This window comes from Archocentrus centrarchus, chromosome 16 (assembly GCF_007364275.1).
Source record: "Archocentrus centrarchus isolate MPI-CPG fArcCen1 chromosome 16, fArcCen1, whole genome shotgun sequence".
In the NCBI taxonomy this organism is placed as follows: Eukaryota; Metazoa; Chordata; class Actinopteri; order Cichliformes; family Cichlidae; genus Archocentrus; species Archocentrus centrarchus.
Genome location: NC_044361.1, coordinates 1,991,795 through 2,050,638, shown reverse-complemented (window position 1 = coordinate 2,050,638; position 58,844 = coordinate 1,991,795). Strand labels below are relative to the sequence as shown.

The 58,844-nt window shown below is 41.8% G+C and overlaps 4 protein-coding genes across 12 annotated transcripts; 2 read left to right on the top strand and 2 right to left on the bottom strand.

The window, feature by feature from the left end:
* Positions 1-12,194: 12,194 nt before the first annotated feature.
* Positions 12,195-25,442, bottom strand: brd2b (bromodomain containing 2b). Of its 4 annotated transcripts, none has more exons than XM_030749688.1 (12): positions 25,293-25,442; positions 21,614-21,902; positions 21,190-21,339; positions 19,477-19,621; positions 19,060-19,223; positions 18,324-18,824; positions 18,064-18,192; positions 17,694-17,939; positions 17,336-17,586; positions 16,874-17,190; positions 14,742-14,870; positions 12,195-13,782 (listed from the first exon to the last, which is right to left on the bottom strand). In XM_030749688.1, the coding sequence occupies exons 1-12, from the start codon at positions 25,322-25,324 to the stop codon at positions 13,652-13,654; spliced, it is 2,484 nt and encodes an 827-aa protein (XP_030605548.1). In that variant the 5' UTR covers positions 25,325-25,442; the 3' UTR covers positions 12,195-13,651. The 4 variants fall into 4 exon arrangements, with proteins under 4 accessions (XP_030605548.1, XP_030605550.1, XP_030605549.1 ...); XM_030749690.1 differs by having other exon boundaries at positions 17,706-17,939; XM_030749689.1 differs by having other exon boundaries at positions 21,202-21,339.
* A 3,957-nt stretch (positions 25,443-29,399) lies between these two features.
* Positions 29,400-38,019, bottom strand: tap1 (transporter 1, ATP-binding cassette, sub-family B (MDR/TAP)). 6 transcript variants are annotated; one of them, XM_030750857.1, is made up of 13 exons: positions 38,014-38,019; positions 36,219-36,551; positions 35,349-35,577; positions 34,803-34,917; positions 34,303-34,433; positions 33,919-34,124; positions 33,603-33,800; positions 32,653-32,781; positions 32,382-32,576; positions 32,119-32,292; positions 31,347-31,506; positions 31,091-31,227; positions 29,400-31,008 (listed from the first exon to the last, which is right to left on the bottom strand). In XM_030750857.1, exons 2-13 carry the CDS (start codon positions 36,537-36,539, stop codon positions 30,778-30,780), a joined length of 2,226 nt encoding a protein of 741 aa, XP_030606717.1. In that variant the 5' UTR covers positions 36,540-36,551; positions 38,014-38,019; the 3' UTR covers positions 29,400-30,777. The 6 variants fall into 6 exon arrangements, with proteins under 6 accessions (XP_030606717.1, XP_030606711.1, XP_030606713.1 ...); XM_030750851.1 differs by lacking the exon at positions 38,014-38,019 and adding an exon at positions 37,488-37,602; XM_030750853.1 differs by lacking the exon at positions 38,014-38,019 and adding an exon at positions 37,488-37,598 and having other exon boundaries at positions 36,219-36,564.
* A 4,297-nt stretch (positions 38,020-42,316) lies between these two features.
* LOC115793891 (uncharacterized) lies at positions 42,317-43,548 on the top strand. The gene is made up of 2 exons (XM_030749055.1): positions 42,317-42,494; positions 42,629-43,548. Exons 1-2 carry the CDS (start codon positions 42,317-42,319, stop codon positions 43,546-43,548), a joined length of 1,098 nt encoding a protein of 365 aa, XP_030604915.1.
* Positions 43,549-44,181: 633 nt separating this feature from the next.
* On the top strand, positions 44,182-55,081 carry notchl (notch receptor, like). The gene is made up of 11 exons (XM_030748969.1): positions 44,182-44,510; positions 45,588-45,732; positions 46,445-46,777; positions 47,878-48,089; positions 48,342-48,666; positions 49,311-49,486; positions 50,609-50,670; positions 50,859-50,982; positions 52,636-52,733; positions 52,937-53,268; positions 54,105-55,081. Exons 1-11 carry the CDS (start codon positions 44,459-44,461, stop codon positions 54,613-54,615), a joined length of 2,370 nt encoding a protein of 789 aa, XP_030604829.1. The 5' UTR covers positions 44,182-44,458; the 3' UTR covers positions 54,616-55,081.
* Positions 55,082-58,844: the final 3,763 nt, after the last annotated feature.

The following is a 58,844-nucleotide window of genomic DNA, read 5'->3' as shown; positions in this document are numbered from 1 at the left end:
GTACTGTGTGAATCTATGTGGAAGTCTTTTTATGATAGGCTAATATTTGGGTCTTTTGCCTTCAATGAAACTGGGCAGAGGGCAGACTGTAGAGAATAATCGCATGTCTCATCCTTAAATCTACGGCACATAGGTATGGATATGGATATCATTTTGGAGTGTGATGAAATGTCCTAGTTGAAGCCAACTGAAATTTTGTGGTCAGTCCCCCCCTCAGCAGATGACCCCCCCTCCCTGAGCCTGGTTCTGCTGGAGGTTTCTTCCTGTTAAAGGGAGTTTTTCCTTCCCACTGTCACCAAGTGCTGCTCATAGGGGGTTGTTCTGACTGTTGGGTTTTCTCTGTATTATTGTAGGGTCTTTACCCACAATACAAAGCGCCTTGAGGTGACTATTTGTTGTGATTTGGCGCTATATAAATAAAAGTGAATTGAAATTGAACTGAATTGAATTTGAAAAAGGTAATACATGCAAAACCTTAAAATTTCTTGCAGCTAAAATAATTTTGCATGTGTGAGTGTTCAGTGCAAACCAGTGTCACTGACTGGGGGCTGTTATGCAAAACACCTAGAAGAAGGTGGGCAATACAAGGTTTTGTTGCCAAGGGTGTAAAAGAATACTATATTTATTGATGTTTTTTATAGAATTAATTATGGAAAAATTGATTTACCTTGGGATTCTGTATCCCACCTTTGGTACTGCTTAAAAAAAATCAACTGTTTGCTCAACTACATATGTCAAAAAAAATCCAATAATCCAGCAATTTCACCCGACTGTACGAGACCAGGAGGAGTATTCGGTTTGTTTGTCTCGTGTGGATGTGCTCAGACATCCAACCTTATCACTGTTTTCAGATAAAACCCAACAAACCCATTTTCCTTGAATTAAGGGGAACAGCTTTATCTTGAGGAAAAAGCTGCCAGTGATAACGTTTTAATGCATTCGCACATTCATCCTCACACACTGACACTCATATTTTTACCCAAAATATCTTACAGTCTCTTCATGCTGATGGGACACGATAAGAAAAAGACTTTCCAGACGAGATGGATTCTAATTTAAATTTTAGCATCTTTTAGTAGAGTCTACACTTACCTGTGTGTATTTATTCACAGCAGAGGTGTTCTCACACACAGAGCTGTGCTCACCTCAGTTTGGTGTCAGCTAGTTGGAAGTACTGAGGAAAAATGCATGCATGCATACATTGTTTGGTTGTGAAAGCTGAATATTATTTAATGCTATTAATAATAACATTAAAGAATATTATGTTAATATATTATAATATAATTTCACTCTGTAGCCTTTGAATTAGCTAAAGCTACTTCATTTTGGAGGCCTAATTATAACCAGCCGTCATAGAGCAACATTAACATTCAGCTTTTCTGGTCGCTAACGTTGTCTGTGTGAAATCTGCTGCTGTGCAGTTTGTGTATTTTAGCTTTCCCATGAAAACAGATTCCATATAGGACACCGCATGAACTGTGTGAATGGACCTGTCCTGGTTTGCGCTGAGTTTTGGTTGTAGTCATATTTGTTGGTTTTGTTGCGTTTCTAGTTTTATGATTGCTGTTGATCTTCAGCTCTCAGTTTTGTTGGGTTTCCTCTCTGCTCTCCTTCTGCTTGTTTTGGTCTCACTTCCTGCTCTCGGTTCTTTTCCCTCCTTCGTTAATGACATTAACTTTATTTAACTCGTGCTCTGCATCTTCCATACACCGGTGAGAAGATAGAAATCTTGTGCCAAGGTGAGAACTATTGAGACAGGTCTGACACCTTATTCTTATAAAATGATCAGAACACAAAGACAAAACTGAAACAAGTTCTTTCTTTTTTTGTGGGAAGGATAATATGTCAGTTGAGTCCTTGGTTGGCAAAAATGATAAAAGAGGAGTTCTGCCCTGTCAGGAGGTGAATTACACAGACACAGAAACAGCATGTCACCTTCCCACGGTGCCGTTTATCTGCACTGTGGTTCAGGCCGCTCTGGCTGCATGAAAGGAGAGTTTTAACGAAGGCTTCTCAGACGGATCAAAGACTGGCTTTATGTTTTCATTAATTTCAGCAGACTTTTTTCTGCCAAAGAACTTCAGACTATATGACTCAGAGTGATGGCACAGAGAGGCTTGTCCTTGTGCCTAAATATTTGAGGTCAAACCTGAAACCTGTAAAGAAAATGTTCTAAACAACAACTGCACAATGAAACGGTTTTTCTTTAATCAAAGTAAATTTCTGATGAGTTCCCAGGGTGTGAAATGTGCATTGGCACAAATCTCAGAAATATAATATGAATTCTGGCAGGTTTGCACCGTGTCATGTGCCTAAAGCTGAGGTCCCTGACCCCTCGATGCTGCTGGAAATTCCTGAAAAACTTTAGTGAATCTGCCCCGATACCTGAAACACAAAGTTACCAGTTACACAACTGGTTACAAGGAGGGGTCAGGAGTCTGGGAGTTCATATAGTTCATGTATTTGGACATATTTTCACATTTCATGTTTGTGTCCACGTGATTTTGGTTAAATTTAGGAAAAATAGGTTTTCATTAAAAAAATAAATAAATAAGAGCTTTCCGGCCATAACCAAGTGTTTGGGTGCAGCAGGAAGGTGTCCTGAAGTGTCCATATGTGACAAGTTGCATGATGCAGCACCAGAAACAAAAGGCAACTTTACTGTAACTCTCAGATCAGCATCAAAGGTCAGCCAGGTCCACCGGTCAGTGTAAAGAACTGTAACCTCAATCGATACGATCGAGATTTTTTAAAACCATTTTTAATCACGCAATCATAAAAGCTTCTTGAATAGTCGGCAATGCCGTCACTCCACCAGTCGACTCTGCACAGAGAGCCGATCACAGATGCCGTCCAACCTCCTCTAATTATGGTCCTGGGCTTTCATTGCCTAAACTCAACTCATTTTGTGAATAATGTTACTGATTTTCAATTAATCTGTCATCACTGAGTTTTCAATTAAAGCGTAAAGACATTTTAGGCCGCTTATATTTAGGCATTAAATCTCTCCAGAATAAATTCGTACCTTTGCTGTTGTTTCAATGTATTATTGTAGGGTCTTTACCCACAATACAAAGCGCCTTGAGGCGACAGTTTGTTGTGATTTGGCGCTATATAAATAAAATTGAATTGAATTGAATGCAGAGCAGGGTTATAATAGTTTTGGATTTTACATTATAGTTTAGTTTTAGTTAGTTTTTACTTTTTTTCTCTAATTCAGTTAGTTTTAATTAGTTTTCAGAGCGGTTTTGCTCGTTTTTATTAGTTTTTATTTTTGGTTTTATGCTTAGTTTTAGTTAGTTTCAGTATTAGTTTCAGTATTTTCATACTTAATCAGGTACGCTTTAAAGATACCCTTTAAAGAAATAAATTCAGCAACCAACTGTTCACAGACAGCAGGACTGCATGCTAAATGTGTGTAATATTAAGGACACACATGAACATCAACAGGGAGAAACTGCTAACAATATGAACTCCAAAACTCGATAAATTCTACAATAAACTCCCAATAAAGTTCAGCCTCAGTGCAGCAGATTAATAACAGCTACATGTGGTGTTTGACAAAAACAAACTCCTTGAAGGAGTCAAAGCTCAAATCCAGCTGCATCCTGATGTTCTCTCCACCTGATGCTGCTTCTGTTTTGGAGCTAGCTTGGTTAGATGCTCGCTGATTAGACTTGCAGGGACTTTGCGGCCTATGTAGCCTACGGAAGTGTCCGACCTCATGTCCGCATTTATGCATGTATAGCTGGATTGCGTGTGTTAATTACCTTGTGGTTGTGTGCTGGGGGTTTTTTGGTCCTCGCTCTTTGTGCTCAGTTTTTAGGGTGCAAACATATTTGTCCCTGTTTTTTCACTTTCTTCATTTCTTCACGTCCATTCCCATAGTTTCAGCAGCTCCCTCCAGGAATTTGCTGACATTTGTGAGTCCTTATATTGATGCTTTATTAGTCCTGATTGTTATTATCTGACTGATAAAGTAGCCGGAAACGCACAAGGACTAAACACAACGTTGTGGGCTGCGTTGACCCGACGAGTAGTCACGTTTCTCTGGAGGTGCAGGCCGGGTTGCCTTGTAGGATGAGAGCGGTTTCCGTAGCTGCCTTGTGTGCGCTTCTCAGGTCTACTTTGATGTTGGTGTTTTTTTTCCTGACTAAGAAGTGTTCCGTACATCATCCACAACATCATCCACAACAAGACACTCGCTGCTATCTGTGCTATCATAGTAAAAAAAACAAAAAAAAAAACACATGGGACTCTCTGAGGAGCAGCGCGGTGTGCGCACGCACGCACATGCGCACCCATTTGCCCGACGGCGTTCCGAGCTTAAACTCGGAGAGAGGAAAAAAATGATTTCATATCAATCCACAAGACTTTTGAAAAAATAACAATATCTATCATTTCAGTTAGTTTTAGTTAGTTTTGTAAACTCACAATTCAGTTTTAGTTAGTTGTCGTTTCTTCCTTTTAATTTTAGTTTTTATTTATTTCAGTTAACGACAATGTTTTTTCAATTTTAGTTTTCGTTATTTCGTTCGTTTTCGTTAACTATAATAACCCTGATGCAGAGTGAGGAAAGAGCTGTGGGTTAAACAATTTTCTTTGAGCCGAACATGAAGTCGATGAAGAGGCACTGTCAGAGCCCCCTGTTCTGTGTCCACGACGTATTTGTTAAAAATATATATTTGGTGCTTTTTTTTTTTCTCAGTGGTTGCCAAGTATGATCATTCACTGAAGAGGCCACCTACAAGAACTACGCCTAAGACGGATGTCGTGGTTTATTTCTGTTTGTTAGAGTTGAAGCTGAGAATCGTTGAACAGGTTCAGCCATAAAACGATGAGTCAGCATCACCGCTGCGTCCTGTGTCTCTAAATTCTCTCATGTTCTTCTCATCTGTCGTTCATTTAGGCTTTCATTCCTGTTCTGCACCTGTTACAGGTAGACATTTCTTAATGTATTAAGAGAAGCGTCTCCACTGCTCTCCGGACCTGGTTCTGCAGCCTGAGTGTCATATATGTGGTTTTTTTGCACAAAGAACACAACATCTGTGATGCTGTCACCTCGCTCACAGTCATACATCACCTGCTACACACAGCCACCTGTAACAGTGAGAAAATGGCTGAGCACAGACGACTGAGACACTGTGATCCATCAGGTTTTATTGCACAGCTGCTGAACAAATGCAGACCCTCGTTCTGCTGCCAAGAGGAAGCGTTTGGCAAAACAAATACAACATTCTTCTCTCTTTTTTTTTTTCATTGTCGTGTTGGTGAATGTTAAACTGATTTCACGTGTCAGTACGTGTCACAGGAAGTGAACCAAACAAAAGGGACACCTGCCAGTAAAATAAGAGGAACGGTGGTGTGTTAGGGGTTAAAATGAGGACACTCATTACCTTGCAGGTGTTGGACCCTGGCTCAGATCAGTCATATTTAGGGGTACTATTAGTATGTATGTAGTAGTAAACCAGAATCAATTTTAATGCTTTCTGCTGTTCTGTTATCCTGGTGGGTGTTTGTGTTAACATGACCAGAGTTTCAAATCAGGTCAGTTTGTGTACAAGCAGTGCTCGAAATACTTAGTTTCAGACTGTTTAGTCTACTCTTGGAGCTGTATGGTGTAAATGACAGCCATGGTATCATCTCAGAAGCCCCAGCCACCTCCTGTTCAAACCTTCTGTGTGTGAGTGACAGCCAATCAGAAAAAAGCTGGCTTAAATGGAATTAAACGAGCTTTTTTTCCACAGACAGGATGAACCGAGGAGCTGCACGAGGCCCAAAATACGACACCACTCTGGAAATGAAGTGAAACTAAAATGAAAAAAAAAATGCTGCTAAATTGTGTGATGTTGAAGTGGATCTCTAAACCTGATGATGAGCATGTGTCAGAGAAGAAAAATGCATTATTAAATCAGTCAAAGCTCATTCATAAAAATGTTATCGCTGCTTGTGATTTTTTCATTTCCAGGATTACTTTGTGATTTCTCGTCTCTTGTTCTCAGTTTCTGTTTGGCTGTCCTGACATCGTCAGTGTCACCTGTGTGCTGAACCTTTCTCACCTGTTAACCAATCAGTCACCTCAGCCTGCACACGCCTCCTGTCTTTCATTTGCCTGATTGTCTTTCTAAGACTTCCAGTGTTCCTTCTGTTTGTGATTGATTTGCTTGTGTGCGTCTTTTTTTTATCCACCTCCTACTTCACTTACTGTGTGTGATCTCTGCCTGCATAAAGAATATAGATTTAACTCTCTCTGCCTGTTGCGTGTCCTCCACTTGAGTCCTCTTTCCTGTGGTTTGTCACCATTGTGAGAAAATCAGTTTTACAGTACAATGTTTGTATTGCATGGTACAATGTGGCTGTTATATTAGCCTAACACTAAGTAGTGTGTTGTACACTGAAACAGTCTACAACAGCAACACCTCATCATCACTCCTGCAGAAGCCCACAGATGCAAACGCTTTCCTAAAACCTTTTTCACTCTATAACTAAACTGCATCCTGTTTTCTCATGAAATAAATAAAGCAGTGGATGTGAAAGGGCCACGCAGCAGTGAACAGGCGCTTTGGCTTTGCACAGCTGTGTTTTTGTTGTCATGCCTAAAAATACTTAATAGCAGCAGTTCCATGTAAATGAGCAAACAGGAAAGTCATCATTCGACTTTGATTCTTTCCCGTGTAACGTAATTGCCGTGATCGTGGTTCTCGGCTTCTAGAAACCAATCTGCTGTTCAGCATTTGTTCCATCTGCTTCATCAGTGGAGCCCAACTGAAATATTGATCTTTCTTACAAAACCCAAGGTATGAAAGACTTCAGTCCTCTGAAAATATATATATATATATATATATATTATATAAAATATACTGTTAATGCAAAATCAAAGCTGCAGAATTTATGTATTTTTAGTGTTTGAGCACTAAAATGTATTCCTCAGAAGCTGCAAACACTCCCATATTAAAATGTGGCAGCTATCTCATACATCACTGTGAAAATAATTAGATTCAGGCCTGAGCCAAATAAATCCAACAGAGGCGGTTTGGAGCATTGCCATTCTGCTCCAGTATTAAAACACCAGCAAGCAGACACGACAAGCATTATTTACTGATCATTTGTGTCAGGCAGCGACTGCAGGAGCAGAGATCTGCCCAAAAGCTTGTGATAATTGATGGTGACACTGTGAACGTGCCAGTGATCACACAGACTGCTGTGATCAAGGGTTAATAAACACACGAGACACTGTAACACAATCGTCCTCTTTCATTTGGATGTGTTTTGTTTGCAGTACAGCATAAAGGAGCAGACACTTTCCTTCGTGTGTGCTCGCTGTGTTCACGACAAACACAATAACCTTTAAATGCATCACTGTGCAGCAATATGGCAAAACATGCATTTGCTTATATTTTATTAGAAAAATAAACACATTCTACTGTAAAGTGGAAGAACATGGGTTAAACTATCTACTGGCAATTTCAGTCAGAACTACTAATTCAAGTATTGATAAACTTAAAATTTAAGCTTGATATTGCCATCATATCTCTATGTTAAATACAGCAGATGCACGAAGTCTTTGGAAACTGCAGGCTTGACTTCTGTTGGAAAAATTCATCTCTAAAACTAATAACCCAGATTTTGTATAATCAAATGACAATTTGATGTTTAATGCTTCAAAACTACACTGCTTAAAAAATAAATGATAAAGGGACACTTTTAATCAGAGTTCAATTAAACCTCTGTGATACTGATGTGGTCAGGTAAGTATCAAAGGGGGGTGTTAATCAGTTTCAGCTGCCACCCCCAAACAGGAATGGTTTTTCAGGTGGAGGACACTCACATTATCACCTCCAGGATGGCACATCAATACATGCCATTGCCAGAAGGTGTGCTGTGTCTCCCAGCACAGTCTCAGAGCATGGGGGAGACTCCAGGAGACAGTTACTCTAGGAGGGCTGGACAGGGCCGGAGAAGGTCCTTAACCCATCATCAGTTCAGAGATCTGCTCCTTTGTGCAGGAGGAACAGGATGAGCACTGCAGAGCTACAAAATGACCTCCAGCAGCCGCTGGTGTGAATGTCTCTGACCAAACAATCAGAAACACACTTCATGATGATGGCCTGAGGGCCCGACATCCTCTAGTGGGCCCTATGTGCACTGCCTGGCACCGTGGAGCCTGATTGACATTTGCTGTAGAATACCAGTATTGGCAGGTCCACCACTGGAGCCCTGTGCTTTTCACAGGTGAGAGCAGGTTCACCCTGAGCACATGTGACAGATGTGAAAGAGTCTGGAGAAGCCGTGGAGAATGTTATGCTGCCTGTAGCATCGTTCAGCCTGACCGGTTTGGTGGGTCAGACGGTCTGAGGAGGCATATCCATGGAGGGACACACAGACCTCTACAGGCTAGGCAACAGCACCCTGACTGCCATCAGGTATCAGGACGAAATCCTTGGACCTGTCAGACCCCACGCTGGTGCAGTGGGTCCTGGGTTCCTCTGGGACATTATGTTTTGGTCCATCTGACACCACCAGGTTGCACCTCAGACTGTCCAGGAGCTCAGTGATGCCCTGGTCCAGATCTGGGAGGAGATCCTCCAGGACACCATCCATCATCTCATTAGGAGCCCTGACATTGTCAAGCATGCACACAAGCACGTGGGGGCCACATAAACTACTGAGCACCAGTTTGAGCTGCTGCAATGAAATTTTGGCAAAATGTTCGAGCCTGCAGCATCATTATTTTCACTTTGATTTTCAGGTGTCTTAGAATTCCTAACACATTACTCAGTCCATATCAGTATGGAGATCCAGCACGACTTTCCCCCTAATGAAGGTCAGGTGTAAGTTCAGTGAAGATCTGTTTTCACTCCTCTGTCTGCTTTCCTGGCTGCTACTTTATTCTTCACATCACTTCTGCTTTTCCACGCTGTCAGACTCAAAGCTGACATCATTGCTCTAGTCCAGGTGTGGGCAACTCCAGGCCTCGAGGGCCGGTGTCCTGCAGGTTTTAGATGTGTTCCTGATCCAACACACCTGAATCACATATAGAAGTCATTAGCAGGACTCTGGAGAACTTGACTGCATACTGAGGAGGTCATTCAGCCATTTGACTCAGGTGTGTTGGATCAGGGACACATCTAAAACCTGCAGGACACCGGACCTCGAGGCCTGGAGTTGCCCACCCCTGCTCAAGTCCAATCATCTTTCTGCTCGCATACTTCAAGCCAATCATTCTCTACTTTGCATACTTTAAATCTCATCGCTTACCTGTCATTCTTCCTTGCAGGCTCATTCGTGCAACCCACCTCCTCCCCATGCAAATCACTCAGTGCGCCATCCAAACCTCCATCTTTATCTTCACCACCACCAGCATCTAGACTCTGGAGCACAATATTGCATTGGTGGGAGGGTCATACACTGAGACATACACTCCATGGCTGAACCTCCTTTTGCCCTCTGAGCTGCCTCCATCCTTCTTTGCACGGATTCAACAAAGTACTGAAAACATTTATCAGCGTTTTGGTCTCTCAGAGATTTTGGAGCTGTATGATCTTCTACAGTGGTGCAATGTATTATGAACTTTATTTATTTAAATGTATTCTTTATTTTTAATTGGCATTAATAGAGAGTAATGTAATATTTACCACATATAATATCATTAAAAATTAGCGATCCACATTGTGAGATTCTAGTTGACAGTTTGTTTTTTCAGTTTTGCCATTTTTGCCAAGGAAAAACTAAAATCTTCATTTAAAAAAACAAATTATTTGTTCTAAAATCTTTCTGCTTTTTATTTTTTAACATTTAATAAATATCAGCTCCTGACATTGATAAATGCCATCCTATTTGCGAGCATCAATCAACAGAGGTAATATTCAATATATTTAATGCCACGTTCCTTAAAAAACAATAAATAATCAAACCATTCCAACTGGAGTCTCCTCCCTTCCCTTCTCCCAGTGGTATGCAGGGACACACATGTCTTTGGCCAATCTGGAGTCGGACGTCCAATTTCCTGCAAAGTTTCAGCACCTAGAACTGCCCGACAGGTGACGAGGTCAACACAAAACTGCTGATCCCCATCAAATTCACTCTCAGACTGCTTATCCCCTTCCTCATACCTTCGACAGAAGGTCAGAAAGCAAAGGAAGCCTTTACCTGCAATAAAGATCCATCTATCCAATTCAGGGCAAGAGGCAAGGCACACCCTGGACAGGTCACCAGTCTGTGGCAGGGTTAACACATAGAGATAGGTAACCACTCACACCTTAGAGTCACCAATTAACCCAACCCCATGCATGTCTTTCGACTGTGGGGGGAAGCTGGAGCACCCAGAGAGAACCCATGCAGACACAGGGAGAACATGCACACAGAACCAGCCCAGGACCTCCTCGCTATGAGGAAACAGTGCTAACAACCAGACCGCTGTGCTGCCTCCAATAAAGAGATGTTAGATTATATATTGTTGTGTGCAGTCATGCTGTATATAGCAGCTTTTGTGAGTAATACAGTGTGTGTGCTTGAGCTAAATATGGCCCGAGAATTCAAATAATGTGGAGCATTACTTATTAACACCATCCAAGCTGCTCCAAATTTTTTGCTGCCATGTTTTTGGCTCCATTAGACACTGGCAGGTAACCAACCTCGATGATTTCTGCTGTTCAAATGTGGCCTGGCAGGAAAAAAATTCAGCTGGATAAAAATAACATTTTAGGACAAAGAGGCAGTCAAAAAGTCTTCTGAACACTCGTTATAGCACAGAGCTGATGCAAATGTCTCTGGTGGTAAATTTTAATCGACCACAGTATGTATTCACTTTTCTGAGAGCGTACTCCATCTTCAGCAAAACTATGACTTTGCTGTTTTTGCTTTTTTTTTTTTCCTCTTAAGGTTCCTGATACAAAAAAGTTGCTTGAGCAGCATTTTGGGAGGCGGTTAAACAGCAGCACTGGCAACACAATCAGTGCCTTGATGCATTTCAGGTGTTCAAAATATCCAACAGAGCAGGTTTCACTGCTTCAAGGTCGTCGCTCCCTAACTGGGCACCATGAAGCAGCCATGGATTTAAACAGATTTTAAAATGAATAACTGCTGCCATCTACTGGGAGAAACTGGTAATTTCAACATTTAAAACTTACATAAAACTGGGACTGGGGGGGTGGTCTAATTAAAATATCACATTCATTGATTTCAATTCCTTGAAGTGCCTTATAATATATTTTTAAGACTAGGAGTAATCTGTCCTTTTTTTAATTAATGTGTAGCTTAGAGATGTCAGAAAATATTAGGGAAAGGGATTTGTCTACATCTGCCAACAAAGAAGCAAACAGCTACCTACTCCCACAGCTCACAGCCTCCTGAGTGCCATTAATCTGTCCTCCTGTTAGACAAGTGTGAACTTACTGCAGGTAAATGCACCTTCCTGCTGAATGATGTAACTGGTGACTGTATATATGACTACTCATCCATCTCTCTCTCTCTCTCTCACGATATATATATATATATATATATATATATATATATATATATATATATATGTAAACCTTCCCTTTCACTCTTGCTGCCAGTCTTCTGTCACCTCTGACACTCATCTCCACCCTGCATGCTCCATTCGTTGCTTTGTGTGGTTGGCCTCAGGTATTTAAACTCATCCAGCTTCACTACGTCTACGCCTCAGTTTCAGTTACACCTGCCTCTCATTCATGTGCTCTTGTCTTGCTTCTACTTTTATTCCTCTTTTCTCAGACCACCCCTCCACCCTCTCTTCTACCAACTCCCTACAGATCATTGTAGTCCACAGAGACCACTGCAAACAAGGGGCTTAGAGCTGACCCCTGAACCCATCCCACCAACCCTCTCAAAGTGAACATTGTAGCTGTAGCGCTCTTTCCTGGCATGAAGCCATCTGATCGTTCACTGATCACCCCCCCCCCCCCCCCCCCCCCCCCCCCCCCCCAGCAACTTTCCCATATCTTCATTGTATGGCTGTTCAACTTTAATCCCTCTACTTACTACAGCTCTGCACCCATGTTCTTAAAAACCTGATACCAGCACACTTCTCCAGTCCACTGCCCTCTCAGATATCTCCACACCTGCCATTGCTTTTAGTAGATGCTGGGAACATCAGGCAATCATGCAAAAGAAAAATTAAACTTGAAAACAAAACTCGCAATGATCCCAAAGAGCCACACGACTCACATTTGTTCTACAGAAGTTACCTTTAATAAACAGCTGTCAAATGAAAGGTTTGCTACTGAGAGGCAGCATGTGAACCCTCTTCAGGAAACAACCAAGACAATTAACTGGAATGAGATAGCATGTTAAAAAAAAAAAGAAAAGAAAAAGCAAAGAGGGTAACTGGGAAAAAAAAGGAAACCAAACAGCAGAAATACATTAGTTTGTGCAACAGCAAATACAGCTGAATTATATACAAGCATATCTTTACTGAACATTCATCAACAGCTTCAACTATGCATGTACAATGAGGGTTCTCCTATCGGTTTACGGGAAACGTGTAGTGTTTTCAGGCGTCACCATTTGTTCCAGTCAGTGCCGAGCAGCCAGTGTTCAAGTGCTACAGATGTCTTCAAGAAATGGTAATGCAAATCTTCCGATGTTCAGGAAATTAATATGGAAATTAGAAACTGTAACATGATAACATTCAGCCGCCCGCTCTCAGCCCAGAAATAGACGGACACTTAAGTTACTGTTTGATGTAATGAAGGATGAAGACGTCAAAGCAGCTGTAAGAAATGATTTCAGCCAGTCGCGTTTATAAGACTCAGTCTTAAAATAGCTGCTGGATTTTTTTTTTTTTTTTTTTTTTTGGAGAACGGTGCAGCCACAGAAATCAGTACAAACTCAATGAATATGCATCTTAGCTGCGAGACTTTGTATTTACAGTACATTAAACTCTCACTCTACACTGTACTAAAACTGACTGCAGCATAAATGTTATTGTTAAACTGAGAGGTTGTGTAAACATAACAGAAATCTAAACCTCAAACTTTAAATTCTGACCTGAATATGGAAGATACCATAAGCATGCTTTTAAACACAGCTCAGAGGCTCTCAGATCCGGCGACACAATATCGGATTCCTCCAAATATTCTAACCATTATGAACAATCATTAAGGCTGAGACTAGGGGTTCATCTAAAATTATGTTAGAAAAGCAAGGCTTGAGACCAAAAGGTTGCTGGTTTCAATTCCAGTAACATCTGAGGAAATACGGGTGGGGGGTGGGGATAAAACAAATGACACTCTTCCATTCTTTCACCAAAAAGGAGACAGTGTGAGACAAGCCAAACTGGTTTTGAGAAAGGCCCGTCTTTCCACATCTTTTTTTTTTTAATTATTACTCCGCCTCCCTCTTTGGGGATCCCCATAAAAATCTTCTTTATAAAAGAAACATAAATCTGTACAAGTATTTACAAAGGGAGGGAGGGGGAGAACAAGGCATTTAGTGTTAGGGTTCTACAACAATCCACACAGACATGGTTCCACATCCCTCAGTCCAACATTCAAAACACAGGATCACAGGAGTCCACTCGGAGTGTTCAATATCTCAGCCAACTACTGCTTCAGGGCGTTATGTGTCCTGGGCCAGCCCAGGTCCCTGAGTTATTAGCATTTTCCTTCTTAGCTTTTTGCTAACAATCTCAACTGGAGTCTGAATCGCTGCTGTCTGAGGAAGAGGAGGAGGAGGAGGAAGAGGATGAGTCTGAGCTGGAGCTGCTGCCACTGAGGCGTGATGGCTGGGCGTGAGTCTCCGCTGCACTGGGCTTTTCCACTGAGGAGAGAGCAGCAAAGAGAAAAGTGTTTAATGGCCACACCTACGCTGAGGCAAAAAGGAAGCGCTTCGGTTTTCCCGCAGCTCCTTTGGTACAACTATCCACGTGTGCAAAACCTTGTTTTTACACACAGTTCTGCTTCGACGAGCAGTCGAGTGATCAAAGTGTGCACCTCTGAGCCCGAAGCTTCATAAAACATAAAAGTTAATTTATAGCCAGACATGATCAAGGCCAGGGTACGGAGGTCTGAACAGGCAGGCTAAAGCTGTAACCCAAATCTGATGCAGATGCATAAGACTGCAGATTCACAGCTGAATCAAGTTCTTTCCATCAAATTTCAAAATGTCTGCAGTTAAGCTAAACAAAGACCTGATCATCACTTAAAGAAACAGTCACTGCTTTTCTCTGCACAACTGACACATTCATTCATACACATGCCGCTTATGCAAATCCACAATAAGCCTAACGATATGAAATTACTCAGCTATAATTTGTCAACACATTTATGTCATAGGATTTTTCTGTAGTTAGTTACAAAGTGTGTGACTATATGAGTGAAGTGGCATTGATGCAGTGCTTTTCTAGTCCTACTGATCAAAGTGCTTTAGACTACAAGTCACATCTAAACATGCATCCATGTGGTGCTCCAATCTCATTGGACATTCTGTATAATGACAATAAAGGTATTCAATTTATTCTATAGACTTTAAGCACTTTGGCCATGAATGAGAGGATGGATAATTTAGAATCACCATTAAACCTGAAACCCACACAGGCAAAGGGAGAGCATGCAAACTCCACATTCCAGCTCGGTGCCACCCAAATATGTGAAGCCTGACTTCTGATGAATTATTGTGCTGCTCAGTACGTTTAACTGAGAAAGAAAAAACAGCCATGCAATAATTTTTGCATCCTAACAGAAACACAGCTTACTGAGGAAGATGGTGTGTGGGCTCACCTTTAGGTTTCGTGGGTTTCTTGACTGAATTGAGCTGTCCGCTGACATCTTGCAGCCTCCTCTCCAGTTCCCTCCTCTTCTCCAGGGTCAGCTCCTCTTTAGACTTGCCAATGCTGCCTTTCTTTGCTGCTGCAATTGGAGATGACAGAAAGGCTGTTAAAGCAATGCACTGATAAGTATATTGTGTCAGTGTTAATGAGTATTTTTGGGAAGGTAGTGGAACATCAGGTTTATTCTCCATGGTCTTTTTTTCCTCTTTGTTGCACGTTTAATAAGAAACATGCCTGAATGGTATTACTACATGACAATTAATATAAATATTTCATTGTACATCCTGTATAATGACAATAAAGGCATTCTGTTCTATTTTATTCATTATGCACCAAGCAACAACAATGCTTAATGCATAAAAGTATTTAACACATACACTATACTGCCAAAAGTACTCAATTTGCTCTTCTGGGAAGGCTTTCCACTGGTTTAGGAGTGTTTATGGGAATTTCTGACCATTCTTCCAGAAGCACATCTGTGAGGTCAGACACTGATGTTGGAGAGAAGGCCTGGCTCACAGGTGTTGGTCACAGGTGCCCAAAGGTGTTCTATCAGGCTGAGGTCAGGACTCTGTGCAGGCCAGTCAAGTTCTTCCACACCAAACTGGCTCATCCATGTCTTTATGGAGCTGCTTTGTGCACTGGTGTGCAGTCATGTTGGAACAGGAAGGGGCCATCCCCAAACTGTTCCCACAGAGTTGGGAGCATCAAGGTGTCCCAAATGTCTTGGTATGCTGAAGCATTAAGAGTTCCTTTGACTGGAACTAAGGGGCTAAGCCCAAAAAAACACCCCCACACCATAACCCCCTCCACCAAACTTTGGAAACCCATTCATGAAGCTCTCTAACACTGTTCTTGAGCTGATCTGAAGGCCACATGAAGGTTGGAGGTCTGTAGTGTTGGCTCTGCAGAAAGTTGGTGACCTCTGTGCACTATGACCTCCAGCATCCTCTGACCCCACTCTCTGATTTTACATGGCTGAGCTGCTGTCATTCCCAATCACTTCCATGTTGGTACAATCCCACTAACAGCTGACTGCGTGCACGTCTGTCTCAGACTCTGCACTGGCATCACTGTGTAGTCAAAGAGCTAACATGGGGCTAAATGTCAGGAGGAACCCTTATTCTGTAATTAAATTGTAACATCAATGCTGAGTTAATATAGTCCAGGCCAAAATGGCATTACGGCTCCTGTTTTTAATAGACATCATTCTTCCTTTATTAGCACTACTCATGTATAGCTTGTCTTTAAGCACTCATGCTCCATGTCCTGCAATATCAGATCAGCTAAATCAGATTTCAGTATGGAGGTTAACCTCTGAATCCTATGAAAGCCCCAGTGGGGGTGGGCCATATAAAATAATAAATCTATCCATGACCTAAAATTTTAAGTTATGGATTGCATTTTTTCCCCAGTGAGGAAAACAAGCGTCCATAAAATCCTGACATGTTGGAAAAGAAAAATGTAACCATGCATAAAGTCAGAGATTACTAATGTCTTGATTTGGATGCTGAATAAATGCAATACTAACCGTAAAACTTGTGAAAGATATTTGCATTAGTCAAACTATGTAGTGAGCCATCTGACTTTATATGCAAAGTTATAGCAGTGCAGTGTATTTTTTAAAGAAATACTTGAGAAAATATCCACTCAGCTTTGGAAAATCTTCTTTCCTTTAATCTCTTATTAATTGTGAGAGCTACTCTGGTAACCTTTAGAAGTCACAAACTTTTAAACTCAACACTGCATCAGTTTGTTTGACTTTGTGAACTGAAGGAACATGTGGACCTAGAAAAGGCTGTGAGCCCTTAAATGTACAAGACTGCCAACAGTGTGCAGCTGCATGAGTCAAAATTACTGACTCTTCCTTGCACATCAACTTGACTCTTAAAATTTTTAGTGTCCTTATATTTCATTCTATATAAAAAAGTGCCATCGGCTGCTAAAGATGATTTTAGCACATGGCCACATGTTGGGTACTGATATTATGCCTGACACCAGTTACCTGTCAACAAGCACAAAAACCATCTCAGGTGTTACTGAACCGAAGCTGGTGTTTTTCTTGGTGGTCATTTTATCTACCTTGCTCGCCGTACGGCTTACGGGGCTTCTTCCTCAGACACGTCATGACGTAGCGCTCGAGCTCTTTCAGCGTGGATGGTTTGAGTGTTTCGAAGTCGATCTCAATCTCCTCGGGGTTGGTGTCCCTCAGCGAGGGCTCCCTGGACTGTATGATGTGGACCACACGACCCAGCTTCTCGCCTGGTAACTTGTTGATATCGAGGCTAAGCTGACGCTTTTCGTCGTATGACATGGGCACGATCTCTTCCTCTTCTTCTGAGTCGTAGTGTGGTAGCATGGAAGTGGCAAGTGGGGGGTAGAAAGGCTTCTTTGAAGCTCTGAAAAGTACAAACAGCACTGCTATCAGCTCCTTTATATTCAAAATATGCAACCGATTCAACAATATAATTTTTCATTTTAATAAACCTCCAAAAGACAGTGACATATAGATAACCGGTAGGGTGGTTAACTTTTTATACTAACTTGCTGTTCTTGTTACTCTTCTTCCCCTGGCTTTTCTTGGCCTGGGAGCCACCTGCTTTGGTAGTTTTGCTCTTCAGCTTGCTCGGCATCTTCCATTCCTCGGAGCCCGCCCTGCTTCTGACTACTCGACTTCGCTTCTCCAGCTTTTTCTTCTTCTTCTTCTCCTTTTTGTCCTTCTTCTCCTTCTTCTTCTTGGGCTTGACGATGGGGCCTTGGGAGAGAGCAGCTAGCTGCTCGTGCACGGCTCGGAGCTGAGAGAAACATACAATGTAAAAATGTTTGGTTCCACATGAACTCTGACGTAACAAAATTGTAACAAACCCTTCGATACCTTAATAGTAGCTACTCAAGGTCTTACTTGTGTGCACACCTGGTCCTGTAATTCAGCCAAGCGATGTGCTCGCTCTTCCTCGCTGTCTGAGCTTGGGCTGCTCTCACTCTCCTCGCTCTCACTGCTGGGTTCACTCTCAGAAGTGGAGGAAGATGAGGAGGATGAGGAGGAGGAGGAAGATGAAGAGGATGTTGGATGCCCACTCATGGACATGGCTGTGTGTTCTATGTGTGGTTCATCTGGCATCTTGGCAAAACGGAATTCAAACACATCCTGAGGCATAAAAAAAATAAATGCTCAAGTTAAATAGTATGAGAGGAGGAAGGGGAGTAAAAAGAAGCAGTTATGACTGAAAGCGCCTGTGTGAGGAAGTCCGGTCTGTATAAGCGGTGCTCACCTGCAGTTTCCGTGCCATCCCCACGACATCATGGTCAGGTGGATTGTACTTGTAGCAGTTGGAGAACATCAGTCTTACATCACTGGCAAACTGCTGAGCGTCCCTATACTCACGGCAGTCCATCTTTCTCTGATGGAGAATTAGGAAAGGGAAATTTTAAATGCATTTTCACTACATTTAAAATCCTGTGATTGCTTCTGTGTCTATCATTTCAACATGGCTGCATAATTGCTAGCACCCTTTCTGGTAATTAAAGTTACCTTGATGGTGCTGAGGTCCATAGGACACTTGATGATATCGTGATAGTCATGAAGCCCAAGTGCAGCTGCATCAACGGGTGTGTAGAAAGGCCATGCATACGCAGCATGTTTCTTTGATAACATGTCCTTCAGCAGCCCGCTGCAGTACCTCAGCTGCGGGCTGAGCTTGCCCTTCCTCGAGGGCTGAGGCTGAACAGAATCAGGCAAGTCCTTCTTGGGGGGTTTGATGGGGCGCCCACTGCCAACTCTGCGTCCAGTGCCAGCCATCATTGGCTGAAGCAGGACAGGCCCTCCAGAAGCTCTAACAAGGCCCATTCCAGGTGGGGTCTCCAAGCTTATGCTTCCCATTGAGGAGACTGTGTGCATGGAGGTGTCGTGGATTTGACCCCCATGTCCTCCTTTCCCCAAGCCCACCATGTGTGGTGTTCCCGACATGCCCACAGTAGTGAAGCCCATGGTAGAGGGCGTGGTGGTATCGGCTTTACGTTTTACACCTTTTTTCTACAGAACGAAAAGAGTTTAAAGTCGTTGTGATTCCATTATTGTGTGGCTTTATTACACACCTTGTGATCACCACAATTAAACATGTTTTTCTACACCCAAAGAGCTAAATAAAAAAGTGAAGTTTATTAGTGGTTTAGTGCAGTTAAAAAGGAACTTCAATGTTTCAACGTCCATTTTGCATGTTAAAATCTAGATTTGCAAATTATCCTTGTCAGTATTATGTCTTTCATACCTTAGTTGTGGGCTGTGTAGGAGGCAGACCCATAATGTTGGCTGGTGGCAGGCTTTTAGTGAGCACAGTCTGGGGAGAGTTGGCCAGCATGGACTCCCCCGTGTCTGACGAGGAAGGGGAGTAGGCTGACTGGGACACCGCTGGCACCTGCTGAGCCCTCGATGCTGGCAGATGAAGATTACAACATTTTAGAGCGCTTCACAAAGACTGCTTTTAAACACCACTTCAACCATAAACACCGCTTGCATGATGCTTTTCTGCAACAGAAAGATGCTTATAAAATATCTAGTCTGTAACTGCTGAAATGAGTCAAATTCACAACCATAAAATGCTCCAGATTTTAGCAGTAAATTGGAACAACAAAACCAAAACCCGGAATAAAATTCTACAAGCCTGTATCGTGATTTTCACACTTACCCGTAGATTTACGACCTCTTCCCCGGCTGTTTTTGTTCCGAGGAGCTGGAGGAGGAAGCTCAACTTCCTCCTCGGGCATCTGGGCCACCTTCTGGAGAAAAATCTTCTCTAAAGACTGGGCCATCAGCACAATGTCGTCTGTTGGCTAACCAAGCAAAAAATAAAAATTCATGGAGACATGAGCACAAGGAAGGTATAAAAAGTACTATTGTTTAAATACATTTATAATTCCACCAAATAATACCAAACAGAGAAAATGACAAATTCTTGAGTCATTTGCTGAAGGCTAATTCTTACATTTAATAAAGAATAAAACCTAAAACAGACTGAAGAAACCAGTGTTTCCCCACAAACAGATTTTATTTGTATAGGTCATTAAGGTATATTAATGCCCACCCAAGTATATTTGGTGACTTGTTTAAGTAAAGCTTTATTTATATAGCACCTCTCAAAACAGGTGTTACAAAGTGCTTCACAACAGGACAAAAAATAATTAAAAAAAACAAAAAAACAAATGCCAAGCTAAAAAGATGTGTTTTTAAAAAGACCTTTAAGTATTTTTTCCTGTCTTTAAGAGAAAGACCCCATTTGTGATTAATTTACTAGCGGACCATCACTCTGGCCTCTTTTTTCTAACATTTTGCCACTTCTATCCAGCTGCCCTCTGACCTTTCCTGTCTTGTGTTTCATTAGTAGCTGGTTTGCTGGACAGGCTGCTCTTGTGGTGGTCCTTGATTTCATTCAGCAAACTTAAAGTCTAGCGTGTTGGATTGCAGCTGACAACAGTAATCCTCCTTCTGCTCTGGAGATCTGCAGCACGCTGGAGAGCTACTCTAACCAGAACCTTCAGCAGGTGCAGAGATGATTCACTGTGATTAAGCCTCACAGTCCAAGACTGAAGTTAGAGTCTGTTCAAAGTTTTTTTGATTTACCTAAGAAAGCATCTCACCTTGCTGCTGCCACAGTCCAATTCTGTGGGGGAAACTTGAATGTCTCATATTTATGATTAAAATGTATCTAAAATAATCTGATCAAAAGCTTCCATTATTCTGAACAAGACCACCTAGGCCAAGACACTTGATATATTCCTATGAGATGACTTCATGCAAGATCCCTATGTATGATCCCTGAAATAATCTGCCATGCACTACACATTTTCTTTATATTTCTAGGCAGAGTTTAGCAATTAAAATATACTAAGTTTTAGACACAGTGCATCTCTGTAGCTGGACATTGCAGTATTCAGTAACAGTACGTGCAGGCCAGCATACATATTCTGTTATTCTGTGTTCCCCTCACAAAAACTATTTTGTGCCAAGTGAAGTTAAATGGAGGAGGGGTTTAAAAAAAAAAAGAGGCCTCTAAAATTTCTAGACCTGCGCTTGGATCATTAACAAAACTACACAGTTTCTCAGAACATGTCGCTTCATAAGTTTGCTAGCTTTTCTATCGGGTTTGCTTTTCTAATGGGACTGCAAACATTTGTACTTTAACCTCTAACAGCCTTAAGACCTTGAAGAGAAAAAAAAAAAAGCAACTGGACTACTTTAAGTTTTTTTTTCAACTCTGAGCTGCCGTGACCCAGTGCTGTACCTGCTGAGTGTAAGATCAGTGTGGTTTTAAATCTAATCAGGAGCAAAGTGCATCTTATAAAAAAAAGGAGCAAATATCAATTAAAAAAGGAAAACCCATGGATAAAAATGTGTTTTTTACCTTTTGACCTACCTTGTTGTAGATGTAGCAGTTGGTGAACATTGTGTTGAAGTCTTGTATGCACTCACTCGCACTGCGGTAGAAGTTATTTTCCAAACGCTTCTTAATGGTCCCCATGTCCATGGGTTGTTTGATAATTTTATGGTAATCCTTAAAAAAAATAAAATGCATTTAATGATTTATTTATGGCTCTACAGAAACACCGATCCAACCTGTTTACTCGTTAAAGTGTGAATACCTTTTCTAAAATAGTTCCAAGAAAAATAAAATGTTAAAAACGAGACAGTCAACAAACCTGGAACAATCATTTCTAATAGCCAAGAAAGAATATTGAATATTGGATGTTAATGAACATCTGAAAGTAGGTACTATGATTTGCAGAAGTATAAATAAAACTCAAACCCAACCACTGCATTCAACCCACCGGCAGGTTAAGCTTGTAAGCATCCACTGGCTCCTGGAAAGGCCAGGCAAAGTGGTGCCTCCAAAGAGACTTCATCAGGGTCTTCTGGAGGTACTGCAGCTGGTTTGTCATGCGGCCTGGTCGGGTGGGATCCTTCACTGGGGGCTGTGGTGGGGCAGGAGGACCCTGGGGCATCGTGTGGGGTAGAGAGGGGCTCTCAAAGTCCTCGTACAGCAGGGAGGGCTTGCGAATGCGTTTGCCCGAGCTTGTGTGTTGGTCCATCATGCTGCCGGACAACCCAACCAGAGAGCTGAAGAAGAAATGTTACTTCATATTAAAAAGTAATGAGAACAATAGTAAAAATCAAAGTTTATATACAAGGTTTCCCACAGCATTGGATTTTATTTATGGTGACAGAAGGTGCTCCTCTGCAAATATAAGCTGACCCACTTTGTCACAAACACAGCAATAATCAGCAACCTCTCCAGTGAGTCTCTTGTAATTCTTCTGGACAATATTGCCACTGCCTCACAGGGCAAGCAGTAATGACAGTAGTCTCCACTTGGCCCTGGAGCAGGCTGTGAATCTCAACTGCAGATCCACTAGACAAGTAGCTAAATGATATTTAACACCACTGCTGAGCAGGACACAGCAGGCGAGGAGCAAATAAACTCTTAAAATAAGAGCGAGCAAGAGGGAAAAAAAAAAAAAAAAAACAAGTACCAGAGAGATGCCTAGTAGTAAAGACTGCAGTACACCCTGTGCTGCTAACAGGAAGTCCACTAAGTCAAAGGTTTATACATAACCCTGTGACCAGTTAGAAGTAGGGCTCTGCCCTCCCTGTCATCTAGGAAACTAGGATTTCATCAATAGGCTGCCACTTTTAGCACTGTCATGGGAACCGTGACTGCATGGCTCCATGCCAGCTAATAAACACTGACTTATAAGAATGCTCCTGATAAGGCTCTGAAGTCATCTTTTATTTAAGACCCCTACAAATATAGGACACAGCTTTTTTGTAAAGGGTGTTTCTTAATCACAAAGCAAAACCTCATGTTTCAAATCTTAGGTTTATAACAAAGCACCAACTTTTAAGCCAATGTTAAAACTGCAGCCGCTTGTGAAAAATTTGCTTTAACTGGCTTTAAAATTTCATCAATTACTTCTGTATTTCAGGATATTTATTTTGTGAGACACCACGAGGCTGCAGCAGTACCACAGGAAAACAGCAGCATCAATTGAGCATCAAACATGCAGTCAGTCTCATCTTCAGAGGTTTGATGGTCAGTGTTCAAACTGCTCTGAGTTCATAGATACACTGAAGGCTACATTTTGACTGTTTCACGGTTGCATTTTGTGACATTGTAACAAAGAATTCATTGTAATGTATAAGAGTTGTACTTAGCTAGATATACACTATGAATAGTACCCTATAAGAAACAACAGTGATGGACAAGACAAATACTCAAGATTCTCTTTTCTGGATAAAATGTTTCCTCAGGTTTCCCCACACACAGAGGAATAAATGGAGGACACTCCAACCAATGCTTGAGACAAGCAGTGTGATCTCCCCTGGAGATGTACCATGGCCAAGACAGCAAAGAACAAATTTCCCCATGGGCCTTAAGAGAGTTAATTAAAAAGAAAGCAATCTTTTGAAGATCTCAGCATCTCTGCATGTTACATGGTCTCCAGGTTGGCTGTAGTCCAACAAGACCACGTTCCACAAATAGCATTTCAAGGCAGTGCGAGTTGACAGAGGTCTCTCAGTTGTTAGTCCTTTTGCCTCCATCTGAGCAGCACAAATCTCACACTACAGTTTAAACACACACACACACATGCCCTACTGACACACAAACTGTGGCTAAGCCTATGAGCTGATTTTCTACATCAAACAGAGTACAGCAGCAGCACCCCCCCCCCCCCCCCCCCCCCCCCCCCACACACACACACACACACACACACACTAAACAGCATTAAGGGTGTGTGGGGTGTGTGTGCATGGGGAGGGTTCTGTAGTAGTAAACATTGGAACATTTCAATCTTCAGGCAAATATATTTACACTCCTCATTTCAGCTGAACATTTAATGTGAATATAATGGGTAAGATTTTTCATTAACACAGACTTGGCAGCAACCCTAAAGTTTAAAAGTCTGGAAAAGCCAACTTTGCTTTCACCATCTGGATTAATCCTGCATTAAAAATGTGGCACCCACCAAAAAATGTTTTGGCCTTGCACCAAATCACCAGGACTGTGACTGAAAATATTTTTAGACACTTTTGTAGGTGGGTTTTAATTTCCTCAACACAGACCCTTTGCCTCAACCAGGGTGACTAACTACCCCATAACGCCTATTTGAAGGCTCAGAAAAACCCTGACTCCTGATTCAGGGTGAGTGTTTTACTGTGAGACTGCCAAAACTAACGGTTTTTCTTCATTTGAGTTATGAACGTCAAGATTATGCAAAAAATAATAATTAAAGTCATAAAACTTGTGCAAAAACGCCAAAATACAGAGCACTGCACCAAAGATCATACGATCATTTCGTGTTACCTCGAAGCTAACTGAATCCTCGTATATTTAATCTGCAATTTATCGTTTTATTAATTCGTAAGCACACGTCTCATTTGGGATTGCGTCATGAATCATCATCAGCCGGCGTAAAAAAAAAAAAAAAAAAAAAAAACCGCCAAATCAAACACGCAGCGCTATCTGCAGCGGTGACCCAGAACAACAAGGGAGCAGCCGAAAATCAATTTATTATTAACTTGTAAACACAAACGGCTCCGCGTGACTGATGGAGCTTTGACGTCTGAACCTGAACTACTTTTTACTATACTGGACCAAATTCCCGTACAGTAGGGAATGCAAACATCTGTATTCTGCAGTCAGGATGATCGCAGACTCTCAGTCCAGCAGCTGCTGATCGCGTGGTTGGACGCCCCGCCCTCGCTGTTTGTAAACACTACTTCACAAAGACAGAAACCGATAACTAACGGACATACAGGCCCCAAAACGGCGCAAACGCAACCTTTATTAAACGGCGCGGTTCTGGTAAGAATAATAAATAAATAAATAAACCGTTGGGCCATCAGGCAATTTCAGCCATTTTGCCACAGTATCTACGCGTCTGCTCACCAGCACAGAAGCTGCGAGCTGGAAGCTAAGCTTGCAAGCTAGCGGCAACAGATTACCACGGCGCTTTATAAATATAATACCCTCGGGACTGCTAACTGGCAGTTAAGCAAAGGATTTGTGTAAGCGGAGAGCGTAAATATTATTTAAGACTAGCTTTGTTGTGTGATGTTTGACATTAGCGTCAGCGGGCTGCCCTAGCAATGAATGACACGACAGACAGACAGCCGGCGGGGAGCAGCCGGCTGACCCCGTCGATGGAGATCCAGCTGCCTTTTGCTTGCTAATTTCAAGCTAAAGGCTAAAGAAATCGGGGCGGAGGTTTCATATAACGAATGTGCAAATATTGCTATGATTCAGTGGACTTAAGAAATTCGTGAGGAGTTGATAGTCTTCCGTGAAAGCTAGCGCAATCGGTCTGGCTGACAAGCTAGCGTTGTTTTGTTGCTCGTACGCCTACGGTAACGTTACTGTAGCCGTAAGATGATATTTAACACAAATTCCATCTAACGCGGATTACAGAGCCCAGTCTTCAGTTTGACCCGAAACACTGCGGATATTACCTGTCGTGAGATGGGTTGACGGCCGCTTCCATTGGACTGAGGGCGGAGTTGTTACGATCCAATTTTTCACCGCTGTTGACGCCGCACTTCCACTAAACACTCAGAGACCAACTCCGCAATGAAATGGCGACCAAACGCTTCCGCTTGACCCTATATAAACCCCTAACGCGGCTGTGCCGCGTCGTTCCGGTCACGTGGGGAGTGGTTCTGCGCTATTATTGGCTGTAAGCAAGTGTCAGTCAAACAGCGCACACGCCCAGCAGTCGACGTTCTGTACATCTTGTACTCCGAATATAAGTCGTGTTTCAGAAGTTTTTATACATTAATGAGCTATCCAGCGCCGCACTGCGTTAACTGCTGTCACTTTCGAGCTAACACCGTTCTGTCTATAAGGAATAGTGTGTTTTGTCAGCGGGAGTGTCTGGATTGTTGATGCAGGTGATCTCCGCTTTACGAAGCCCATTGCGGATTACCTGGGTGGGAACTGTATTTATTTCCTGCTGTATGCTTTGTGCATCACTGAATACCTGCAGTGTTCCGATAGACATTATGAGCTTTTTCAGCGTAGAAACTTATCTGTGTGTGGTTTCTTAAATTGTGAGTTTTTTTTCCATTTAAAGCAACGCCTCTGCTTTGTTAACGATACCTTCAAATAAACGGCTGTTTATTACCTCGCCCACAGACAGGTGGACAGGTAACCTATTATGGGTTTGTATGTCTGTCTGTTAGCAGGATAACTCCATAGACAAGAGATTAAGATACTGGATAACTCGTAGAATTATGAACGGATTTCGATTAAAGTTTCTGAGTTGTTGGGGGTGATGCAGGATCCAGGAACTTTTAAAAGGATTCATTTTATCCTTTGGGAAATGGGCACAATATTCATATATTTGCACATCTCAAAAAGTTTTGAACCAAAATTCATGAAACTTGGAAATATTTCTTAGGGGCCCAAGAACATATGAGTTCATTTTCAAGGTCAAAGATCAAGGTCACCAAATTATATATATATATATATATATATATATATATATATATATATATATATATATATATATATATATATATATATATATATATATATATATATATAAACCCTGTCTCTCATTACTGACAAGATTTAAAAAATCACATCAGTGGATTTTTCATCCATGACAATGCAGTTTAGTACTCAGATATAAGCAGTTACTGCTGATAATTCATTTTCTCTATTATAAATTAAAATACAACAATGCAAAGTAAACTACAAACCCTACACAAAAATCACGTAGACATGTACCATTCAAATCTCTTCTTTCTTTATTTACTGAGGATGCCATTAGGGTGCATAAATATAAAATATATGCAGAATATATTTGCCATTATCTGCTCATGTGGATCACATTTTTTAAAATAAAAATTTAGAATAATATTTTACTGTTTTTAAAAGCAAATGAAATAAATTTCTAGTCTTCGTGATCTAGTAATTTATGATGGACTATGACATCACTGGGTGGTATCTATTGCAGTATCAGCACTTAGAACACTGATGCGCTCTACAGGAAGGGTCAGAGCAGACTCTACCTGCTGAGAAGGCTGAGGTCTTTTGGAGTGCAGGGGACACTCCTGAAGACCTTCTATGACTCTGTGGTGGCATCAGCCATCTTCTATGCAGCAGTATGTTGGAGCAGCAGCTTGTCTACAGCTGAGAGGAAGAGGATAGACAAGCTCATCAGGAAAGCCAGCTCTGTCCTAGGATGTCCTCTCGACTCAGTGCAGGTGGTGGGAGACAGAAGGACTCTGACCAAAATAACATCACTGATGGACAAGGTCTCCCATCCCATGCATGAAACTGTTGCTGAGCTGGAGAGCTCCTTCAGTGACAGACTGCTGCATCCTAAATGCACAAAGGAGCGTTACCGCAGATCCTTCCTCCCAGCAGCTGTAAGACTTTATAACCATCACTGCTCCCAACAAAAACCACAATAGCCTACACAATGTAGGATAATATATAATATACTGTAAATAGTCCGGCACATCATGCACATTGTATATAGTGTTATTATTATTAGTAGTATTAAGGTTAATATTGTTTGTTGATTTTATATATATTCTTTTCTTAATAGTGTGAATTATTATATCTTTATTTATATTTATAATAACTGCGGCTGCTGTTACACCCAAATTTCCCCTCTGTGGGACAATAAAGGCTGTTTCTTCTTCTTCTTCTTCTTCTTCTTCTAGAACATTTGGTTTAGTTTATTTATTTAAAGTCAATGACTAACTGCTATTAAAGTATTTTTTGTGTGTGTGTGTGTACTTTGTGTAGGAGTGCAGAAAATTTAAATTTATTCTCTCCCAGTGCTGCGTAAATATCTTTATATACTTTTTGGTCTGTTCAGTTTTCTCTTTTCCCCTGTTACATTTTCTTTCCTCTTACGTCACAGTATTTGCTGTGGAACTACCAAGCAAGGACATGAACTATTTCGTGAATCCGCCATTTTTTTCTCGCAGTGATTTTGTAGTCCAAGTTCAGTTCTGCCGAAGTTGCAAGTAGACGAGTCCAAATGTTCGGTTGTTGGTGTATTAACCCACACAAAGTGTTTGGATGCATCGTTTCTATGAACAAATATCAGCAAACACACAAACGGTTTGTGTGCAGTTTTTCACACACTGTCTCCGTTAGCTAAAGGTACAGCTGCTGTATTTCCAGGGAAAAGAGTGTGAGATGGACAAAGATGTGAGAAGGAGAGGAAGCAGAGGTTAAAGGTCGGGACTGCTCAGAGATAACTGGAAATTTAAAGCTAACATGTAATGTCCTCATTTTACAATCAGATATTGGATCTGTATGTGATGTGAAGTTTCTTCATATTGTGAAACATCCTGCAAAACAAACTGCAGTTTTGTGATATTCAACGATGATGAAAATCCTCAGCAGTTTAGAGCAGGATAAACAGGTTAGTTCCCTATTGTGATGAATTTACAGTAAGCTCTGTGTTAGAGTGGTACAGAGGAACTGTGGTGCTCACGGTGCAGCAGAGATGCATTTGAATTTAAGCTGATGATGCTTAGATTCATTCACTGAATCCAACCTTTATCCCAACTGTATGCTGTCAGTATAAAACAGTATAAACAGTGTAGGGGATGGAAATGAGCCAGAACAGCTCATTAAACATCTGCTTACATCTTAGTGAACTCAGTTCAAAGAGCAGTAAACCTCAGAGCAGCAGCAGCACAGATCAGCTGATCACAGCCTGCACACTAAAAAATCTTAATCTTAGGGTTCCCCCCACTTTAGCCCCCGACTGTACTCATTTTTGTGTTTAGGTGTGGAAGCAGTCGCCCTCTACAATGTAGGCAACAATGTTACGTGTCCTATGTTACAGATTCAAGCTGAGTATTCATTAGAATTAGAATTTAGACTGGAATAACATTTGTATTCCCATGTAATATTATTTATTATATTAATACAGCACAAGGTTCAGTTAGCTTACCACAAAAATAGAAATATTCTCCAAAGAGATACTTTTACTTTCTTACTTTGAGTACATTTCAGAGCCTGTATTTTCTCACTATTACTTGAGTAAAGAAGCTGAATCAGTACTTCAACTTATTAGTATTTTTCTAACACAAGTATCTGTACTTCTAAGAATGTCGGTACTTTTGCCACCTCTGGGTACTTCAAATAAAGATTACTGTGGAAAAAACAAAACTAATATTATTGTACAAACCATGCAGGTGGAGCCACTACTGAGGGAGACCAGGATGAAGAAGAGAACCGCTCTGGCCCCAAAAAACACGATTTAACTGACCGGAGTGAATACAGACTGAAGCCTCAAATTTTCAGTGCCAGCCACCGTATCTTTGTAAGATGCAGCAAAGGAAAACAGATTGTCTCTCCGTGTGTGGCTCCCATTGTGAAGCACAGAGGACCTTAAGAGCTTCGAAGAGCTCCCAGTAAAGCTGAACGAGTATGCAAAGCTGTTAGCAAAGCAAAAGGTGGATCTGAACTTCGAAGAACCTGAAATGCAAAACCCACTTTTGCTTTGTTTACACTTATTACATGAATCCAAATGTGTTACTTAATGTTAATAAGTTATTAGGATGTATTACAAGGACTACGCAGAATCTTCTGCAACATCTTTATTACAGCAAAAACAGCACAGATCAGCTCTGTCACAAAGATTCACTAATGACAAGGTAAAAGTCATGATCCATGAAAAATATTGCTCTGTGGAAGCTGGCAGTGTGCAAACAAGAGCAGTAAAAAAAAAATAATAGGGAAAAATACAAAAAAAGAAAGCAAAAAAAAAAAGAAAAACATGTTAAAAAAAAACATTCAGAACACACTCAACTCAAATAGTGCAAGTTATGATAATATGAATTTAGCTGCTAGATCTCTACATCTACAGTGTATTTGCAAAGTGTATGAAGCAACAGATTGAGTGACAGTAAAAATCACACCCACAGGAATATGAAAGATTACCAGCAGGCTGTAGGTTTGGGTCATATGACAACAATAAAGCAATAAAAATATACCCGCTATCACTGATTTGGATAAATTGTTTATGGTACCTATGAACCTTTTTTTTTTAAACTGTGTGTCTGGAGGTGTCACAGCACTGTAGGGAAGGCTGCAAATCAGTTAAGGTTTGAAGGCTTACAATAAATATATTTTAAGATATCAGCATTTTTTTTTTTAACCAAAGGCAGATATTATTGTTTATAGCTGCTTTACTCATTTAGATTTATTGATTGAAAATGCATTATTTTATTATGACAGGAGGGTTTTTTATTCTGGACCGGTCTGCTGTTTGCATCTTTGGGACAGGATGCAACTCTCTGCTGAGTAGGTAGATGACAGCTTCAAGGACCTCCAAGGTGCAACAGTCTTACAGGGTAAACTCCAGCAAACCCTTTGAATACAAATGCCTGTTTTCCACTAGTACCTGCTCGGCTCGACTGGTTTCGGTCGTTTTCCATTACAATTGAGTACCACCTCAGTGTGGGTTGGGTCAAGGCGGCCCAAAAGTCCCGTGAAGTCATTTGTATGTGATGCAAACACAAACAATCGCTCCATCGTCAGCCACCGAACACAAAAACATCTGCACCTCGTCGCTGGACCACATTGTTAGTGTGTAGCCGTTTCCCCTCATTGCTGGGTTTCAAAAACAGAGGGGTTGTTTCTTGTGAAGGAGTCGATCTCGTGATGTCACTCCCTGGCCAATCAGCAGCATGCAGTTTGTTGACGTCACATTTTTGACTAGACTCAGCTGGCCTGGGTCCCGGCTGAGTCGGTACTAAAAAAGTACCAGGTACTACGACCTAATGGAAAACTCTAAAATCCAAGCAGTCTAATCAAGCTGAGCCGAGCAGGTACTAGTGGGACAGAGGGAACAGTGTGGTCTCTCAGTAAAATTCATCTCTGTAATACAAGTGCAGCCCAAGTTGTGCCCCTATGGTATTAAAACCAGCAACCCTGTTACTGGAGTGCTGCTCACACGTCTCACTGCTTCTCATTCGACTCTCCTTCCTTTCGGAAACAGCTATTATTCTGCTTTTCCACCAGTTCGGCATAAAGGCTGCCATTTTTCATCAGCTCTGCATGATTGCCCTCCTCCTTCACCGTCCCTCCGTCGAGGACAATTATGTGGTTGGCCTTCTCTACGACACTCATCTTGTTGGATATCAATAGCACGGAGCAGTCTTTTGCTTGAGCCATCAAAGCCCGGTGGACCTGTGGAGTACAATCATTATGATGTTACAGAGAAACAGCTGTAAGAACTGAGCAAAATCTCAAGAGATGAAGGGTTTCCTACCTGATATTCATTTTCTGTGTCCAGATCACTGGTGGCGTTGTCAAGAATCAGAACTTTAGGACGTCTGATTAAAGCTCGAGCGATGGCAATACGCTGCTTCTGGCCTCCTGACACCTGACCTCCCTTCTCCCCGGCATCTAAGAAAGAGGAGGACGTACCAAAATTTTGTTTCTGTGACCCATGTTTATGTTCCTGTACGTATAACTCTGATAAATTTAGGATTCAGTCTGCTGGATGCGGAGTTTCTGGGTCAAACCTGTGTCGTATCCATTTGGCAGCTGCATGATGAAGCTGTGAGCACTGGCCAGCGTCGCAGCCCTGTGCATTTCCTCATCAGAGGCATGCTCGTGGCCATACTTGATGTTCTCCCGAATAGAGCGAGCAAACAGCACGCAGTCCTGGCTCACCACAGCAATCTACGAACAAACAGAGTGAACGTCAGTGACTGTGGAGGAGTCACAGCCAGTCACTCCAAGAGCAGTAAAAACAGCAGCACAATAAAGCATCCTTACAAAATCTCCACGACCTGTGTTTAAAAAAAAAAATGTTTAGTCAGGATAAGAAAGAAGACAAAGAAGGAGTGATCATGTTTATCATGTTTATGATCATCTATCCAACAAAGATGAATAAAGAACAAAAGTTATTAAAGTTTGATCCCAGTAAAAAAAAAAAAAGAAAAGAAAAAATCGTCCTCAGCAGCTCCAAAAGTGTTTAATGTTGTTTTATTTCCTCACAGTGATCGAGTTCAAGCTAAAATATGATGTTATTGACCTTCCATCAGCACAAAGAACAAATGTTTAGACATTAAATCGATCATTTGAGAATACTGCACGCAGAGCTTATCAGCTGTTCTGTCTCTAGTGGCCAAAAAAAAAAAAACACTTAATGCAGCTTTAAAGGTGTGCTGTGGGCTTTTTATTGTAAACAAACTAAAGACATGTTTACATTTAGCGTTCCTCGTGGCGCCCTTAAGCTTAACGATTATAAATACAAACACAAACGGGACTAAATATCTGGTGACCACAAACCTTGCCATGTAGGTACTCGTCTTTGTAGCGTTGCAGCGGTTTGCCGTCCAGCAGGATCTCCCCTTCTATCGGCTGGTAAAACCTCTCCAGTAGCTTCACGCAGGTGGACTTTCCTGATCTGTTCAGCCCCACAAGGGCAGTGATTTGACCTGGCTTGGCCTCCAGAGATACATTCTGGTGGAAGAGAAGAGGAAGAGAGCTAAGAAGCTAAGAAACACTTTAGCCTGAAATATGATAAATGCACAGGACAAATTAATACATACCTTAAGGACAAGACTCTCTTCATTTAAGTTTCCATTATATGAAAATGTAACATTTTTGAATTGAATGCATCCCTCAAGATTTTCAGGGGCCAAAGTGCCATCCGGGGGGACCCGAGGTTTCCTGTCCAAATACTCAAAGATCTTCTCAGAGGCTCCGATTGCTTTCTTCACTTGTGGGTAATATCGCATGACCGCCTGAAGGAGAAGTAGTAGTTAATAAGAAGAAAAAAATAAATGTGCATCCCTTTATACTTCTTGACTTGTGGCTCACCTCCACAGCAGAGGCGAACTGCAGCTCGTAGAGGACGAATGACACCAGGTCTCCACTGCTGACGGCCCCCCTGGTCACAAGCGTCCCCCCATAGTACAGAATGCACACCTTCAAAGCTAGGGTGGTCATCTAGGGAAACAAGAACAATACCTTACAAAGAGGGGCTAACTTTTATTTATAATCACAAAATGAAGTGCATTAAGTATTAGCTGAGTCACTGGCCGTGATGCAGAGTCTACATTTACAGTATATTCCTCAGCTCCACTTTGGTTTCCCCTCTTTTAGAGTTATTCGACCTGTTATTGCTAATGTAAGACTGGAGAGCACACGCTTCAGAAGCAACAAATGTTTGGTAACTGCTGTACTCATTACCTGCTCACTGTGTGATACAATGATGGGTTTGGCCTCTTAATCACAGGCCTATATACATTCAGAGGTGTGGCAGGTGCACCGCACTGCTGAAGTGTGAGACATCCTCTGTCCAGAAAGCCTTGGACCAAAGGTGATGTAAGCTGCTTTCACGTCAGCACACTGACATACAGCAGTGGGAGTCGGCAGGTTAAAGGTCAGCTCTGACTGCGCTGCACATTTATGTTTTCACATGCACCCCCACCAGATAATGTCTGTAAAGGGTTAGAGCTGAAATGCGTGCATGAAACGGTATAAATATAATACTATACGGTGGCATGATGGTTAGCACTGCTACCTCACAGCTAGAAGGTCTGGGTTCAAATCCACCTTAGCCTGGGCCTCTCCGTGTGGATGTGAAGGTTCTCCCCAGGTACCCCAGTTTCCTCCCACAGTCCAAAGACATGCAGGTACTGGGGTTAGGTTAATTAGTGATTCTAAATTTCCCATAGGTGTGTGAATGGTTGTCTCTCTGTGTTAGCCCTGCAACAGGCTGGCGACCTGTGCCCCCCCCCGATAACATGGGACAGTATTCAACTTACACTGTTAGCCCAGGTGGAAGCTGCATATGCAGCTGCCTCCTTTTTATTGAGGGCGTAAGTGTCCTCCAGGCACCGTCTGTACTTCTCTGTCTCGCCGTCCTCGTTGGCAAAACTTCTCACTGTCTTCATGTTTGAGAAGGTCTCTGTGGCCACCTGGTTGGCCTTTGCCAGTGACTCCTGAACCTTTACAGCAATAGTCTGAAACACAAAGAAGAATTAAACTAAACTACAGTTTGATTCAGTATATCAACACATAATTGGTTGATTGTTCACTAATGTAGCTGATCAGAGGTGATCTGATCAAAAAGAGCATCACCTGGTGGAAGCGTCCAGTGAGCTTGGGTATGACCCAGATGATGGGCAGCCCCATGCATGTGAGCAGCGTCATTTTCCACGACTGGCTCACCATATAGAACAAGAGGAAGCCAAAACGAGCCGTGTACCACATGAGAAGACTCAGCTCCTCACTGAGAGCTTCGCTCACGCTGTTGGTATCAGTGGTAATCCGTGACACCAGCTCACCTGGGATAACAGTTCAGCGTGAGTCACAGTTTTAGTTTTACGTCCACATTTCTGGATTATTTATAACACGCTCACAAAGATTTTATAGAAAACATCCAGGAGACTGAGATTGGCCTTTGTTCACTGATCTCCTACTTTCCGCCGTGTCAGTCTCGAACACGGCGTGTACATAATTTACCGGTTGAAGTGGCATCAAAGAAAGCGATCTCCTGTTTCAGCACGGCCTGGAAGACGACTCCCTGCACTGAGGTGTGAATGCGGCTCATGGTGATGTTATATGTGAGGTCACATACAAACTCGAGCACAGCACTGAAACATAAAGCAGAGAAGTGTTACGCTACAAAACACATAAAATATCACTAGAAGCATATTTTTAAGTTAAAAGTGATCGTTTTCTAAATTCTTGCTCCCAGAGTTAAATAACTTCTTGAGTTACTGCCTGAATAACTTGGAATAATCTGGCAGTTGTTTAATACATTCATATTTTTGACTGAATGAAGCACAGCTGTTCATTAGGAGCTTCCATCCTCTGACGCACTCTCTCAGTTTATTTCATAGCTTTAAAAAGATTCCTCACATTTTTGTCAAATATGTTCAAACATGTTCACTATTTAATCAATTCTACTTGCTCTGTGTTAGTAAACTGAGAGCATTGAAAGTGGACAAAGGTAATATCACCTGGCGATGGTCATTAGTGTCATGACTGTGATGGCCTCTGTGAAGGCGTCGGGCGCTTCTTCATTCATGATCCAGTCGGCCATGCGGCCAGTGTACTGAGGAATCGCCATCTCACCTGAAATCAGGAGGTCACATTATCACAATATTGATCTTTGGCAACGTGTAACTGTCACATCAACTTTTACATTCAACAGAGTCAGCGGGCTGTGACTGGAGCCATAATCTCCTTATTTAGCTGCAAGTATGGCGTCGTGTTGTTGGCAGTATTACAGGCTTTCAGTTGGTGCTGCACAAAACAAGACACCAACTCGTTACTTTAGTTTCTGTGCTCAGAGGCAGAGCTGCAGACGACCATATCGGGGAAATTTACTCCCTGAGATATTATACTGAGCCGGGACGAGAAAAAAATACGTGAAACAGAGGGTTTGTTTGCACATACGCGACCCTCATTTATTTGCAACTCTGGCAAAGATTAATGACAATACAATAAGAGTATAAATATGACAGAAAATACGAAAATACCCTTTAAGGTGCTGTCTCACATACCATAAGACGAGAGAAAGACAAGTATGAGCACAGCAACGAAGCGCCAGAAAAAGGGCTGCATGTATCCCATCAATCTCTTCAGAGAGGCCCCCGTCTCCTCCTTCACCTTCTGAGGGGGTGCCCTCTTAACCAAAGATGAGATGTATCGGCCCCAGGAGAGCAAAAGAGACGACACGTATCGAGTCCAGTAGAGCCAGGCCACTACCGTCACGATGTAACCCTGTGACACCTGCAGGACAAATGACAGGTTATATGTAACCATCATATTCTTATTTATTCAGTTTACATGAAATTTGTTTTGCTTAAAGACAATTAATATAGGAAAATTACACTGGAAAGACATTCAGTTATCTTACATATCTAGCCTTACTTATGTAGACTTATTTTTTGCTAAATGCTCCTGACATTGTCACATTTTAGTATATTTGATTGTTGCTACAATGTTAGCTTTTATACTGTTACTCTATATTAGACTAACTTTATGCTGCTGGGCAGGTTACCACTCTAGGACAGTAAATTGTATTTTATGACTCTTATCATAAGATTTGTAAGTGACAGCTTAAACCTCAAAGTAACTAGTAAAAATACTGCAGTTCACATACTGAAGAGTAAAGAGTAGAATATTTCTCACTGAGCTACATCCTCCCAAAGCATATTACATAAACACTGTTGTTTTTATTCTGGATAGATCAGAAGAAGGACCTCAGCCTGTAAAAGTCCATCATGGTCAGATATCCACAGTATATATGAGCCTAGTTCCTGTTACCACTAGTTACATACTAATATACCTAATAACATCCAGCTGATTACCATGTTTGCACCCACGTTTGCACACACAGCAGCATAAGATAACAAAACACATCCACTCACCCTTTCCCAGGAGTGCCATCCCCACACTTCCTCCACAGTGGACTGCCCCAGCACCCAGAGAAGAGTAGCATACACTGGGAAGTGGAAGCAAAGGACCCCCACGCTCTGGAGCCCCTCGAAGCTTTTCGTCCATGGCAGACTTCCAGGGTAGGTGAAGGCCAGCAAGACGAGCAGGGAGGCTCTGGTCAGGGCTCCTCCCCACAGGGTGATGAACGGATGGGAGAGGAGGAGAGGTGAGAGCTGGGCCAGGCGGATGGCGTGCACCACACACACATCCAGGCAAATGCAAAGTGCAGGGAAGAAGTAGCTCATCTTCTGCATTACGCACACACTCTGTGTGGGGCAGCTGAGTATTAATGTCAGCACAATGTGCAAACATGTCAGAACATGAAATAAGGATAATCTATGCATCACCTGTGTGCAGAAACACACAGAACATCTAAACATTTACATTAAACCCAGCTCATTTATATTCCAACTAAAGATGTGTAGCAAACTGAACTTAAAGCCAACTTAAAAACAAAAACAAACTAAGCTCCTCACAGATTTGACACTCATCATATGAAGGACAAATTAAAGTAACTTATATGCATATATTAAAGGAAATGTTTAAAGCCTCATGCACTAGACTTTATGCACAAGTATTTCCTTTTTCTTTTTCCGGAGGGATATTATTTCAATATGTGGGGGGTGGGTGGGACTGACGGATAAAATGATGACGCACATAAAGAGACACCAGGTCAGTGTCCCTCCACACCAGGCCCACATTTTGCACTTGCACACCTTTCAGAGACAATGGTCGCCGTTTACTTTCACTTTGCATTTACTTTCATTTTCTCCTGCACGGCTGATTTCTTTGAAATGGCTCCGTGAATAAGTCACACATCACATATAAAAACTCGGGCAAACGCTCACACCTATAATCATCAGCAGCATTAATAACAGAAACGACATCAGTTACAGGAGATAATCAGGTTAACATATGATCATAACCCAGAAATCCAACGTACTTACTCGGTTTCCTTAGGACACGATCAATTTGTTTCGACAAACGTCGCAAACCTTTTAAAAACTCAAATATCACCCCGACCGGGTTAAAAAAGTTCCGTTAATATCGCCAAACCGGCAGCCTGTCCAAACACGAACCGAGAGACCTGCAATTAGCCAAACTGAAACCGAAACTAAGCATTTATACGGATTTTACAGCGGAAAGTCCCAAATACGTCCTCCCACAAAGGATGAACAAAACCAGCGAAGAAGAAAACTTACTTTATTCCAAGTAGTCCGGGTTTTATCCCAACATTACTCCTCAGAAAACTTGTTTTAAAGACTAACCAAAGTGTGCACGGTGCCTGCTTCTCCGCACAGGTCGAGACGAGATGAGACGCCTGATATAAAAAAATAGGCCCAACAGCGACACCGTGTGGCGAGGAGGTACAACTGCATGGCTGCGCTACACCATCTCACGTAGAGAGAAGAAAAACGGACTGAAAACTATAATTAAATAAAAATTCGCTTGGATATCATTTTCTACATTCTCGTTTATCAGTTAGGGCTTTATTTTTAAATTTATTTATCTATCCTGGTCCCAATTTAAATCAAAGCAACAGTAGGCATGTATATTGCTTTTGTCATGTATTTTTGACACATACTGCTTGATTTTAAGCCCAACCAAGAATAACCACAGAAATGCAAAAATATACAGACTAAAAAATGTAGACAAACAAAAATAACCCTCTTCTTTCAGCTGCTCCCTTTAGGGATCACCACAGCCAATCATCTGCCTCCATCTCACCCTATCCCAGCATCCTCCTCTGTCACACCAACGCTCTGCAGGTCCTCCTTCACTGCATCCATGCATCTTCTGAGGTCTTCCTGTTTTTCTTCCATGTTGCTCCATGCTCAACATCTGTTGTCCAACATATCCACTATCCCTCCTCTGCACATGTTCAAACATCTCAGCCTCGAAATTTGTCTCCAAACGGTTCAACCTGTCCCTCAGAAATTAAAAATGCAATTAGATACTTGAATAGAAGTATGAAAATGCTGAAATTTTACTTCATGTGGTCCTGAAATCATTTTTCATCCTACAATATATGTGCAAACTGTGTTCACATTCACAATTATATGTGCTGCACCAGTCAAACCAGTCTCTGATTTCATCTCGTGGTTGTGTTGTGATCCTAATTTCAGTACCTTAAAGCAGCAAAAACCAACAAAGGTCCCAAATCACTTGCATTTGTTCGCATGTCTGAAATTCACTGAATAACCAAAACTGAATGACAGACAGTGAACTGAAGGTTCTCAGTGCCCCTGAAAACATGGAACCTGGGAGAACCTAGGAGGATGTACTTGGATGGTCGTCGAGTTGTCTGTTGTCCCTTTCCTGGTCTCCAACAGACACTTTGAACTCCCGGACTTCCTTCCTTTTCCTGAAATAAGCAAAGCTAAAAACGTTCCTGCTGTTTTAGGCCGGATGTTTGCAAACAGCTGTAAATCACAAAGAATGTGTTTGATGTATTTTTGAGAAAAACAAAACAATGAAATAAATCTTTGACAGACTTCTGACAAAAGGCTTCAGTACTTAAACAGGTTTGAGGTTCTTTGATGTATTTAATGTAAAATAATATAATTGTGTATTTACTGATTCCTGCATGTCAAACATGTTCTTGCCTCAGTGCTGAGACATTTTTTTAAATTTTATTTGCAGCCCTGATTACTGTATAATAATAACAGTGAGATGATGATTTCTATACATATGTAGCATTTTTGGCTCTGAGTGAGGCTAGAAAGAAATGGAAAGTAACAAAGTAACTAATAATTATAACTGTTACTTAAATGCACAATAATCTGTTAAAAGTTAACATAATTCACTAAATGAAAACACCCATTCAAAGTGCAGTTGCTAATTAAAACAGGCTGCTTGAGTAAATAGATTTAGTTCCATTACTGATAATATTGAACTGCCAGCAGCCACTGAATACTTTTAATTTGAATACTTTAAGTACATCTTACTTACGTATTATACCATTTGTTCTGGATAATGATGCTCTTACTCTGGACCTTTTTAATGGCAGTTTTCCTTAAATAAAACACACTGTAACATATCACTGATTTTACACTCAAAAGGAAAGACTGTGATTATGAGACTGCAGCTGATGAATTATGATAACACGAAATTCTTGTAACAACTGTGAGACAAAACAACTGACATTATACATAAGTGGGTTGATAAAAGAGTGTCCATTTATAAATCAATACAGGAAACTACAATGAAATCACTGAAAAAGTGCTAATAATGTAACTAGTGAGGCGCAGACATGATCACCTTAATGTTTTTCTTGCTGTCACAGTTCAAACTGTATCTGTAACTGCCCGCTGCACAGTGATGTGTCCCCCTGCAAACAGAAGGCTGTGTGAGACTTTTAGAAATCTGTGCAAGAATAAACATAAAGATTCATTATTCTGCTTTTTAAATTGTGTTTTGCTATGTCCCGTATTACCAGTGGCTGTCAGGCGGCCTGCTTGTTAAACTGTAATGAGAATGAGAATTAATGAATGTTTGCTTTCATAAGTGGTTTGATGGATTGGCAGCTCAGTGTTTGATTTCTTAAGTCTGTAAGAAGACCTTATGGGATGTGCAACAATAATATTCAGGTTTTGGATTAAATGAAAGCATAATATTGTGAAAGCGAGTCCCTGTTTTAAACTATAATGCCACAAAATCATTTGTTTAGACTGTAGAAAGCCGGTGCGCATGCTCAGACATGGCAGCTGCCTTTGAGAAGCCCCTCCGATCCGACTGTTATGAACATTTATCCCAATAAAAGCCGCGTTAAGTGAATTGACTGCGCGGACGGATGCTGAGTGTCGCCGTCAGAGCCGCGATGGAGTAACGAGCCGGCAGAGGGGACATCTGCGCCGATCTGGATGGAAGCGACGGGTCTACGAGACGTTTTCAGATGTATAACTCTGTGTAAGCAAAGAGCCAGAAATCTGTCAGGGTAAAGATTGTAGCCTGCACGGAGGGCTGCAGACATTTAGCTTCTTTTCTGACCGCTGTTGCAGCCTTTTCGACCCACCTTATTCTGTCAGTCAGGCCCAGCAACGCCCACTTCTGTAGGCGTAAACATCTGGATGTGGACACATGGCTCTGATGTGTGCAGTTAACAGCATGTCTGACTGCTTTGAAGGATGGCCGATGGGGGGAGACACATATCTTTTTAATATCTTTTGTGTTTTTTTTTATGTTTTAGCCATTGCAGCAATGGAGGATATTGGTGTCCTTCCCAAACCCACACATGACCCCCCAGTTCACAGACCCACAGTCACTGAGACTTATGGGTTGCATCACATCCCGCCAGGTGAGTATATGAGCTCATGCAGTGTTTAATTGCGAGAAATATCAGGTATTCACGTGTCTTAATTAGCAGGGGTAGATTGAAACATTAATTCAGGGAATTTAACATAATCTCAGGCCACTTATGGAGACCATCCCACATGTTTTTTACTACACAAATAAAAGAAATAGTTCACTTTAATGACATTGTTGCCGTGTAGAAAACAAATTAAAAGAAGAGTTCTTTCGGCCTTGGGCTGAGATTCTAGATTCTGGGAGAAAGTTATTCCGATTACAAGTGCAAAAAAATTCAGACTTGCAGAGAAGCCTTTCTGGATTTCCAAAGTCTGCGTGGCTGTGGGTGCACGAGTGAAATCACAGCACACACACAAATGTGCAAGATTGGGCACACAAAATCAATTTCTCTGCATGTTTTAAACTTTCAAATTATTATTTTTATGCATAAGCATCAAGCAAACATAGAGTGTTTTTTTTTTTAAAAAAGACTTCATAAACACACACATTCATTGAATGTGAGCTGCAACAGTGTCAGATAGGCTGTTCAGCTGTTCATGCTTTATTGTTCATGTCTGACGGGTTCTTCACACCATTTTAAGAATGTCAGTGTGTCTGTGGACCTCCGTCTTTTGTCGCCTTCCTTCGTCTCTGACTTCTTTATCTGGTCAGGCTGCTTGTCTACAAGCCTTCTGTCCTTTAGAGAAGCAGGTTTATGAGGCTTACCCACTGAACATCTACATCTGTGTGTGGAGACCATAGAGAGCGTTATGCTGATGAGTGAATTCTGTGCAATCTGTCAACTCATTCCTGCTTGTTACAGTATTGCTGGTGACCAGCAATACTGCACAGCTGTTAACTAGTGGTGTGTGTGCTTTATAAATAAACTTGACTTGACTTGACTTCTCTTCACAGACCATCTTCATGCCGGTGATGTAGGCAGGAAATCTGACGTGGACAAAGATGGAGCGTCCAAAAAAAGGTCCGACTCAGTGACCGTAGCCAAGCAGCAGATGATCTCGCAGTTTCCTGTATACCATCAAGCAGCTGTGGGTACTGACACTAGTAAGTAACCACTGGTGACGTGCTGTGGATTTAATACTGCACCCACATTTTGACAAAAAGCTCTCTGAATCATCAAGATTACAAACCATCGTGGTTCCCATTTTAGTCCATGGATACATAAAAAAGCTGGTTCTTTGGAAGTCTGAAAAAGCCCAGACCTCCACTGCCAGTAAGACATGATAATAAAGATACACTTGTCTTCTTTTGGTCTGTTTGTACAGTGCACCTTAATACAGCTGCCCAAAATGGAAACACTAATTTGGACAGGGCTGGCGCTGCCAGAAAAATAACCAAAGCCAAAGTTGCAGATCCATCAAAGTGGAAGCAAAACAAGCAGAAACAGCTGAGGATGGAGGGAAAATCGTACGCAAGCAAACGCAAGAGAGACGGTGAGATTGTAACCAAACAGCCAAGAGCCATGGGACAAAGATGCACCTCAGACACATGCAAAAAGGCATCAAATCGACTTTGTAGTGAAATTACAGAAGAAGCAAGGAAGAAAGTGTTTGATGAATTTTGGCAGCGTATGAACTGGGCGCAGAGAAAGCTCTATGTAGCGGGACAAGTCGACCGTGACCCCGTGGAAAGATCTCGAGTTGTGGGTTTGCATTCAAGGAGGTCGGTTTCACTTCGTTATCATCTGTTGGTGGATGGCAAAAGGAAACAAGTGTGTAAGAACATGTTCCTGTCCACGCTTGGGATTGGAGAGTGGTCTGTGCTCAACTGGGCACAGAGAGAAGCAACAAAAAAGGCCGAATCAAATGAAAGCAAGCCAGAAAAAAGGCCAGCTGTACCTCAGCGCCCACAGCCGATCCCTGCTCCTCCTGCGCTCAGTAACACTGCGTTAGCTGCTCAGGGTGAGTGGGGCTTTCTTTGCCTGTTTTTCAGCTACTTTCTGAACCCGCAGAGCTCATTTACAGTTTTGGCAGCAGTGGTGAGGTGAATCTCAGTAATGCCGCATTCATGTTAATGACCTTCCCTGTTTTTGCAGGACATCTGAGTACAACTGACAGAGACACGAAGAAGCTGCCAGAATCAGAGGGGCCAGTCAGAAAGAAATCCCGAGTTGCTAAGCCACTAACGTGGAAACAAAACCGACAGAAGCAACTCAGGATGGAGGGAAAAGCATACATCAGCAAGAGGAAGAAAGATGGTGTCACTATTACTAAAGCTCAGAGGTCAATGGGGCCAAGATGCACATCTAGCGCCTGCAAAAGGGCGTCAAACCGCTTTTGTGCCGACTTTAGTGAAGAAACACGGAGTGAGCTGTTCACTACTTTCTGGCAGTGCATGAACTGGGCTCAGAGAAAGGTCTATGTGGCTGGACTTGTGGACTGTGATCCGGTGGAAAGAACCCGTGCTCCATGGACTCAGTCTAGAAGATCAGTCTCAATGAGATATCATCTGATAGCAGGTGGTGATAGAAAGCAAGTTTGCAAGAAGATGTTCCTCTCCACTTTGGGGATTGGAGAGTGGTCAGTGCTTCACTGGGCACAGAATGCCTCCCAGCTGGAAAATCCAGAGGAGAACACTAAGAAGCGAATGCAGAGGAAATCCCGTAAAGCTTCCGAGCATGTAGTCCTGAAGGAGTTCCTTGAGAGTTTACCGAAAGCACCCTCGTACTGTTGTGCAACATCCACCTCTAAGCTGAACCTGGAGCCGGTCTTCTCAAACATGTCTGAAGTCTACAGGCACTACTACAGCCACTGCTTAGCGAAGAAGTCAGCGCCGCTCTCACGACAAGTTTTCTGTGCTGTGTTTAAAAAGATGAATTTAGGATTGTGTGACGCCAAAAAGGACCAAAGATGTTCTTTTGGTGCAACAGGAAATTTGTTTAATGAGCTTTGGGAGGAATATTGCATGGAAAGAGGAGCTCCAGGGCAACAGTCAGAGAGAGCCGGTAACCAGTAGAGATGTTGGAGGTTGTTGCCATAGTGATGCCAAATTTGTATTAGACTTTGTTTTATTTGAGACCTGATGGTTGTTGCTTCATTTACGCTCACACCTCCCGAAGAAGCGTAGTTATCTTGATGTAGCTGAAACGATTTGAGCACCGCATTCATTTTGTTTCACGATGGAGAACTCCGAGTGGTTCCTAACGCCTTATTTGGAGCGTCTTTTTCAGCCAGCACATCGCAAACCATGACAAAAAGGTACTAAAAGTAAAGTGTCTGAAAGTGCTTGAAAAAACTCAAAGTTTATATTTTCCTTTGGTGAATTAAACGGGAACAACTACCAGAAGCACTTCACGGAGTCCTTTCAGAGGCAGTTAAGCTGTTTGGACTCAGCAGACGTGCGTGCGTGAAAACCGAGCCGTCTTCCCACGCCCTGCAGCTCTTTACGCAATTTGAAGTAACAGCTCTCCCAACAGTTCCCTGGGGGCAGTAACAACCACACGCACACACACACACACACACACACACACACACACACACACACACACACACACACACACACACATGCACACACACACACATGCACACATCCACACACAGTTACCGCCCTTCCTCTCCTTCTCCACACAGTGGCAGGAAGTTGTCGAGATAGCCGCAGGGCCCTCTGAAAAAAAAAGAGCGAGTGAACAAAGTGGGCTGGGTGGTGGTACTGGAAGGTGTTGGTGGCAGTGGTGATGGGGATTTGGTGACTTCACTCAGACTGTTCACTGTGAGCAGCAGGGCTGCAGCTACGGACAGAGCCGCAGAGCCTTTTCACCACATGAGTCTGAGCGGAGCTTCGGCACATCTGGAGCAGTTTGTACCGCACAGCTGGACTGCTTATTGAGAAGGAAGGGCCCGCAGCTGGTGACCAGGACAGCCTGAAGATGATGACTCTGAGGACTGTTGTTCTTCTGGCACTGAGCTGGACCTGTCGAGGTGAGTTACCCTCCTGTTCAAACACATTCATATTTCTTTTCAACCCACATGAAACACACCGCCTGCTCAGTGAGTGACCAAACTCAGCCCTGTAGCTTTAGGCCATGAAAGACAGCTCATTCTGAAAGAAGAGGGACTTGCTCTCTAAAATCCAATAAATTAAGAACATATTCATATATTTTTTAATGTATAAAATACGTATGTTATATATTTTAATGTAGCTAAACTGCTGAAGTTTGCATGGTTTACAAACAGTTGTGTCAAAATGTCGTTTACAGTTATTTCTTTGCTTCTGTTAAAATGAAAAGTGGTTTTATTTTGTTTGTGTGTGTTTTTTTAATAATATCACCAGTTTTATGATTTTTCCCAGTTCAGCGTTACTTGTATCTAAAGGACTCGTTTGCTGGCCAAGTCAAACAAAAGTGTAAAACACTTAACATGTCTAATTTCAGCTCTATTGTCTAGGCTTTTTTTTTTTTCTGAAATGACTTTATGCTCCCGCACACACCTGCCAAGCCCATTGTCCAACTCCATCACATTCCTCACTGCCACAGTAACAACCTTCGACCTTTATCAAGTTCCATGCCCACTCCATTTCCCGTTTCTATTCGTTTCTTCTGGAAACTTCCTGTTTATGTCGGGGCCATTTCCTGTTCCCTTTAGCAGTTTGAATCAGGAGCCACCTTTCGTGGCTTGACCTGCATTGTTATGAAAAGCTGCTAATGGGCCTGAAACAATGAGTTGATTGAATTTGTGGGTGAGTTGGTCTGGAGATAAAAACAGAAAACTGCTCATAGAGTCGTTTTCATTTCGGCAGCTGTGCATAATGTTTGCTTAAATAAGTTGGAATTTTGGACCTTTTAAATGAATCGGATCCAGTTTAATGGAGAGTTGTGGACGTTTAGTTATTTACCTGTGACATCACTGATGAGTCACCTGCAATTTACCTGTACACTTCATTTATGGACAAAACATTAATTATGGTAACTAATTTCATGAGGAACATAATATATGCATGTTGTGTGGTTATAGCGCAGTTTTGTATTCGTTTACTCTAATCTGCATCTGTCTCCACAGCTGCATCTGGTGATCCATGGAGCAACTGCCCAGTGAACCGGAAGTGTAAGGAAAAGTTCGGAGATGGGTCGTGTAACAGAGAGTGTATGGACCCCGAGTGTCTCAGAGACGGCTTCGACTGCCTGAAGGACAGAGGTCCCTGCAAGTAAACTATGTTTGTGCTTCTTTTCATGAAAACCCTTAAAGCATTTTTTAGCTCAGTAATAAATGTGAACTAGATGTTATCCATCCATCCATCCATCCATCCATCCATCCATCCATCCCTCCCTCCCTCATCTGGGGCCAGGTTGTGGAGTCAGTAGCCTAAGCAGAGAAGCCCAGACCTCCCTCTCCACAGCCACCTCCTCACCCTATCTAACTGTTATGATAGCTTCAAGTAACATTTTTCTTAATAAATTCACAAAGTGCTTAAATAAAAAGAGTTTGGAGGAAAGAACAGAGCAGCCATATATCATGAAACAAAATAAGACAGCCTCACACATGCCTATGACCTTTCTTTGTATTCTAATTCATCTCATAAATATTTAACCAGCTGTGATGTAGTTTGTGGCTCAGTTTATAAATGTGCTAATATCATGATTCTTTTCCAGGTTTTATTTTATGGTAATATTATTATAATAATGCAAAATAAACTGGCCCAAGAAATTCAAACAAGGCAGGCTACGAATAAGTCCTGTTGATTATTACTGTTGTTATCATTAATGAGATTTTAACATTTTCAATTTTTAGTCTTGAGTTACTTTGTTACTAAATACTAAAAAGATGAAGGCGACACAATCGTATCTATAAAAATGTAATAAATGAAAACAGATAACAGATCTTTTCCTCTCTTCATCCCTTCTCCTCATCACTCTCAGTCCCGGCCACATTCACTACTGCCGGGATCATTTTGCCAACTCCCTCTGCGATCAGGGATGTGATAGCGCGGCGTGTGGATGGGACAGCAGCGAGTGCTTAAAACACCAGAGCCCTGTGTGGGCTAAAGGCACCCTGATCCTGCACGTTAGGCTCCCGCAGCAACATAGCAGCTCCTTCAACCGCTCCGTGCTCTGGGCACTCAGCGTCCTCCTCCTGTCGCCGCTCAAACTGAGAGGCTCCGTGCCCCTCGCCACCACCAGGAACCTGTTTGACTTTAACGCTCAGGAGCTTGGCAACATGCTGTCACAGACGTCACCGGCAGACTCAGATGGGTGGGTACTGCCATTATGATTAAGAGCTTCAAAAACAGTGGGTGCACTTTGTTTAACCTTTATTTAAAGAAACGCTTTTTTCAAGGGAGACCTCAGCATAAAAAGTTTCAGACAAAACAATAGGAGTTAGGTAATAGATTAAACAACTTCAAATAATAACAAAGCTATAAGTAGGCAATAAGTAGTCTAGAATAGGGCTGGGAATCATCCCTTTTCCCTTCATGAGTTTCTGCTTTTTCAAAATAAGTTAGTTGACTTGAATTTAATATAACTTTATTCACTACATCAGTGCCACCACTGAGGACTCTGGTACGTCATGTTGTACTAAAAATATCAATATTTGATACCAGAGTATTGATAATTGTTGCACAAAAGGAGCAATACTGATACTTTTCCCACTATTAGTCTTGAATTCTGCCACAGATATCCGATTCATCCATTTAAATTCCTCCTGCAGACCAGCCCAAGTAGGAGGATCTGAAGAAACTGAGGAATTAGGAACATCTTATCTTATCTCGTGATTTCAGATAACCTTATTTCTGTAATACAAAGGTTGCACAGACATGAGGGAAATTTGTCTAGAATAGCTTTGGAAAAATTATAAAAATATACAAATAACCTTAGAGTTTAGAGCAGAATTAATCACTTAGCCATTTTAATTCATTACAATTTAGGGTATGGGTTAAAGGTGCAGAAAATAATGTAAACATAAAAGTCTTAATCAGTATAGATAAGATTTGTACATCTTTAAGGCAAGTAAAGTGGAACTGGGAGAGAAGATTCACAGCTATGGAAAATTCCATAATCTCCACAACAGTTTTAGATTATTGTGCATTAACATCATTAAGACAAAATGAAAGTGGGCCAAGCACAAAACCTTGGGGAACTCCAGTAACTCCAATAAGCCAGTTCAAATGGAGCAGGGCCACTTGATTTATTGTGAAAGTAATTTTTTTTCTTTTTTAAATGTATTTTTCTGAAAAGGTGCAACTTTTTGTGAAGGTAATTTTACCCATGCAAACATACTTAATGAAACAGTTCTCAAAGCTGACATAGGTGGGGTTTTATTTCTGACTATTTCTTTCCCTCTTTTTTCCCAGCTCCCTCTTTTTCCTTCAAGTGGACAACAGGCCGTGCTCCCATACAACCTCTACCTGCTTCCCTTATGCAACCGAGGCCGCAAATTTCCTGCGAGCTGTAAGGGAACTAAACCCTCCCTCTTTCCCCTCCCTGTCAGAGCTGGAGGCAGTCGTCAGCATTAGAGGTGTCCGAGAGGAAATAGGAAGCAGAGAGGAGGAAAAGGAAGTCGAAGGTAGGCTCGCGTGTCCTGTCTCCCACATACGGAAACACGCACACATCCAACTTTGAATGTCATCCAAACAAAACCCCATGAAACACCTTTGTGTTTCCAGTGTGTACATGTGGTGCAGATTGTCAGATTTGCTGACACGTTTAATATTTCAGATATAAATAGATACAAAACAAAATGACAAGCAAAGAGGAAAAATGAATCTTTTTCAACTGCTTTTGTCTCCTTTCATTGTTTGAATTATTTCATTTAAAGAGCCGACTCCTGCGTGGCTTTGGGCCGTAGTTGCCCTCGCCATTGGGCTGCTGCTGGTGCTGCCTCTCGTGGTATTCCTGGTGGTGAGGAGGGTGAGGCTGAAGCGAGCAAAGAGGGACAGTAGGGACAGGGTGCAGCAGCGGTCTAAAGTCACAGACAGCGACAGCAAAGCCAAGGCCTGGATACAGCATGCGACACACCAAGAACAACGCGTCAGATCCAGCAGAGAGAAGGAAAAGATCAGCTTGAAGAAAAAGAAAAAGGCCAAGGAAGCCGAAAAAAAGAGAAGGAGGGAACCGCTCGGGGAGGACGCCATGCGAATTCGGTGAGTGCAGCTGCTTCGAGAGGATGTTTTGTCTGCTGGGGGAATGATGTCAGTGTGCAACGAGAGGGAGCTCATCCTGTATAATTATTACAAAGGCTGAAGGTCGGTTTCCACTTTCACCCTGGTGCATTTTCCCATCAAATTCTGCCCTGAAACTCTTTAGCATTTCCAGTTTTATAGCAGTGGGTGAAGGGCTGTTGGCGGAGAGTAAATCTAGACCACAGCGCAGGTTTATGAAGTTGTGAAGCTAAACAAAAGGATATCTTTAAGAATTCCTACAATCAGGCACCTGTGTTTGTTTTTCACCTGTACTGTAGCTTCATTACAAAAAAGAGACTATTTATATTTATGTTAGAATAAATCTAACCGTGATGTGCAGTCTAAAGAAACCAGTTTGTAACTTTGGAGAGAAGAAACTTTAAATTAAATTAGAATAGTATCTGAAGCAATCACAGGTGAGATGCAGAGACAGGCCCTCTCTCTGGGTCAGATACCATTCGAACCAGGAAAGGGGATCTCTCTGCTTCTTACCTGTGATAACAGAGAAATGTTTGGTTAGCTCATACCACAGAAAACACAGTGCAGCCACACAAAACCACGGCAGCATTCAGTGTGTCGCATCAACACTGCGCTTTGGTTTTCAGGCCCCTTAAAAGGGACCAGGATATAGGAAGCGACACAGACTTTACCCAGAGTTCAATGGAGGACCTCAGTGTGAGATGCTCCAGACGTCAGGAGGACGCCTCCATCTGTGACCACAGGACCCAGGAGCAGAAGCACTACCGGGCTGGAGCCTCCCAGCACCGCAGAGCTATACAGGGTAAGGAAACATCAGTGTTTGTGTCCTTGAGTTATTATAGTTTCATATGATTGTTGTTTATTTTTATTTCATTTTGACTTTTTGCTTTTAATGCAGTTTAGTTTCACTTAGTTTCCAGAGTCGGTTTTCTTATTTCAGTTTCAGTTAGTTTCAGTGTGTTTTAATCTTTTTAGTTATTATTGCGCGGCGGGCACATGTCAGAGGCAAGATTTAGGAAAACGAGTGCAGGTATCACAATAAAAACACTGTTTAAAAGCAGCGGACTCGCAGTCTTATGGACATCCAGGGTCTCAGTAAACACGTCCATCAAAGCCTCATCATTTTAACAAATACTAAAACTAAGGATCTTTCCTTCATATCTTTATTTAATTTTACTTTTCCAAGTTCACAAAATCATTTAATTTAATTTATTTATTTTTAAAGTCTAGTTTTGATTTTCATTACTAGTTTTATTATTGAGTTAAGTTTTAATTAACTATAATAACCATAATAATTTCTAAATACTGCAACTTTTCTTCCTTGATAGAATCTGGCAGATATTTTTATCGCTCGACTGTGGTCACAAATTGCTGGTTTCTGATTGAACTCCGGTCTGGAGATAACTCAAAATAAAAAATAATTTTCACTGTTGTTGCAGCTTCTCCATAATAATTTTCAATGAATATTTTTGTATTTGGGACTGACTGACTTTCATAAACCAACCTGGAACTTTGTGGTTAATTTTGATATTTTCTGACCCAAACGGTTATAATAAAGAAAATAATGAGCAGATGGTTATTAAAAATAATAATTAGTTGCACCTATAGGCTGAAAATGTCATGTGACACATAAACCTTAAAGTCATCCTGTATTTACTGTCAGATGCTGTTCTGTATCTTTGATAAACTGGCAGACTTTAACTGAGGAGTTCATAGAGATCTGTATCTACAATATATAATCTATAATATATCTATAGATATCTATAAAGTAGAAGTAAAACTTATTTTAAAAGGTTTTATAGTAAAATGAGCTTCACACTGACACACTGTGCAGCACTAAACTACATTTCGACACGTCAAAGGTTACAAGAAAACATTTCCTGCTCTTTAAATTCACCCTGAAATGTTGTTTTCTCTCCTTCAGCTCCACCTAGAGGTTGGGAGAGGAACGCCATGCCTCCTCCTCTGCTCAGCCCTCCTCAGCAGGTCTGGAGCTGTCTTTGTTTCCGTGACTTCAGAGAGATTTTGATGATGTATTTGGTTTCATTTGTTACTTTTTTCGTAAATGTTTTCAGGTTTCTACTTTAACCACACAATATAAACTTAAAACAGGCATTACGGCATTGAATGTGTTCATCTCCTGGCTCATCGTCTTGGTTTGGTTGTGTTGCCAGTCTGCAGAGTGGTGTGGCCCGGATGGGTCTGTGGTTCTGATCCGAGCGGTGCGCAGCGGGCTGGACAGAGTCGTCTTGGAGCTTCTGCGAGCAGGAGTGCCGGTCAACAACACGGATCATACTGGTAATGCTTCCTGGTCCCAGTTACTAGGTAGCTTAATTTGCTCTATACGTGGAAACTCCGGTCAGCACCAAACCTAAAGATAAATAGTTTTTCCATCTGTTTATTTCGTTAATCTTGTTAGTGTAAGAATCACAGTTAAAACGAACACAATCTGAGCCATTCTAGCACATTTTTCAGGCTATGGGCTATGTTCACAATGACAAATACTAAAGCTAATGTTTTCCTTCTAAAATACTTTAAATATGTGTTTATAAACCAAAACAAGTTAAAGATCACCACAGATGGATCACCAGGTTCATGCCCCACACCCCAAGCTGAATTTGGCTTAATCCCATCGGTCATGATACAGGAAAAATAATTCGCCTTCTGCCTACATAATCTTTGTAGGTGGGAGATGTCAGAAAATGAATTTTACAGTTAAAAAAAAAAAAAAACTATAGAAAGTGATGTACACAGTTGTGTATGCAGTGAACGAAGGGGTTAAATAAATAAAGGTGCAAATCATCAGCGCAGTGGCATCAGCAAACTCCTCTATGTTAAAAAAAATGATTCATATTAGTTTCACTTCATATTTTTTACCTGGTTGTCTGCACCACTGTGTAGTGGTCCCACAGTTTGAAAACCAATGGCCAAAAAAGTACGTGGCCAAATGTAACATGTGGTTATGCAAGAATGGATTGAAGCTGACGTTAGAAAAAATACATTTTATTTCTATAGCACCTGTTCACAACAAGCATTTTGCGATGGAGGGGAGGAAGAACTCCTGTTAAACAGGACCTCTGGCAGAACCATGCTCAGCTATCTTTGGCCACCTAATGAGCTCGTTTAAATCAAGCACCGGGAAACTCACTGTTAACCCTGTTAACCCCAGGGGCTGTCGGCTCGGACGCGGCTGGGGTGAGAAAAGAGTGAGAAACAGCAGACAGATGAAAAGCTATGCAAACCTTAAACACCTGGCTGGTGGTGAGCCAGCGGGTACAGACCAACATCTCCAACCCAGAGAGAGCGAGAGGGGGAGACACGTGCAGCAGTGGCATATTAATGCACAGTGAGTGAAAGAGAGGGAAGGAGAGCTGCTAGTGCAACAACTGAGAGACAGCTGCAGGTCACCTGATCCAGCCCTATCTTTAAACTTTGTCAAAAATCTTAAAATCAGAGAGGATGTCTGCCTCCTGAACCCAAACATGTACAGCTCATGAGCAAGCCACTATTTTCTGACCCTGTACACGGAGGGGCTGAGTAACTTGTAACTTACCCCGTCTCTCTCACATCCTCTTTTTGTGTCCCTCCTCTCCTGTCCTCTGCCATCTATGATCTGCATCACTTCCTGTCTCTCCAGCTCCCCTGCTGCCCTCCTCTGATTCAGAACAAAGTTAATGTGCTCTAGTACTTAAGTTCAAGTCGATGGACATATTAGCTTTGCTGCTCGTGCCTCTCTGTTTTGCCTCCATTTCTGTCTCTCTCCTTCTGCATCCCTTCATTTCCCACCTTTATATCCCATCAGTTTGGCTGAGGCAGTTCATCCCCTGCCTTCATCCTCCCTGTCCTCACCCTCTGGGCTCGACTCTGTTGTGTAATAGTTGTTCACTGGCTGACTTACTCCCTCCCTTCTTCCCCTCTCACCTCCCCCTCCACTCACACTGTCTCTCTCAGGGAGATCAGCCCTGCACTGGGCATGCTCAGTAAACCACCTCTCCCTAGCAAGGACCCTCATTCGCTATGGGGCTGCTGTGGACCTACAGGACAATAAGGTAAGCGCTGATGGATTTTCTCTCTTTCAGTAAAGACGTATAATCCTGACATCTTTTTAGCATCACTTGTGTTGTTTGCTGTTCTGAATAGCAGTAACACTCATGGCTGAATTTTGTCTGAATGTGTACTGACATTAAGTGCTTATAAATATTGACTGGTATATAATGTAAACATGTGGTATTCCTGATAATTTCCTTGTTAGGGTGAGACAGCACTCTTCCTCTCTGCCCTCCATGGCTGCTACGACACCGCCAGAATTCTTCTTCTTCATGGTGCCAACCTCGAGCTGCACGACAGGAGGGGGCGTCGGCCAATTGATGTGGCCAGAGAGGGCATGCATCACCAAGTGCTGGAGCTCCTGTTGGCTCACCAGATCCAGAGAGGGCCCATCCCTGTAGACACGGGGAATGACATGATGTGGGAGGAGCGGGCTATGATGTACTCACCGTGGGCCGGATCGCAAGGCCTGCCTGGAAGAAGTGCCTCCTTCTCTGGGATCATAGGACATCGGGATATGACCCCACCAGTACAAAAGTAAGATTTCAGAAATTTAAAGCAGATTAAAGTATGCGTTTCTTTATCAGCCTTGTAGCTCAAGCATTAGGTTTACAGTTATAGTTGACCGACCTTCCTTGGGGACTCATTCAGTGGGACTGAGTGGAGGTCATATTTGGAATAGATTATTCTTCTAAGATAAAATATTGAGATATAGTTTTATTTACGGTACAAAGCTCAGAGTTTGCCTCGCTCAGATTTGATTATTTAATCTATTAGATCGATAGCATAGACTGTATACAAAAGATGGACTCTTTTTTTATACAGTTTGGGGAATCACTGAAGCCTCAGCGTGAGCGTTTTGTCATCTCGCTTTGTTTTTTGGAGTCAGAAATAATAACATAGGAGAAGTTACCAGCTAACACCTGCTAGCTTGATTTAACCAGGTGCATTCATAGACTGCATGTATATGTTTAAGTTCATTGTGGAGACAGATACACCTGCAAATTAGTACTGAGTACTATACAAATAATATACAGCAGTTTCATTCACCAGAATGAGGCGTAAAATAGGACACAGAGACCAAAGATGTTTTTTGAGCAGGTTGGTGATGGTTTAAAGGGTTAATTTATGCATTTTTATGTTGTAGAACAAAAAATAAAAATGTCCAAAGCTTGTGTTAACCTAAGACAGCCTTATTTCAGGTATTTAATCCCTGAAGAAACCCTCCCAAAGGGATTAATTTAGTTTAATCTAATCTAATAAAACCTTTGATGTCAAGATGCAGAGCTACAAAAAGACAAAGGACTCCTTCCTGTAGACCTCTGTTAGTAGTTTTGATGCTGTCTAAGGTTATGATGACCTTGTCTTGCCAGTGATTGGTCCATGGGCCGAGTGCAGTACCCTCCTCCTCAGAATTGGCGACCGCAGCTCAACCAATCAGCAACAGCGTTCGTTCCTCCACGGGTCATGGGCCGCTCCCCTCGGCCCATCAGCACCTTACAGGAGGTGACCTCGGAAGACGAGGATCGTGACAGGCATCACGAAGTCCCCAGAGCTGTGACACCTCACTTCCTGTCCCCCCAGCCTACCCCTCGGCAGCGGTCCTTCTCCTGCACCCAGCATGCACTGCAGCGCCGCTCCAGCGCCCACCAGCCAGAACCCAATTACCTCATAGTGGCAGACAGACCAGCCAATGAGCCCATAGAAAGGGTAGTTGTTTCCCCTCCCACAGATGCTGCCACCCCACCAGAACAGCAGCCAGCTGTAAGCAGTGACAGTGTGATTAGAGCAGAGCCAGCAGCAGTGAGCTCAGCAAACTCAGAGCAGAAGTCCAGAAGTGAGAGGCTGAACAACACGACTGACTCCACACAAACAGCCCTGTAGAAAAGAAATGAAAACTGAAATTCAGCTTCCTTTGTGAACGTGAATAAGAAAGGAAGCGACTGCATGGACACTCAGTTTTAGTTTGTCATTAGGTTAAAGCTGAAGGTCCAAAGCTGGACTGTAATTATTCGTGTCAGACAGTTTTGCTTTGTCCATCACTTCTCCAACTAATACACAACAGCATTTAGAGATATTCCTCCTTTTATTACCTCCTTGTCTTTTACTCAGCCTCCTGTAAATTATTTGTTTGTTTTTATTTCTTGTTTTATTGTTAAGCAGAAGGGATCCTGTTGTAAATTTCCTCTTATAGGGCGTGTTCAGATTTTGTAAATAAAATTGAATGTCTGAGATGAATTCAAGTCCAAATATGCAACAGCTTGTATTTTATTCATTGCAGAAAAGAGAGAAACATGCATAGTTCCACAGAAATGCGAGAGCTGCATGCAATAAAGTAACTTTTCATGTACATGTTATGGATTTTTTTCTAATTCATTCACAGCTGCAGTCAGCATCAGAGTTAGCCTGCCATCGTGAATGAGGAACATGGACACCTTAAAATACTTTTAGTTTTAACAAGAGGTTTCATTTGGTGACTTTAATTCTGCTCGACTATTTAGAACCAAAAATGTTGCCCAGAACGTTAAAGAACGATAGTGATTTGGTGAATATTTGCTTGTCCAGGAGCAACTGAAGGGAGTTTCTTCAGATCTGTGGAAGTCTCTGAAGTTTGGAGTCACTTTGGGCCGATAACTCACGATTATCTCGCAGCGATGAACAAAACCAAAGTCCTTCTAAAAGCGAGTCTCACAACAACACAAGTTGTTGATGAATTACGTAAAATAACTTCATTTAAATTTCAGTGGTCACCAGGAAGTATGAGCTGCATGTATAGAATTACTGATCCAAATCTAATGAAAACAGTTGCTCTCTGAAACGTCTCTGAGTAAGAAGCCTTCACTTTGATCCTAAAATAGCAGCTGAGACCACCATAAAGTTTCAGCACCAAAATGAGCAGGCTGTTCTGCAGGTATAAGGTTTGCGGTAACCCTCGATCCCCAGCAGTGACACAGGCCTGTGGCAGCTGACAGCTAAGCTCTCTTTCTGGTGTTGAAGTCCAAGACCAGACCACGGTTTCTCCATTCTGCCTGAAAACGACCGCAGGCAGAAGAAAAAGTCTCGACAAACGGCTCTAAATAAGTAAAACTTACAGGAATAATTGTCCTCAAATAATTATATGGAAATAATTTAATTTAGTAATGCAAAAATTGGAAATAACATAATGAAATCCTTCCTGATAAACAGGAGTCTATCATCATCATTTACTTTATTTTCAAAAGCTGCTGATTTTAAATCTGGCAGGTATTTTGTCTTCTTTCATTGGCTGAAGCGTCTGCAGAGCTGACACGTGTCTGAAACACACCTGCATATGCCAGCCTGGTTTTTCAAAAGTTTATGAATTTGGCATTTTTGGCGTCTTTAATCAGCACGTTCTTGTTCCATAACAGCGTGCAGTTTATATAAAAATAAGAAAACCTGGTTACTTTTCAGAAATAATAATAATATTAATAAGCGGCCACTTTATGTTTACTTTTTCACTCTCATTTGATCAAAATCAGAAAAACATTTTTCAGCTTTGCCATTTAGGAGCTGCCTGTTTCTCTGTTTTCCGGTTGTTGTTGGGTTTCTTTTTAATAGCTGTTTTTCTTCAGATGAAGAGGTGTATTTCTCGTGGGAAGATGGAATTAGAGCACCATTCACAGCTGTGTGTTAAAATTGATACATCCCGAAAAATAGCACAAAGACATTTCCCGCGTTCTCCAGCTGCAGAGGCGTAAATGATGCGTGATAAAAGAATCTTCTCATGGCACAAGCAGGTCTGCAGAGGGCGTTACAAACCATTTACGCACACCGAAAATATGGCATTATTTCTGCACTAAGTTCCTTAACGGTCACAACAGGAGGTTTTATATTAAGTTAAACTTATTGTTTAAAAGGATAATAAATGAACTGATTTAAAATATATCTGTGCATAGGAACTTTCTTTCTGATTTTATGGTCTTTAACTCATATCAGAACTCAGATTTATCTCAATATCCCGAAAAACTATCTATATGAAGCAGATAGCTAATCTTTACTTCACATTACATAACCAATTCAACTTTTTTACTAGATCTGTGCTAATAAAGTAATTTTTGCGCTGTTGTGTCCTGCTTTTGAGGGACCGGTTCAACCCGGTCTCACGGCAGTTCGTGCACCTAAACCGTTTAAAGCCTTCAAGGTGCGTAAAGCAAATGGGCCGGTGTTTCCCAAACCAAGTGACAATACATTCAATATGGTGGACGCGCGTTTGTCGCCTGACACACAGCGCTAAGCAGACAAATGTTGGATAAGTGTGACACCTCCAGCTCTTTCTTTCCAGTCGTGGGAATGCGGAACAGCGGGCTCAGTCTTCGCTTTATTACCTGTTAAAAGTGACACATCATTTACAAAGTGTGTGTGTGTGGTTACATTTGGGACTCCTGTGAGTCCCAAATGTAACCAAACTCAACCATTTAAAGGTGGATTTTAAGCGTCACAGTTTTGAAAATCGCTTTTAAAAAATCATCAATTCCAAAATCCAGCCTGAAATTTTGCATTAAATTTAGATTCTTTGTAGATTATGTGACAACAGAGAAAAGCTCCAGCTGCCTGGGTGTGGATGGGTGTGCACTGCGTATTCACACTTTTAGTTTAGCGTGGGATCCCCTCACCAAACTCTCTCTCATGGGACTCGAGCTGTGGAATAATTTCACACTTTATTACCTGTTAGTATCGATGTGTCCCAAAGAAGAGTCTCTGGGAGGAAATCCGCTTCCGTGGGTAGACCCTCTAAAATTACATATTCACAAAGAAACATACACATGACCACTGTTACCTTTTGATTTTAACACACTTTCAAAGATGCGCATAAAGCAGTTTTATGCACTCAGATGCCAAAACTCTCCAAAACCTTTCTGACTCTTGGACTGTGAAACATGTTTTGCATCAAGTTGTTGTTCTACAGTCACAACTGAAAGAAACTTTTATAAAAGGAGGCTTTTAGGAATGGCACAAGATTTTTCCAGGCTACAAATTATTTGCGGATGACTGAAAACTGCGACCCTTGAAAAAGGTCTCAGTTTTGTTTTGGCTTGCACGTGCTGTCTGTCTCTGTCTAATGTAACCCGGAAACCTGCTACCTGAGGACACCGCGCATGTCTTTCTCTATCATAATGGCCTGAAGGGTCGCCGTCTGAGCTTCACGCTGTGTGGGCGGATCTTTGTCACACATGCAGGTAAGCCTCTCAGGAGCTCATAACTTATTTAAGGGCGCGTGCCTCTTTCACTTGTATGGGCAGCTGCACGCGCGAGAGGACAAGTGAAAGGTCCTCCTGATGCGCCATTAATCTGCATTTATTACTGTTAGAGGTCTGTTAGAACTTTAAAGGCAATTTGAAGCAATACGTTTTACGCTCTTATTGCATCACTGATAAACTTCATTTATGGATCTCTAACAATTTCTTAAGTGGGATTCTGAGAAACCTTTTATTAATTAATCCTAATTAATTATACTTTATACATTTGTTTATTACCATCAGTAATTTGTCGTGCGTAAATGAACGTCTGCTGAATGTATGCTGACACGTGCCGGTGTTGTGCCAAAAAGTGATCGTCTGCCAGAAAGTGATTTTTGATGTTTCTGTGTGCTTTTATGTGTAATGTGTTTGCTTATACTGGTGAATAGAGTGTAGTCAATAGGATTTATGAAGGGCTTAAAAATAAAATAAGAAATGACCTGTTATTCGAGTATGTTTATGACTCTGCATTATTGCACGTACATTATAATAAATCCAGTCCTCTTTGGTCACTTAAAATATCTTTATCATATTTGTTCTGATTTCTGCTGCCCTCTTGTACAGATATCTCTTTAAAATCTGGCCAATCACAGTTTTTACCCTGATAAATAAAGAATATATAAAAGTCGCTGCCAAAAACTGATTGCAGCTTCTACCTTGTGACAGAAATTTTGTTTCTTACTCAAAATGACTTGATATCATTCACGAGAGATATGTTTGACATATTTTTCACAGATTATAGGTCAGCAGGTCATTTACAACAGTTTAAATATGGACAATCATTTTCTGGCAATCACTTTTTGGCAGACGATCACTTTTTGGCACAACACCTCCTGTTGACTTACTCTTCCACGC

Bases quoted from the DNA above. Each gene is read 5' to 3' on its own strand.
- LOC115793891 (XM_030749055.1), top strand. From the start codon at position 42,317: ATGTTCCTGTCCACGCTTGGGATTGGAGAGTGGTCTGTGCTCAACTGG. The intron at 42,495-42,628 runs GTGAGTGGGGCT...CTGTTTTTGCAG, and splicing joins CACTGCGTTAGCTGCTCAGG to GACATCTGAGTACAACTGAC.
- notchl (XM_030748969.1), top strand. From the start codon at position 44,459: ATGATGACTCTGAGGACTGTTGTTCTTCTGGCACTGAGCTGGACCTGT. The intron at 48,090-48,341 runs GTAGGCTCGCGT...TTTCATTTAAAG, and splicing joins GGAGGAAAAGGAAGTCGAAG to AGCCGACTCCTGCGTGGCTT. The intron at 49,487-50,608 runs GTAAGGAAACAT...TCTCTCCTTCAG, and splicing joins GCACCGCAGAGCTATACAGG to CTCCACCTAGAGGTTGGGAG.
- tap1 (XM_030750857.1), bottom strand. From the start codon at position 36,539: ATGCAGAAGATGAGCTACTTCTTCCCTGCACTTTGCATTTGCCTGGAT. The intron at 32,293-32,381 runs GTATGTATTAAT...CTCTTCCACCAG, and splicing joins AAGAGAGTCTTGTCCTTAAG to AATGTATCTCTGGAGGCCAA. The intron at 31,228-31,346 runs GTTTGACCCAGA...CCTCTTTCTTAG, and splicing joins GCCAAATGGATACGACACAG to ATGCCGGGGAGAAGGGAGGT.
- brd2b (XM_030749688.1), bottom strand. From the start codon at position 25,324: ATGGAAGCGGCCGTCAACCCATCTCACGACAG. The intron at 19,622-21,189 runs GTAAAAAACACA...TTGCTTGGTTAG, and splicing joins ACAACAAGGTAGGTCAAAAG to CCAACAGACGACATTGTGCT. The intron at 14,871-16,873 runs GTAGATAAAATG...CTCCAATTGCAG, and splicing joins TAAGCCGTACGGCGAGCAAG to CAGCAAAGAAAGGCAGCATT.